Consider the following 72,089-nt stretch of genomic DNA (forward strand, 5'->3'; position numbering starts at 1 on the left):
TATTAAAGAAAGATCAAATGTTTTCAAACTGTGAATAAAGATTTTCGGGGTCTGATATATAGCCACAGAAAAGAACTGTAGTATGAAACATTATGAGCAGTCACAAAATTTTCCGAATTTTTCCAAAAGGGTGTAAAATTCTCCAAATATGGGATTAACTCATTAAATCAGTAAATCAACAAATTAATTGATCGTTTATCAATCAATCATCAAATAGGATAAAAAATTTACCTTTAGACCTCAACATTTTCTCTCCTTCAAATTCCAAAAACAAATATAGGATTTTTAGGGGGTTAAAAATGAAAAAATTTGGAAAGAAACCCAAAAAAAATTTATGAAAATCCCACATTTTTTAAGATATTTTCCCAGTCTTATCCAAATTTAACCAATTTGAACCCCTGAACTTGGTTACCGTGATTACAAGAACTCAACTTCATATCATAATTAGCAAAGTTGATTCAGAATAAAAGTTTTCCGACTCAGTAGCTCTTACATTCTGCAACAAATAACAAGAAAACAACAACGTTAAGGAAGATTATCCTACATTCCGGTAGATACCCCACTGGGAACCGCAGCTCGAAACATCCCTTTATTCGTAAAAAGGTCGACCTCCACAGTAGGCAACCCTCTGCTGTCTAGAATCTGCCTTGCTTTAATCTTTGTGATCACACAACGGACCGATTTCTTCATATGGTTCGACTGAAATTTTCCAAAAATACACACAAGTCCAAATAAAATTCGCCCAAAGAAACAAAAAATTAAGAATTGTAAAAGATCAGGAAAAAACTCACTATGAACAATACGGGATCAGGAGCCTTAGCCCTAACGGCCGCATTGACGGCGTCTTCGATTTTACGAGAAAGCAAATGCTTTTCCAGATATTCTTGCACAGACATTTCTACTTTCGTTTTTCACAAATCTGGGGAAATTTGTACTCCTGAACTTTGAACTGGAATAAAATATATATATATAAAAAAAAAAAATCAGCTTTGCTTCTTCTCCAATGGTAAATCTGATGAACTCGACTCTAGATCTTCGAAAGAAAGAGAAAATTTTGAAGAAACGCTTACTCTAACTAGCTTGAATCAGGAAATAGAAGAAATGTTCGTAAACCTAATTTGTGAAATCAAATAACCGATTAAACTGAAATCTGCAGAGATTTGTGCCCATGAAACTTGATTTCCTCAAGAATAGAAAACTGAGAATTTTTTGCCCTAGATACGTAGATCCGACGAATTATTCGCCCTTATTTTGTTTAAGAAAAAATTACTTAAATGGGTGCTGGCGGAGGGATTTCATTCTAAATAGGTGCTAAGTTTTGTCAGTAATTTGATGTTTACTTTTTATTTCTTATTAGTATCTCAACGTTTAGGGTTGTGAATGGGTGGGATCTGCTTCGATTCCTAAGGAGCTCTAGGACCATAACCATTATATTAGTTATTATCCGCTTCTTGTCGATTAAGATCCGATTTCAAAATAAATAGAATTAGAACTAATCATGGGTGCCCATTGGTTCGATTCCAAAAATCGAACCACTATTAAAAAAGTATTTCAAATCATTATTAAAAAAAAAATATCCTTTCAAAAAATTAACATATTATCAATAAAATTATTAATTTAATTACAATTTATTACAATTAAGATATAAATTAATTCTTTTTTTAAATAAAAATTTATCTTTGTTAAAAATAATAACTTTTTAAAAGAGTAATTCATTTTAAGTTTCAATCGATAATTCATATGAAAATTTGAAAAAATTTATATAACATGCATTTATTTTTTAAATAAAAAATATCTTAAATCATTTATAAAAAATATCTTATTTCGGTTCTGATTTCGATTTGATTTTCGTTAAATGTGTACCCATTGACACCCTCACTCAACCTTATCTCACGTCATCTTCTTCACATACTTAGATTTTTTTATTTTCCAATTGCAATAATTTTTTACGACCTTTATAAATATACAGTACCAGTGCAACTTGGTTCGATTTGATGTCAAATCCGAATTGAACTGACCTAGGTCGATTCCATTAAATGAGAATCGGAACCGAACAAATTGTTATAGAACCAAGCTGAACTAAGGTCAATTTGGTTCGGTTCTGTTATATGGGTTGCCAATATCTTAAAAACCTAATTAAATCAACATATTTTTAAATAAAAATAAATAAATATGAAATCTTATATCATGAGTCATTAATCTATCCATAAATAAATACAAAATCATTAGTGTATCTATTAAAAAAAATAAAGTCAATAGTTTGTCCATTAATTGAAGAAAGTCATTAATCTGTCCGTCCTAAAAAGTGTCAATAATCTATCCATAAAAAAATAATCAATTTATCCATAAAATAGGTATAGTTTTTTATAGATTAATAATATTTATTTATAATTTTATTAATATAAGGATTCGGTTCATAGTTTGATTCGGTTCTATTCAAGGCATGAACCAATAACTGAATCGAAGTTCATTATAAACCAAACCAAACCAATCCAAAACTCTCGGTTTGGTTAGGTTCTCGATTTGAACCGGACCAAGTTGCACCCCTAATATGCAATGGTATTCCCATAGACAACGGGCCCTAGTACTGTATTTGGCTTATGCCTAATCCATAATCCATTGGGCCTTATCCGACAGACTATTCCACTAGGCATTGATCCAACCTACACAGCCCTTTTGCCAAGTTAGTTAAGAAGCTTTGGAGGTTCGAACACATGATTAGGGGCAAGCCCTGCTAGTGTCTTACCATCTCGCCACACCCCTATGGGTCATTTTCCACGACCTTTTATCGTGAATGACAAATGAAAATGATATACTTCTAACTTTTAACATTTAAATGTATTTTTTTTTATTTAAATGATTTATAATAGAAACCAAAAACGAAGTTGAATGTAAATGTGGGGCTCTTATTGTAGATCATATTTTTGTGTCAACCCGCATTTGCTTTCTGTGGAGACCATTTTTGCTACACCTTAAGATAAGGACTCATGTCCCTAAGTATTGAATGGGCTCAAAACCAAATAAAATCAAATACTCTACTTAAACTACCAATATCATAAGTTCATCGCAAACCAAAACAAGAAAAAATCGAGGTTTGACTTAACACCTAGCTAAAATTAAGAGCAGTGAATAGGTGATGCTAAACTCCATTCTAACCTACCTTACTATCTATTAGGACGATATCAGTTGACTTGGGTGATAAACTCATGAAAGAGTACAAAGGTTCACTAACCAGAATAATTCCACATAAGAAGTGAATGGGCTCCAATAGACTAAGAATACTCCTTCAGTTAGGTAAAATACTCAACTCAGACTAAGACCAGAATTCTAACAAGACAAAAAAGTAAATAAGAGTTAAGCTATCCCATTCGTCAAATCTTTCATTTAATGTTATATCTAAGAGTACTTATCAAATATGAGGTGGGTGTGACATTCTCTAACTGACCCACCTCCAAACAATGAATATTACCAACTCAACATTAATCATATTGAGACATTACTAATCAAATTCAAGTATCAATATTAATTAGGCATAGGCACAAAACCCAAGGGAGAATCAACAACTTCCATCCAACTCACTCCTTACTTGGCATTACACCTAGACCAACCATGTGGTGACACCTATCTCAAAGTTTGGAATATAAAAACATTTTCAATGATTGAGAAAGGGTTGGCAAAATTATTCTCACACCCTGAGAAAGATTACTTATGTAATTTAGTTATTCATTATCTTTTCCACTATTCAATCCTTATTTCCCTTCACCCGTATTGTTTATTAGTTAAATCTTCAGAGGATCCTTAGAAGGCACCACACCGGACTTCAACCATCCAAGAAATCAAAGTTAGCTCAACCTCTACCAATAAAAGAAGACTCAAGATCCTACATCCATCGACAAATCCGAAGACATTGCCCATCTAGAGGAGTAAAAGCTCAGAAAAACATCCACACCTTTGGCACCATTGGTGGGAAGCTTACTTTCTTTTTTACCTTTCCACTGCCCTTTTTTCTTTGCAAAAACTATCTCACTTCACTAAAAAAACATTCACCAACAAAGAAACCTTCACCAATAATTCGTGGATCACACATCATATCTTAGGAGTCCTTTACTACATCCCAATGGATTTGGTCAAGTAATCAGTTTTCACTAAAACCCCTCCATTTCACAACCTTCATATTTAACTTAGAGAGTTACAACACAATCTGATGGAGCAAGGAGGTTAGATGTTCAATTTACAACATGAGAATGCCTTGCTAGGGGCACACCTAGAGGCATAAATAGTCGCACAACCACAAGGACCCCAAATTGCAATGACGTTGTAGACACCCCAATTTGCACGAACCCGTTAGGAAAATCCAAATTTCCTCGAATTGATTCCGAGTTAAGCTTAAGCCTCTCAATGGACCCGCATTGCTACTTGGCATCATTATTCATGCATACATGCATACTTATTGCATCTCATATCATTGCATGCTCATACCTTGTCCCTAATCCACCTTAAACCTATATCCATTACCCATATCTTAACCCAAGTCCACAAATAAAGTCCATATCTTAAGCCTAAATCCAAGTCTATATCCTAACCCAAACCCAAGCCCAACACCAAGCCCACTCCAAATCCATTCTCTCACCCTTTCACAAGATGACACATGTTGATACCTCATAAGTCCCCAATACCCAATGCATCATCTGATTAGATGGTCAACTTCTCTTTTGTGAAAACTCAAGAATGCCCTTCTCAAAAAGTTTAGTCAAATCAAAAAGGTTATTTGGTCTTTGGTAATAATCCATAAAGGTGAGAGAACTTCCCATTATGCCCTCAAAAGGTGGGAATCTTCAAGTACATACATGAAATTCTCACATTAATCCATTTCAAAAATATACTTATACCCTTGCTTTATGAGTTATTTACAAATGAACCAAGGTCTACTTTTCACTTACTACTTCACTTTTACACATGTCATCCTCCTATTCACCCTCCCAAGGGTGCTTTTGTTTTCCCATTGGTCCATTTCAAAACTATACTTCCACCCTTATTTTATAAGTTATTTACAAATAAATCAAGATCTACTTTTTACCTACCACTCCACCTTTACACATGTCACTCCCCTATTCATCCTCCCAAAAGTACTTTTTGTTCTCTCACTTCTATTTACCAAAAAATCAAAGATCAAAGAATGTTTTTAGGATTTCTTCACAAATGTCATCTTTGCCCTCATACAAATGAAAAATCCAAAAAGAAATAACATAAACCTTATGTTCATTCTCTTTATTTTTAGGGTTGGACCACTTTATCCTAAAAAGTTCTCCAAAAACTCTATAAATACCCTCATTTTCTAAGAACAATTCATGCTCTCAAGCCCCCATCTTTCAACCTAAAACTCAACCAAAATCTTTACTTATTCTCTCATCTTCTAAAATTCAACTCAATTCTCAACCATCTCATTCAACTCTCAAGTCTACTCTTCAGGGTTCAAGTTCACCAAGGGACAATGTGGGGTCAAGAAGTAGTTTATTTATTTTAAAACTTCCATATTCTTTTTCTAACCTTCTACTTTAATTTCTTTTTAGAAATCCCTTAGGATGTAATGAATACCCTCTTCCATCCCCGGTAGATTGGACTAAGGTTCGATCGAAAGAATGGGGGTTGAAGCCCTTTTTACCTTAGTTTCATGCATCATATTGTACACAATGCACACACTCACCTATGCATGGCAATGATGAAGAAATGTGTCATCTTTTTGATGGGGTGAAATACTAAGTTTCTAGTCATGCATACATGCATCATGGTTGTGGCCTCAAGGAAACTTCATCATGGAGTCTCTCTAAAAGCTCAAACCTACATTCATATTCATAAATTTAATGTGACTACATGGGTCATTCTTTTCCATAGAATGCCCTTAATGTCATGTTAAAAATCAAAACCCTTTGCTAAAGGAACATTTCACTCCAATGCACACACCACCCTTATCATGCATTTTCATGCATTTTAGTATTTATTTTCTTAAGATTTTTACAAAATAAAATGGCCAAGCAAGGTAATCACCTTTGGTGGAGAGGATGGGGTGCCTAACACCTTCCCCATCCTCTAACCGGACCTCTTTACCTAGATTTTAGGTAGACCGTACCATTTTCCAACAAATGAGAGTCACTACAATGCCATAGAAAAAATGGTTTTCAAAAAAATTGATTCGGATGCCCATTCATATCCATTTTCCAAAAAAGAATGGTGGCGACTCCAAACAATGTAGCATTGAAGTTCATTGTGAACATTTCATGTCTACAGACGTAGCAGAGACAACAAGCAATACATCCCAACCAAGAGCACCAACGACAGTAACAAGACCAAGGGTACAAGCCACTATTTTAAATCCAACGGAACTTTTCCCTTCTTCTAGCTATACGAAAACAACATGAAGGGAAACCATTCTCACAATGAAGTACACCATAGAAAATATTAATAAAGAAAAATTTTACCAAGCTCGGGGCATCATAGAGGGCAGATGTATTATCTTAATCCTCAAATACCATGGTATGAATCATTGTAAAAGAGATCTTGGGAGATGGAACACCAATGCAGAACTTGGACCAAAGTCACTAGCTCAATCGAATGGGAAGAGATAGTATTGGAAGATAAAATGTTGCAAAACTTCTTAGGTGGTAAAAGGAGGACTTCAACTTGTTGTTATCCTCGAAAAGAGACAGAATAACATATCTAACAGTCGAATCAGTCTTACAGAACTTCTAAGGCACACCCTTTATTAAAGAGATAACACAAGTAATTATGCCAACCAACTTCAACATGCCCAAATTCAACCTTTATGATGGCACCATTGATCATACGTATCATTTGTACTATTACCAGTAGATGATGATCTTTCAAGAAGAAAACGAAGCCTTTTTGTGCCGAGCATTCTCAACCAGTCTACAAGGGACCGCCCTAACTTGGTTCAAGCACCTTCAAACCAGACTAGTATCTTCATTTCACCAACTATACAAAGGTTTCCTCATCCAGTTCATGGGAAGTAAAAATTAAGATCGAGACTCAGACATTCAATTCAATGTCAAAAAGAAGGTGAACAAATCTCTAAGGGAGCACGTGAATAAGTTCCAATTAGAAATGGTGCATCGATAACTATGATGAGAAAAATTCCATGGTGGCCTTCATAAGGGGACTCCCACATAACTCAAAGTTGTTTGATTTTCTTGTCAAGAGAAAGTTTGAGGACATAAATGAACTTCTATTACAAGCAGAAAAGTATTACTAACTAGACGATGTGCACAGGAGTAACTCAAGAACTCCCATCGTCTAGATTCATGCCTTGGTACTATTTCTAGTTTATACAACTAGTAAAACAACTCTAGTTCTCTAACAAAAAGTACAACAGTTTAGACGAAAGAGTTACACAACAAGCTTCTTACTGAAAAGAAGTGTCTAGCTAAAGCCAATCAATACCCCAAACGAATAGGAGACCCCAAGGCCTTCTTAAAGTTGATTCCAATACACTAGTCAAAAAGATGTTGGGAATCATCAAGCACGCGACTTATCTAAGGTGGTCGATGCCCATGATAGGCGATCCAAAAAATTGAGATTGGAGTAAGTACTACAGAGACTACAGGCATATTGTAACCCTTTACAAAAGTTTGAAATTCACGATTGAATATCTGATAAGAAACAAGTATTTTGAGGAAGTTCATCTACCAGGGAGAAGGGCAAAATTTTCTAGAATAACTACCAAAAAGTAGGAGAAAAAACCTCAAGGTTAGGGACAATATTTACAATAGAAGTAGAATGAAGAGGCTGATGAGATCGTCGAAAACATTATCACAATGATTCATAGAAGACCCATTGAATTAATAAAAAAGTTGATAAAACTGGGTGCAAGGAGTCAATTGAAAAAAGCCAAACTGCGAAAAATGGTGTTTCAAGTCAATCACAAGGCCAAACCAACCCTTGAAGCAACTACTTCAAGCCATCAAATCAAGTCAAATTCTCGGACTCAAACTTTGTGAGATGCAATGCCTCACAACGAAGCTCTTTTTCTAACTCTCAGAGTGGGAAATCATATTGTGCAAAGAGTGTTGGTTGACAATGGTAATTCGACAAATATCTTCTTTCCAAGGCTTTTGGAAAAAATGGGACTAAAAAGAAAGACAATAGAGAATTTTAGTAGTAACTTGGTCGATATTGAAAGGGAAAATAATTTTACCCCTCACGGCAGGACTAACCACAATGCTCACTAGGTTCATTGTGGCAAATAGTCCTTCACTACATGACATCATTTTGGGGTGACCATGGATCCATCATGAAAGTAGTAGCATTTTCCTACCACCAACTATTGAGATTTCGAACATCAGAAGAGGTGGGAAGTCAAGGTCAATCAGTTTGCTACCTAGAGATGCTACAACATAGCACTGGTCCCACTACCAACCAAGAAGCAAAAAAAATGTTTTTGAAGAAAGTAAAGGAACCTCCAGGGTGACACCTCAGTGTTATAGCATTTACAAAACACTTTAGTCGAATCTAAAGTTACAAAAGATGGAAATAAAAGCCCCACTAACTGTAGAAGATTTGGAGGCAACCAACCTAGAAACCGAGGTGGAACCAAGAGATGTCTTCATTAGAGCATAGTTGATCCCATGTACAAAACCAATCACACGTTTTTCTTAAGGGAAACCAAAAAGTATACTTGGTCACTGAAGATATGCCTAGGATTGATCCGAGCATAGCTTGCCATAGTCTACACGTCAATTCCACATATCCCCTAGCAAAAAAGAAAGTCCATGGCCCAGGAAAAAAGTGGTGAACGAGGAAATTGACCAACTTCTAAAAGTAGGATTTATCAGATAAGTATTCTACCCAAGCTAGTTAGCAAACGTAGTGGTTGTACCAATTAATAATGGAAAGATGAACATCTATATAGACTTCAAGAGTCTAATCAAAGCTTGTCCTAAAGATAACTTCCCCTTACCGAGGATCGGTCAATTGGTGGATGACACATTGTCACACGAGTTGCTTTCTTTTGTGGATGATTATTCAATTATATTTAGATGAATCCAAAAGATGAAAAGAAAACAACCTTCATTACTGAAAAATGGACCCCATGCTATGATGTAATATGGACTAAAGAACACATGAAGGGGACTAGAGAATAAGAAATTAAAAAAAGGGACAAAAAGATCCCATTACATTAGTCCAGAGGTCCTATTTATAGATAATTCTTGGCTTCTATAATCATCTAGTACGTGTAGACATCAACAATCAGATTGTCCTTGTCAGTCAAGTATGGCCATGCAAAATCACCTTAATTGGTATCCATTCGACCATGATGTGGTAGAAGTAACTAGGAAATGATTATTTTTGGTCTACTTTTATTTGATCTCATCTCAATTGCTCTAATGTGTTTGAATTGTTCAATTATGTTCATTTGTAATCTTCTAATTTTAGGCATACACAATTGAAAACATGATGATTAGATTTTTCCAATTCAATAATTATTCATACAATTATGTCAAATTAATATGAAAGATCATGTAAAGTGATGACAAAAGGTAATTGTTAGTTTATTTGCTAATTATGATAAAATTAAGGTCAAGACTATAATTAGTGCACCGAAAATATGTATTAAAATCAAGGTTTTAGGAACTGATCACACCCTCAAACCTAAATTTTGCTAGTCCCTACAAGAAAAAATAAAAAGTAAGAGAAAGGGAAAGGTAAGGTAAAGCTTCGTAAGCTTTTCAACTGCACTTAGCGAATGTAATAAACCCTTAAACCACTAGGTTACCCTTAGTAGATGAGATATACTCACAAAGGTTTACAGTGAATGTACCCAAAAAATTCGGGCAATTCTAAAGTAAAAATAGTCAAAGTCAAAAATTTATATTAAAAACATAGGTCAATGTAGATTTATCAATCGTTTGGGTGTAATATTTGGTATAGAATCCCAGTCATTATTTTTCTTCTTAGCAAATCTTAGATTTTAATTAAATCGCGTTTGTAAATGTAATTTTGACTTTAAAACTCTTGAGATTTGGTTTCCTATAGTGATAACTAACCTTTAATTTAACTAAGAATGGTTGGGTTAACCTAAGGTTTAACTCCAAACAAAGCATCATGTTAGGGCTAGTGAAAAGTGTGGATATTAACTTTACCTCTCAGGGTGTTTTATCTCTGATGTTCCAATTCACTCACGTTTTTACTCTTGATGATTTTCACCCTACTTAAAAACTCTATATTTCCCATTTTCTTTATTGTTTTTTTGGGATTTTCTTTTTTCTCTTACTTTATTTCTTTTCTAACAATTTTTTCATTTTTCAAAAGTAAAACAAGTAGCCCTTTCTAAGGTACTCAATCTAATTCAATAGTTGATGTCCATGATTTAATTAACCCACTTTTGTTTTTCTTCTAACGAACTAACCAAAAGAACAAAGGCATCAAAGTTCATCAGGCTCGTTCTTGCCTAATACTCTTGGCAAAAAGAAGATAGAACTCACTCAATTCAACCTATAGACACTCCAATTTGCACAACCCGTTAGAAAAAATCAAAATTTTCAAAATCTTAAGTTGATTTCAATTAAGATCTGAAAGCCCTTTAATGGGCTCATATTGCATATTAATTGTCACTTGGCACATCTTTTCATACATACATACACCCATGTATCATCTCATATTGATTTGTATGCCCAACCTTGTCTTTAATCCAATCAAATTCCATACCCACTTCCCTAATCCATGTCTTTGAATCCATGGACCGACCCAATTTCATACCCGCTTCCTAATCCAAACATGTTCTTCATTAATCAATACATTATTCATACCCTAATCCAATACCAAGCCCACATTCAAGCCTAATCCAAATACCCAAATCTAAACCAACATAAGCCTATACCAAAACCTAAACTATCATAACATAAGTCCAAAACAATACCATGCCCATTCTAAACCCATGGTCTTACATTTTCCCCCCCCAAAAGACACATATTGGTCTTTCATAACCTTTAACATACGAGAAGGCTCCTCATTAGTGGACCAATTCTTCAACCTAATTAGAAAGGTAACTCTCTTGAGAAAACCCTAGAATGCCCTCCTCAAAAAGTGTGGTCAAACAAAAAAGGTACTTTTGTCTTTCGTAAAAATCTTTAAAGTTGAGAGAATTTCGAATCATATCCTTAAAAAGTAGAAATCTTCAAGTACATGCATGGAGCTCTTCTATTAGTCCATTTGAAAAATACATAGCTACTCTTCTATTTAGGATATTTATAAGAGAACCTAAATTTATTTTTTACCTACCACTTCACATTTACGCATGTTACTCCCCTACTTACCCTCCCAAAAATATTTTTATTCTCTCACCTCTATTTATCAAAAAACTAAAGACCAAAAATACTTTAGGATTTTAACTCAAAAATTTTACTTTTACCTTTATAAAAATAAAAAAATAAAAAACAAATAACATATACCCCATGTTATTTTTCTTTATTTTTAGGGTTGGACAACTTTACCCCCAAAAGTTTTTCAAAAATTCTATAAATAACTCCATTTCATATGAGTAATTCATGCTCTTAAGCCCCATCTCTCAACCTAAAGCTCTACCAAAATCCCTACTCAACCTTTCTTACCCTTTCTAACCCTCTCTTAACTCAACCATCAACTTAAGAGCTTTCATCCATCTATCCACTCTCAAGCAATAACCCTCACCTTCTTCAATCTCCAACCCTCAACTAAAACTCTCAATCTTCAAGTTTTCTCTTTCAATATTCAATATCATTCAAGAACATCAAGGGATAATGTGGGTGTATATTAAAAATTTTATTTAAGCACCTATATTTTATATTCGTAATCCTCTATTTATTTTTATGTTCTAAAAAGTTTTTAGGAAGTAATGCACATCTTCTCCCACCTCCAATCGATTGGATTTTGGTTCTACTGAAAGGGTAGGGGTTAAAGCCCCCTTTTTCCTATAATGTATCTTATGTATTATATTGTACATCATGCACTCACTCATATATGCTTAAAAATGATAAAGAAATATGCCACACTCTTGTTGGGATTGAAATATTAAGTTTCTAGCCTTGCATACATATTATTAAGGTTATGACACCAAGGGAATTCTATCATGGATTCTCTCTAAAAATTCTAAACTAACATTCACACTCATGAAAATAATATAGGCTAGATGAGTTATCATTTTCTATAAGACATTCCCAATGTCTTACATTGATATCAAAACCCCTTTTTAAGGGATCATTTTCACATATTACACCCAACTCCTCTAAACATGTATTTTCATGCATATTTTTTCTTAATTTTCAAAATGTTGGCCAAGTTTAAAGGTAACTACTTTTGGTGGAGAGAATGGGGTGCCTAACACCTTCCTTATCATATAACCGAACCTCCATACTTAGATCTTAGGTAGACCATATCTTTTTCATATATAAGAGTCACTACAATGATAAAATCAATTTTAGAATTATGTTGGGTGTCCATTCACACCTATTTCCAAAAAAGAATGGTAGCAACTCCAAATAACGTAGCATTAAGGTTCTATGATGGACATCTTATATCTACACAACCTAGATTCTTAGTAATCTTGTTTAAAGTAGAGGACTTGAAAAGGGGATCTGATAGGGTTCTATTGAAGAGAGGCTTTTGAAAAGGGTTTGGGAAAAAAAGTGAGGGGAAATTGATTTTGAATTCTTTAAAGAGTTGGAAAATTTTCCTAGAAAAATAATTTTTCGAAGAGGAGAATTTGAGAAAATTAATTTTCTTAGAAAATTGTCATTGAAAAATTAATTTTCCAAGAAAAAATTTCTTCCTAAAAAAATCTAAATTTAACACCTCAACTTCTAACCTTCAAAAAGTTAACTTGACTCGGATAGGCTCTAGATAAAAAAAACTAAATGAAACTCAAGGGTTGCCTCCTTAGAAGTACTAAGTTTAACGTCTTTAGCTAGACTTATTGGAGTCGAGGTTCCTCTACTCTCAAACATGAGTTGTCTCTTAAGAAGTGCTAAGTTTACCAAAAAAAGATTTAATATTCAATGAACTCATATTGAGTTGATGAATATTTAAAAGTGAATATCTTGTTCGACAGATTGAAACCAATGAAAATTAAAAAAAAAGGGAAAAAGGGGATGAAACGGTAAAATGTAAGAATCACACCCGAGGGTGATGTCTGCATTTTACATTGTAATGATGTATGTAGGTTGGTGAAGGAATATCCATGAATAATGATTGGTTGCATGTTTATTTAAATTCTATTAGCACATAGGCTCTAAGTTCTGTTATTAATTTTAAGCCGGATAGCCACAGTTGCATGGTAGGAAACTGGATATTTATTCTCAACATTGTATTGTTAATTTTTCTTTTATTTTCAAATGAAAATAATATATATGTAGCTATTTTGTGAACTGTTAAAGAGTCTCTAAATGTCTGAAGGGATAATGCACCATATCATCCGGAGTGGTATACTATCCTGGGATGTACAGTAAGAACCACCAATCTCATATATGATATGGGACGCGTATAAGAGTGAAGTCATAATTAGAATCCAGGTTTATTCTTCTCTATCTTTACCAATGAATGTAAATGTGGTCGTATACAAATGGATTATATATTTAGGAATCACATGCACGCCTGATAAGTATAGACGAAGATGATTAGTCAGTGATCACTAGCAATCTATGGTAGTCGAACGTTCTGACATATTGAAAAGAGATCAATTACTTATGATCACGTCAAACGACCAGTCTGAGTCGGATAAATGGTCCCACAAGTATAGTAAACAACGACCAGCCACAAAATCATGAACTAATACTTTATTATAAAATATCATATTCCAACAGGGAGCGATCCAGTCGTAAATATTAACTTTCTAATTTTACTACTCCACCATTGTGTATTATGTATCTGTTGTCTTATTTTGATATATAAAATGAAATGCATGTTTAATGTTTTTATTTGATCAATTAGATTTGTCTAAAAAGAAAATGCTATAATGGGTACTGTTGATTGATGTAATGTGAGTTTTAAAATATTTAGTTGCTCATTCCTGGCTATATGTACCAGTTAATCGTAGTTTCTTCTGTAAAACTTTGCATATTTAAAAATGATTCAGTATGTTTATTCGTTAATGTTAGGAGAGGTTATTGGCAGAAATTATTTATTTTCCTACTGGGTAACCACTGTTACTCACCCTTTCATTATCCATTTTTTTAAGTTTTAGATTCAGAACTTGGCGAGGCAGGTATAGATCACGAATGAGGATCATCTGGTAGGTCAGATAGAAGACTAGAGTTCGTCACCTGGTGAGTATTGGGGCTATATCCCCCTAGTGGTGTTAGTTCGTCCAGGTAGTATTTTGGATTTTGCATTGAGCGTAAGGACTTTTGTTAGGTGATGAATTTTGTATAATCCTGTATTTCGTTTATCCTTCTGCACTCTGATCTATCATACGTTATTAGATGTATATAGACTTTCGCTAGTTATTATATTTTGTATGTATATATAGGATATTATGTATGTCGTTTATCAGGTGGACGTTGAACACTTTGGAATGTAACATAAACAGAGGAGACCATGCTGAAATTTCGAGGTGCCACCTTGTGCCTCAAGATCTGACATGGGACTTTGTGTTAATGTAGCGCTACACTGCCAATCCTACATTAGACCCATTAACAGTTTTACCCTCTACAGGATAGTTGATAAGGTGTTCCACATCATCCAAAGTAATACTCATCTCATTAAATGGAAGATGGAAGGTATTTATCATACCTCGGAATGAGACCTCGGTGAACTGTTTTACTTTGTATCTTCTTCCAAATCTGTGGAGTGAGTTTCAACATGACTCTGTCTCCAACTTGGAATTCCACTAGCCTTCTATCGCGGTCTGCCCACTCTTCTTCATTCTCTTCACTGCCTTGCTTAAACTGTCTCGTGCCTCATCCAGTAGCTCTTGCTTGGCACGTGCATAGCGATACGCGACAGGACAACTCCCTTGAAAATGCTGCCTAGTAATTTCATGTGGTGTTGTCGGTTGTTGGCCCATTGCCAACTCGAATGGACTCATCCCTGTGGATGAGCTTCGATGTAAATTGTAGCAAAACTGCGTTGTGTCCAACAAGTCTACCCAATTCTGCTGACTCGCGGTCACGTAATGCCTCAAATACTCTTCTAACAGTACATTCACCCTCTCCGTCTGACCATCAGTCTGCGGGTGGTTGCTAGTAGAGAATTTTAGCTCAGACCCCAGCATATTGAACAAAGCCGTCCAGAATCTGCCCGTGAAACGAGAATTTCGATCGCTGATTATGTCCTCCGGTATGCCCCAATGCTTCACAATGTTCTTGAAAAACAGTTTTGCTGCAACATCCGCATTGCATGCATGTGGAGCAGGTATGAAAGTAGCATACTTGAAGAAGCGATCGACTACCACCAAAATGGATCTGTACCCCTGGACTTTCGGCAAACCAGTAATAAAATCCATGGAAACACTCTTCCATGGCCTGTCTGGTATGGATAAAGGCTCCAGCAATCCAGCGGACTTCTTCCTTTTTGTCTTGTCTTGTTGACACACCAGGCAAGTTTTGACATACAAATCTACATCATCTTCCATCTTTGGCCAATAGTAGCTTCGAGCTAGCAAAACATGTGTCCTCTCCTGTCTCGGGTGGCCTGCCCATAAGGAGTCATGCGATTCTTTCAACAGTTCCCTGCGCAGTCTTCCTGTGCTAGGAACATACAGTCGACTTCCTTTGGCATAAAGGAAGCCGTCTTCAACCCAAAATCTCCAGGTGATACCATCAGAAACCTACTGTAGCAAACGTTTGCAGACGGGATCATTCCTCATCTCCTCCCGGATCTTGGGCATGAAGTCTGTCTCTATGGAAGTAATTGCTTCCACTATTTCTTACACTGCCTTCCTGCTTAATGCATCTGGTACTATGTTCAACCACCCTGGCTTGTGTACCAACGTCATATCAAATTCTGCGAGAAACTCTTGCCATCGTGCCTGCTTCGGAGAGAGCTTTTTTCTGTGTAGCAAAATATGAGTTTGCCACGTTATCTGTGTGAATAACAAATTTTATCCCCAGCAGATAATGCCTCCACTCCTTCAAATAGTGAATGACAGCGGTCATTTCTTTCTTGTGCACAGAATATCTCTGTTCTGCTGTATTAAATTTTCGGCTTTCATACGTGATTGGATGACCCTCTTGCATCAGCACACCTCCTAATGCGCGATCAGAAGCATCGGTATGAACTTCGAAAGGCACATTAAAGTCAGGAAGCCGAAGAACTGGTTCTGAAGCCACGGCTTTCTTCGGTTCATCGAGGCTTCTTGACACCTTGCTGTCCACAACCAAGTCTAGTCCTTCTTTAGAAGATCTATCAACATAGCTACCTTCTTGGAGTACCCAAGAATGAACTTCCTATAATAGTTAGCAAGTCTGAGAAAAGAACGTAAATCTGCTACCTTGGTCGGGCTAGCCAATCAATGATGGCCTTAATCTTACGTTCGTCCATCTTTACGAATCCCTGACTTACTATGTGGCCACGAAATGTAATTTCCTCCTGATAGAACTCACATTTCTCTGGCTTTACATACAACCCAAACTCCCTGAGTTTGAGGAAAACCTTTCGGAGGTGAGCCACATGCTCCTCCAAGGTTTTACTATAAATAACTATGTCATCTAAATAAATCACAACGAAACGATCAATGTAATCTCGAAAAACATCATTCATTAGATTACAAAATGTAGCCGGTGCATTGGTCAAGCCAAACAACATTACAATATATTCATATGACCCATAACGAGTGACCATAGCAGTCTTCACTTCATCGCCCTGTGCGATGCATACTTGGTAGTAGCCTAATCGTAGATCTAGTTTGGTGAAGTATCTTGCTCCAGACAATCTGTCAAACAGATCTACTACTAACGGTACAGGGTACTTGTTCTTCACTGTTACCTTGTTCAATGCCCAGTAATCCATGCACATCCGCATGGACCCATCCTGCTTCTTCTAGAACAATATAGGGGCACCGTATGGCGCGTTGGAGGGCTGGATGTATCCCGAATCCAGCAACTCGGTAAGTTGCTTCCTCTGTTCCTCAAGTTCGGATGGTGCCATCCTGTATGGCGTGAAGGAAGGTGGCTTCGAACCAGGGATTAGTTCAATCTCGTGGTCGATGTCACGCCTTGGCGGTAGCTTTTTTGGCAACTCTGAAGGCATGATGTCTGAAAATTCAGCAAGCATATCAGCCACAGACTTGTCAATAGGCAGCCCTCGGCTACTCTTAATCTCTATCGCAGTCACAAGGTATGTGTCATGTCCCTTCCTCAGCCCATCTCTAACTTGTAAAGTTGACAGCAAACCTGTCTTCTTCTTTGCTTCCACTGCTTTGCCCATTCCCCTATTCACAGTAGGAATAAAACAAGGGTTCGGACCATCAGCAATAATAATTCCCCCCATATGTGGCAGCAATGCTACCTTTGCCTGTATGAAGAAATCGTTTCCCAAGATGACTTCAAAGTCGTCCAATGGTACACACATCAGACTCATTTTTCCAGTCCACTCCCCAACCTGAGTGGTCACATCCAAAGCCATACCCTGTATCGGCTTGGCCTCTGAATTAACTGCCTTTATCCGACTCAAATTCTTGGCGATTTACAATTTCAACCGCCCCACTTCTCTATTTGCGACAAAGGTGTGTGTTGCCCCTGTGTTCACCATAGCTTCCACAGGTACTCCGTTAACAATGGCCTTCACATACATTAGGCCATTGCACAGAGAGCATCCATGCTGCAACACGTTTAACAGTTGCAGGGGGTTCACCCTCGTGGGCTCCCCCTCGGTTTCCCCTTCTATTGCAACAAGCGCCAAAAGCTTTTCCCGTTTCGGACAGTTCCTCATACGGTGAGATCCATTATAGAGAAAACATCCCTTGACTTGGTTTGGTCTAGAGACATTCTCGTCAGTTTTGGACTTAATTTTGATCTCTGTCCTTTTCCCACCTTTAAAACTGTCACGGTAAAGTTTCTTTGTCTTACCCTTGTTATTGGCTTTGTCAGAATTTTTGGTGCTGGTTGATGCAGTCCCCTTGTAATCAACCAAGCTATCTGCCGCAGCCATTGCAGCGGGTAAATCCTTCACACCCTGTCTCCGGAGTTCTGCTTGCTCCCATGCTTGCAGCCTTGTCAGAAAGTTAAACAGCTTGTCATAGTCGGACATATTCTTGATGTCGAACATTAGTGAAGAAAACTGCTTCTCGAACAGTGCCCGTGTGCTTCAATTTTCGCAAAGCATCACGGGCCATCCATGCTACATTGCATAGAAGAAACTGCTCCTTCAGTTCCTTTTTCAAGACATCCCATGTCTCGATGTTGGGCCTCCCAAGTGCAATATTTTCGTCGGATCGAGTCCTCCACCAAAGCTTTGTAGCTCCCGTGAGATACATGCTAGTAAGAGTCACCTTCTCTCCATCCGGGGTATAGACAGCCTTAAAATATTGCTCCATGTCCCATAGGAAGTTTTCCAATTCTTTAGCGTTCCTGGCTCCACCGAAAGATTTCGGTTCAGGCACCTTTGCCTTCTGTGACGACTTACCACCCGCGGGTGCAAGTCTCACTGCTCTCTTTAGAATTACCAACTCGTCGGTGAGGGATTGAAGTTTTGCTTTGAAAACAGTCGTGAGAGAGACTACATCAGCGGTTAAATCCTTATATTTGACCTTCCAACCCTGATTAGACTCCTCAAAACTCTTTTCCAGCACTTCAATACGTTTTTCCATCCGCGAGGAAGACGTTTCCCCTTTATCACCACTAGGAATTCTGGTTGAGAGTTCAGCCAGCAACACTTCGAGTTGGCTAACTAGATCTCGAACCGCCTCAATTGCACTACCACCAGCCATTAACCGTGCTCTGATACCAAATTGTCACGGGGACAATGTTACAGGTTAAAATTTTTCTTATTTTAATTACTGTTCTTGCTCGTGATGGCACTAGAACCACTCTAGTCTCAGCCTTTACTCAAACACACACACACAACAGGTTAAGACAATAGCCCAATTTCTTTACTGCACATATTAGGGAGTATACAGACTCAGCCCATTGTCTTTCTCATGACAATGGAGGTTATTTTTACAGCAACTCTAACAAAACTGCTCGGTCACATGACACATGTCCAACATCTAGGGACTAAGCTTACATCAGCCCACATGTGTCCTCTCAATGGAGAGGCCACATGTCTCACTAACCAACTCCTCAAGCCACAAGCTTGACACCTGTTATTCTCTAAGAAAACTTCCCTAACCTCCTTGCTAGGTGTCCTCCTTGCATGCAACCACACAGCCAACCGCCCTACACCTTGCTGCATAGCTTGCTCTATGGCTACAGCTATGTCTCTCTAGTCATTTCGTGGATACCAGCTATCTCCACGTCGAGTGCCTAGGCTACACGCCTATGCACGCCCCTCGCTGTCCAGCTCGTCTCTAGGGCACACCTACACTATGCACCCACTCACAAGCTACGTCTCAGCCGATAGCCCGTGTGCCCGTGTGCCTACTTCACACGGAGTGCCCCCCCTCAAAGAGTACACTAAGTCTTTTGCCTATTTCCAGAAGGGAACATCATTTCATGGGACCGATTATACTGGGTCATGGGTCGGGTTTGGAGCTCCGACCCAAAGATCCGTTTTCTCCCATGTTGCATAGGACATCCCTAACACTCCCTAGGATGCCTTGCTATCTCCCGGGACCTCCCACGTGTGGCTCGTTAACTTAAGCCGTCATCACGTGTAGCCCTCACAGCACGCTGCATGCCCACACGGCTCGTTGCCCTGCTCACACCGCCCGTTGCCCTGTTCGCCCGACATGTTGTTCAACCCACACGGCTCGCTGTCTTGCCCACATAGGTTACTGATGCGTGCAGTATAGCCTCTGACACGCAGCCCTTCCATGCTTACAAGTAAAGGGGCTAACACTAGTCCATAACATTGCCACTTTATTTAAACATGAGTGTTTGATGATGTATTTTATTAATCACTCGGTGCACATAACACCAATCGTCCACTTGATGTAAATAACCAATCATCTATCAAAACATACTACAACATAAGCGTTTGATGATGCATTTCATTGAACACTTGGTCTATAACAAAAAGCATCGAACTCAAGGTAGAAATTCAAACAGAGCATCGAACAAGTGGTATTCATGATGCTCAACATGGTGGTGGTGCCACTCGTGAGAAAGAAAATAAAAATAAAAAAGAATAAAACTTACTCGATAAGGTGTTCCACTAGTATATATGAACATGTAATGGGCCAAAAATGAAGAAGAACGTCCGATTTTTGGAGGAACTCTGACAGTGAAGACTGTTCGAATTGGGTGCTTTCATCTATTGGGGGTGCCCTAATCCTTATTGGGGTGCCTTTCGTACACGGGTTGCCTAATTGAATAATTATGGTGTCTTTAACATAATCCTTTAGCTTCCGGTAATGGGTATTCGTGGAACCAACTGATAACCGACTCGTTGATAACCCTAATTTCTTCTCAACATAATAAAAGGATCGACTGAACACCTTGTGCCTCTCGCTCTGTTGGTGCGGCAAACAAGGTTAGTGAAAGGCAGGCTCTGGTAAGTTTCTTCTACTTGTAATCTGACGACTCTCTCTTCCTCATAAACAATACAAAAGAAGAGAAAAGAAACTTCCAAACTTAAATCTCATTCCAACAATCGTTTTACATTGTCTTGATAATTTCTATCAATCAGATATGAAAAATCCCCAACAGAATCTTCATTCTAGCTGTACTCCTTCATCCAAGCGAGAATGAGGGTTTAACAAGTTAGAATTAAAATCAGGTAGAGATCTTCTTGGATGATTTCTCTCTCTCTCTCTCTCTCTCTCTGCAACAATAACAATAACAATGAACCCAAGTTCCTAAACTTGTCATGATTGAGTTCAAACTTCAAACAAGGCAAACTCACTTTAATACTGAGATGAGATGAGAGTTATTTAGGGTTTCATTCTTTCAGATCTTTTTTCGTCTTAAAAAAAATAAGAATATACACCATATATGTTTATACAATAAAGTCACACCATATAAAATGAGATTTCGTGACTAGCATCTATCATATCCAATAGATGACTTGTCCCGCAGATCTGAGTTATGTGGGTCTTTAGCTAATCCAAACACAATGGACTCAATGCCGGTTTGGATGTTATTCCAGTATGAATAACTTGATTCAAGCTCAAAAGATGGTATGGGCTCTGTTCTAATTGTGATTTAATAAGTTATTTATGACAGTATCAATGATGTATTGCTTCCTTTTGTTTTTGATTGCTAGTGAAAAAAACTATGGGGAAATTTCAGTCTGAGATGCTTGTTTTTTTTTTTTTTTTTACTATGCACATACTTAATGTTGCTGGATCAGTGATGTTATTCTTAAACTGCGTTATCTATCTGAAACTCCATAGAATGGATTCAAGATGACTATTTCCTACTGAGATCCAGTGACCATATATTCATGTTTTGATTGAACTCTTTTACCTTTTTTTTTTGTTGGTTGTCATTTTGCTTTATTCACTTTGTTGATCTTGAGCAGAGTGGTGATCTTTGTTTGTTGTTCTCCAGGTAAGATCTGAAGACCCATGCCTTGAAAGAAGATATAACTCTACAAAGAATTAAATAATGTTACTGATGTAGTAATACTGCTATTGTCCATCGATGTCATGCTGTATTACTGCAGGTTCAACCACTAGTGTAGCCCCACATTGGCGGTGATGGTATGGGCGCTCAGTGGGATGCCACCAGTGACATGGTTGGACTTGACAACAAGATATGCATTTATTTTTAATTGATTGACAATAAGATATGTTGTCCATTTCACCTTGTTAAACCTCAACACATTCTCCATTGAACCATTACTCCACTGTCGTATTGCTTCCCTTTACTCTCTTAACGGTCACCACCTACTACCAAGTTATCATACTGAGGATTGAAGCTGTCTCGGTTTACCTTGGGTCACAATGGGTCTCTTCTGTTAGGTTCCAAGTGACTCTCAAACCGATTATAAACATTTGTTCCTTAATGTGTTTCATAAAGAGTAAAGTGGGTCATTTGCTTCATTTGATGTGCTTGAATTCTTGGTTTGTGTTATCCATATGGGTTTCCTTTGGTTTTTACATCATTCTGTTGTTGCTTTGTATTCTAATCTACTTTTATTAGAGCATTGGGGCTGGATGCATCTCGTCATGAATGAGGTTGTCAGTTATGTGGTAGAACAATGTTCCTGTTATGATACTGGAACAGTGAATACCATGATTGACCATCAAGTTTATATTTTAATTGGAAATCACATTTATGATTCATATTCTTTTGTTCAAGTTTTGAATGTAATATCGGGTGATAAAAAATTATGTCATGGAAGCCACAAGTTTCTTTTGAGATATTCCATTTCCAATCCACACAAGGATTTTCCTTTTAGCTTACCTTTACTGCACTTAAAGTAGAGTGGTGGATGTTATGATTTCTTCAAGTTAGATCAGAAGATCCATGCCTTATATAACTTTACAAAGAATTGAATAACGTTTGTGATATATGACCATGTATGCGGTCATTGTTAATTTTAGATGTTATTACTATTATGGATGGGTAAGCCTGTTTTTGATGAGATCAGTAACTCGTTGAAGGCGGGAATTGAACCTAGATCTATGCTATCATCACCCATAAACTTTACCAACTAAACCAGCTGGCACTATTCAATTGATTACATTATGATCCAGCCTATATTATCAATGTGCTTGCTTTCTTGATAGTTCTTTTATATATTATTGGTTTATGTGTAAAGGTGGTGTTTTGACTTCTACCTCTTTTTGTTCTTAATTTGATTTAATCAATCAATTATGATAGCATCATTGATGTGTTGCTTCCTTTCGTTATCTTTGCACTTTGATTGCTAGTGAAGAAATCTATGGGGAAATTTAAGTCTAAGATGCTTGTTTTATTCTATTTTACCATGTACTAGCTTAGGCCCTATGTGGATACACCTCTCTGCGCAAGATCAGGTTTTTGGAGCTTATCAAATAAGAGTAAAAACCTCTCCGTGCAAGAGCAAAAACCTCTCTCTGCGTTATCTATCTGAAACTTCATCGGATTCAAGATGACTCTTACCTACTGAGATCCAGTGACAGTATTTTCTTGTTCTGATTTCATTCTTTTATTTATTTATTTTTTTTCATTTTGCTTTTAGCTTCCTTTTACTGAGCTTAAAGTAGAGTGGGCGTTAGTTATATTCATTTTGTTGTTCTTCAAGGAAGATTTGAAGACTCCCCGTGGCTTCAAAGAAGATATAGCTCTACAAAGAATTGAAATAGTTAAGTATATAACAATACAATTTGTGGTTATTGTTAATCAATAACATTATTTATTTACTCATTTATTTTTTGATCCATAAGCCTGTTTTTAATGAGATCAGTAATCGGTGATGGCGGGAATTGAAATCAGGTCTATGGTATTATCGCCCTTAAACTTTACCAACTAAGCCAGCTGACACCTTCCAATCAATTACATTATAATCTGGCCTATATTATCAACATGTCTGCTTTCTTGATAGTTTTGTTTTATTTATTTATTATAATTAATCGTTTAAGCGTAAAGGTGGGGCTTTGATAGTTCTCTTACCTCGTTCTCATAGTTACTGTTTCTGGTTCAGTGATGCTATTCCTAAACTACGTTATCTATCTGGAACTCCATAGTAAGGATTCAAGATTACTACTACCTACTGAGACCTAGATACATTATTTTCATATTTTAATTGATTTCTTTACTAGTGTTTTTATTTCCAGCTTCCTTTTACTGACTTGAAGTAGTGGACGTTAGTGATATCGTTTGTTGTTCATCAAGTCCAATTTGAAGACCCATGCCTTGAAATAAGATTTAGCTCTACAAAGAATTGAATAATGGTGGTGGTATACAACTACCATATATGGTGACTCTCAATTAATGACATTATGGTCTGGCCTATATCATCAACATGCTTGCTTTCTTGATATTTTTTATTTTATTTATTGGTTTAGGTGTAAAGGTGGGGCTTTAATGACGGCATCAATGATGTACTGCTTCCTTTCGTTATCCTTGCACTTTGATTGCTAATGAAGAAAACTATGGGGAAATTTCAATCTGAGATGCTTCATTTTCATTGTTTTTACTATAGACATGCTAAAATTTACTGGATCAGTGATGTTATTCCTAAACTGCGTTATCTATCTGAAATTCCATAGAATGGATTCAAGATGACTATTTCCTACTGAGATCCAGTGACATTATTTTAATGATTTGATTGAATTCTAATACATTTTTTTTTCTTCTGTTGGTTGTCATTTTGCTTTTAGATTCCTTTTGCTGATGTTAAATAGAGTGGTGGTCATTTGTGATATTCATATTGCTTCCCTTTATTCTCTTAAATGGTCACCATTGATTTGGTTTAGGCAGACCACTAGGGTCATCTCTCCTACTCTGAACATCCCACTCCACAATTAGCATCCATTGAGCTTATCAACTTGCACTGTTGTCAGGACGGGCAATCTCTTGCAAACTCATCTATCTGCTCTCGATCTGTTCAGGTCTGACCAAGAATACAATATTTATTCTAGGATCAAATCGCAACAATGGAACTTGATCTGAAATCATTTTAATGTAGTCCGAGATCTGAGAATGGTCATAGGATTTTAGGATTTTACTTGATTCCAAATATCAATCTAGCATTGACAATGATGAAAACTCATAACAGATCTTCCATAGAAATGCAAATGGTCTTGAAATGCTACATGAATGATCAATAAAAACTGAAGTAGCAGATTCATGTCCAGCCTTACCCATAAAAAACAGTAGTGAATTTCAACATTCTAGACATCAGTTTGCAAGTTTCTTCCTGGAAAGTAGTGGAGATATTGATCAAAGCTAGTTGGTTGGTGCCCTTTGTGCCTACTGAATTATTGCAGAGATGAGGTGAATATGGCTCGTGCTACAAGCCTGCAAGTATAGATGGGTCTTCTTGAACAATAGATCTAACAAAGTAAGAGATACCCTCATCAGTTTCTCAGGGGTTGATTCCCTCAACAATGTCCCTTTCTAATGATGTCATTTGATGGTTTATTTTTGCCTATACTAATGAAAAAAAAAAGACGGTATATTTTTTCCTATTTACCTTTACTACGTTTTTATTTACTTATAGTTTTTAATTCCATTTTAAGAATTGAGCTTATATGAACTGTTTCAGGTCAAGGGTGTTGAAAACCTCTCTGGAGAACGATTTGCAAGTTATTCAGATTAAAGTGTGTAAGTTAGGTCTCAAAGTTGGATCACCGATTTGAACCTTCACGGAGTAATGGGTAGTTTGTGTTTTATGTAATATATTTGATTGTGGACTGAAATTAATTAATATCATATCTTATATGTAATTGTGAAGGAGATTGTTCTTATTGATTGACTATTATATGAAAATGAGCACATTCTTATTGGTTGCTTGATTCTCACATGATTGTGAAAAGTAGTCTTTTGAAGATGCTCTCACTGCCCTATGAAACAAGATGTTTTCTCACACCAAGTATCTCTTTGACAGTCCCTCTTTACTTTCAGTTATAAACTTAAAGACTGAAAGAGTTGTATTTCCTTGTTAGCTGGTCTTCGATTCTTCCACTAACTTGGTCTCCGGGTATCATTTGTAATGCAAGAAATCAGTCTAGTACAAAACAAAAAATGCTATTATAGAAGATTTCCTTGGGTCACCAATCTGCGTTTGAAAACATTTCAAATGTAATTGATTTACTATGTAACGAGAAATCTATCACCGAGATATCGACAAGTTTAACAAATCTGATTCTTTGGGTGGACATGGTATCTTTTTTTATTTTTATTTCTTGGACGGGGTAAGTGTTGTGATCCGTGGGCCCCCTTAGTAGGGGCGAGGCAACTGGCCTCTTAGAGCACCATAACTTGCTCAAATCCCTTGGGTACATCCAATACTCCCACAAACCTCACATACCATTTAAGCCAGGGTAAATCCAGGTGTGGGCAGCCAATGGGTGGCTGAATTCAAGACCCTCTTGCCATTACGCCTAACACTTTGTTGGTTAAGGGTATTGGAAATAATCTAGTTGTCTAGTTGTTGTTTTAGTCTTAGTTATTATTTTAGTAAATTTTTTTATTTATTTCTTATTTAGAAGGGTAGTTTTGTCTTTTAACTCTATTATTATTATAAATTCTTGCCAAGTTCTTAGATTGAGACATGACTATCATTCTTCTAAAAAACAATTTGGTATCAAAGACAAGGAATTTTGCCCTCTCCCTTGGTTCCTCTCCTCTTTATTAACTAAATCTTAACCTAAAGCAATCTCATTCAATCTTTTTCTTTTGGGGGTTTTTTAATTTTTTTCCTTTTATCGTAGGTTGTGATAAGGATTTATTCACATTCTGCGATAATCTTTCTACGTTGTGTTTCTACCCTACGTTAGGGTTTGTTTATCCAAATTAAAAAAAAAACAAAAAATCCCTACGATAATAGTAGTAACTGTCAATCAGGATCTAGAAAAAGGATTTTTAAAACCCTAATTTCATAGACATTATGAATAAAATTTATAATAAATCCTCTAATTAGATATTATTCATTTTTAGTCCATAATAATTATTGATTTTAATTAAATGATGTATTTTGGAACTAATTACAGTAATTTTCGTGTAATAAGGAAAACTCGTAAATTTTTGGAGATGAATCAGAAAAATCCAAAGCATTCACCGCAATCATGGATCCGAACAAAGTCAACAGACCAAAACCCAGACCCAATGGGCCCTCATGGACTGCGGTGCTCATGTTGAGTAGGGTGGTACAGTGAATAGTGTAACTCTCATCGAGATTTGTACAGTATGTTGGTGGCGAAAAAGAGTTTTGATTGAAATCAAGTTACAAAATTGTGCGAATTCAGACCAGAACTTAAGGAGGTGAAGAGAAAGATAGAAAAATCTCTGAATAATTTAAAATTAGATTTTTATTTTTTTGTTCTTTTCTTAAGTTCAATTTTGTAAAGAGACTTTGCCAAATTCGATTCCAATATCAATTAAGATAAATTCTTCTTTTCTCATCTTTCCCTTTTTTATTTTTCTTTGATTGATTTTATAATGTTTCTTAGCTAAACTTCCGTTAGAGAGTTCAATGAAGCCAAAACAAAATATAATGAATAAACTTGTTCTGAATCTATCATGCTTTAATGTTCTTAATTGATTTATTTTTTATTTATAAGTATTGAATGTCTATTTTAAATTATCGAGAATTCTGATGGTTTAATCTTAGATAAGTTCAAGTTAAATCATACTTAGTTACTGTAATTGATTTTAGACGTCTATATTTATTTATTTAAAAAGGAATCATACTTTTAAATTATTGTGTGTTAAACCAGATTAACTTTCCAATCTACGGGCATTAGCTTTGTCTGAGTAGATTGAGATAAAAACGATTCGAACTTGTTTTATTTATTATATTTTTTATGGTGGATTTGACTGATCTAATATTTTTTATTTTTATTTTTTATAGTTCTTATATTTCATTAGTTTAATTATTTATTCAAAAACTAGTTTTTAATTGGTTACTCGTAGTTTTTAATTGGTTTTAAGTTAGAAGGATAATTGGATAGGGTTGTTTCTAGGGATCGACCCTTACTTGTTAAGGTTTTTATATTTTTATTATATTATTCTTATTGATTCATAACTATAGCTTGAACAAATTGGCGACCACTGTCGGGGACAACGGTTTGATCTAATACATTTTAAACAAAATTCCGATTAAGATTTTTACAAATCGAAGTTTTATTTTGTAGAAAAATTAGAAAAAAAATTTGTTGGATTTTTGAATCACACGCGAGCAAAATCCTAAATTTTTTCTTTTTTTTTTTGTTAGAATTTCACTGCGGTGCCTTGGTCAACCTGAGCGGTGCGATCGAACCTCAAGTTTCACATCTCGGATTTTTTACAATGAAATTTTGTAGATTCCAAAAATTGAATGAAATAGTAGGTTTATGGAATTTTGACTATGATTTGTCTTCTGTTTTTAGTCGAAGGATTTGACGAGAAATGACGTGGTTAGAAAATTTATTATTATCCAGATCTGATTCTTTGACGAAAAAAAAACTTTTCTTTTTTCCTTTTAGATTAAACTTGTAGTAGGTTTTACTTTTACAAAGTTCAAAGTTAAGAGTTTAAATTTTATTTTATTAATCTGAGAAAGCTCGGAGTGTAATAAATTTAGGGAAGGATAATAGTGGGATGTAATTGTCTCGGCCTCTCGGGTTCGTACACTGAAATTGATGTCGGTGGCCCGAGTCAACTCAACTAGTACATCTCCCGTCTAGAACAAGAGGTAAGACTTGTTCTTCCCATGAAACTCCAGTTAGTGGGTTTCTGTACTGCTTTTATTTGATTATTCTTGCATACTTGGATTTGTACTTAGTAAAAAGGGCACCCTTACGAGGATGATATTATAAGATAAGAATTAGATTTCATCATCGATTTCTTATCTTTTTAGGGAGAATTGAATTCACAACATAAAATTAATTAAAATTTGGTTAGACTTGACTTTAGGTCTCATCGAGCTCAATAGGTAAAGCTAGTTTGAGTTGCCCCAATTGCATTTCTTGATCAAGGTCAGTGCCTAAGCAAAATCTTTTCCTGTTGTACCCTATTGTATTAAGGGGATAGACTACCTCTATTCTAGACGAAGATGTGATTTAAGAGTGCCCTTACTTCGTATTGTGCACCGCCTCTCATTTGGGGGTTAAATTACCTGACTCTGATTTCATAGAACTAGGTTGGAAGCTCAGATTATTCCTTTGAAACACTTAAGAGTTGTCTAGTCTATAGAACCCATAAAGTATTGTGTGAATTTATTCTTGTTTTCTGTGCAGGTCCGTATTGTATGTTAAAATAGTTATAGAACCTCAAGCAGATTTACATCGTCATTGAGTTTAGGAGAGAATCATCGTCATGGAGTCTATGTAGGCCAATATGCGTAATTCTAAAAATTCTTAGTGGATGTCAACACCTAGTTCGTTTAACCAACCATACCACATAGATAATTGATTTTCCTCGAATACTATATCTGGACAGAACGAGTTCACATAAGGTAGTCACTTTGGTAACCATGAGGATTTATATATACATGACACCTCGATGATGAATCCAACCATAATTCTCCAACAATCCTATAATTTTTAATAATTCTTCGAATATAAAGTTATAGAACTAGAGTCAACATTCAATCACTCTTATATGTCCTTAGAGTCCTTTATGACTGAGTTGTTAAATCAACAACAACAAGACATTGGTCCAGCCTTAGTCAGCTTGAGAACTTAGTTGAATCACCTAACACTATTTTAGAAAAAGGGAAAATTGCTTAATTTGAAATTGAGGATACCTCAATCTCAAAAAATCCACTATTATTTCAAAATACCATTAGCAACCAGTTCCATTGTTTTGAGGAATTTGATGATTGTCTATCAATGATTGATAAACCCTTATCAATTGAAGTCTAAACACAAATCAATGAGATTTCAGATCCAACCATAGTAATTGTTGAATTCCAACTAAGCCAACTAATCTTAAAACAAAGAGAGAATGATCAATTTTCAAATGAGATAACCCCCGAGAGCCAACTCGTGTTTCAAATTCCCAATGATTGTATAAGTATGGCTAAGGAAACTGATCCACCATCAGAGGAGAATATTGTCCAAGAGGAATCAAGGAAAATTTCTGAAAATTTGACCATTACCAAGTGCGAAACTTCTTTAAAGGTCAGTACAGAAAATCAAACTTCATATCCCATCTAGCCTATAGTTCTACAAGATTGCAAAGACCTAGTTTGTCTTACAATCTTTGTTTTCTTAGGGAACACGATGGTTGAGAATTGTTACAACAAGGTGATGACTGAGGACATACATAAGATGTTGATCATTTTGCAAAATACTCTGCATGTTTTTAGGACGATACAAATTTGTTTAATTATCATCAAGGGTAGGAAGTCGATCAAGGTATCTGTCAAATTAGATGTTAGGAAAATATCTAGAAATTAGACCTTTTGATAGGCCCGATTGAAGACGTTAAACTTAATGTTTTTGGGAGCCAACCTTATGTTTTTATTTTTTTAGGATTAGTAGTATAGTTAGGATTTCTTTGTTTATACTTCCATGTAGAACCTTAGTTTTCCTTCTTTCTCTCAATCTGAACTAACCAATTGAGGAAACAAATGGTTAATAAAAAAAGAAGGATTATGATTTCTTTATTTCTTATATTAGGATAGTTAGGTTGTTTTTCTATTTTAGGTAAGATTTCTTTAATGCAAAACTATTTTGAACATTATCATTTTATCTCTAAATCTTTTCAAATGAGCCGTAACAATATTTTGTACATTAATGCTCAATCCATTTCAGGTGTGATATAACATTTATCTCTATTTCCTTATTACTTGCATATTGAGGACAATATTTCCTAATTTCATAAATTTTATGGATAAAATCTACAGTAAATCCTCTAATTAGATATAATTCATTGTTAGTTCATAATAATTATTAATTTTAATTAAATGATGTATTTTGAAACTAATTACAATTATTTTCGTGTAACAAGAAAAAATCGCAAATTTCTGGAGACGAATCAGATAAAAGTCGAAGCATTCATTACGATCACGGATCCGAATAAAGTCAACAAACCAAGACCCAGTGGGACCTCATGGACCATGGTGGCTAGGTTGGGTAGGGCGATGTGATGAATAGTGCATGACTCCCTCGAGATTCGTACAGTATGTTAGCGGCGAAAAAATATTTGGACTAAAATCATGTTATAGAATCGTGCGAATTCAAAAAGTTATCCAAAACCTCAAAAAATCCTAATTTAGTGTCTATAAATAAGGGACCAGACTAGATCTCAATAAAGAGGATAGGAAGATGTAGAGAAAGATAGAAAAATCTCTGAATAGTTTAGAATTTGGTTTTTATTTTTTTGTTCTTTTCTTAAGTTTGATTTTGTAAGGAGACTTTGCTAAATTCAGTTCCAAAATCAATAAAGATAAATTCTTCTTTTCTCATCTCTCTCTTTTTATTTTATTTTTTGATTGATTTTATAATGTTTCTTGGCTAAACCTCAATTAAAGAGGTCAATGAAGCTCAAGCAAAATATAATAAATGAACTTGTTCTGAATCTATCATGCTTTAATGTTTTTAATTGATTTACTTTTTGTTTATAAGTATTGAATGTCTATTTTAAATTATCGAAAATTCTGATGGTTTAATCTTAGATAAGGTCAAGTTAAATTATGCTTAGTTCTGGTAATTGATTTTAGATGTTTATATTTGTACATTTAAAAAGGAATCATTGTTTTTAATTATTGTGTGTGCTAAATCAGATTCACTTTTTGAATAATGGGCATTAACTTTGTCTGAGTAGATTGAGATAAAAACGATTCGAGCTTATTTTATTTATTATATTTGTTAGGATGGATTTGATTGATCTAACATTTTTTATTCTTATAGTTTCTATATTTCATTGGTTTAATTAAATATTTTTAAATTAATTTTTAATTGGTTACTCGTAGTCTTTAATTGGTTTTAAGTTAGAAAGATAATTGGATAGCGTTGTCTCTGTGGAACGACCCTTGCTTGCCAATGTTTTTATATTTTTGTTCTATTATTCTTATTGATTCATAACTACAGCTTGAACATCTATGTTTAGAGTGTGCGACAACAATTATTAGCATTGTTTCTGCCTATGACAACAGTAGTTGCTATTTTAGGTGCTGCGACATCAACTATTAGCCACTTTTTCGCCTTACAATAGCAACAATGACTGCTTAGGTGTATACGACAGCAACTATGCTAGTGTTTGGTGTCCTACGACAATAATAGTTGTTGTTTTGGGTGCTGCGACAACCTCTAATAGCATCATTTTTGCCTACAACAACAACAATGGTTGTTCTGGGTGCTATGACATCAACTATTAGCCATTTTTCTACCCTACGATAGCAACTAAGTTAGTGTTTGATGCCTTACGACATCAACAGTGACTGTTTTGGTGCTGTTGACAACGATTATTAACAATTCAGTGTTGTCGATAGCAATCAAGAGTAATTTTTCTACCTTGTCATAATAGGAGTGGCTGTATACGATAGTAACAAAGGTTCTTGTTGTTGTCCTTCGACAGTACTACTATGAGAAATCTCTCTTTGACCCAAAGTTTCTTATTGTTCATAATGCACAATGACGACAACTCACGAGACTAAGGATTCTACCACAATCCTTGGGACAAATTCCTCAATTTAGCGTATACCAATGCCTAACTAGAATGTCGAAATTTCCAATCTTGGTCTCGGTCTTTGTGACTTTATTTGGGTAGTAGAGGTAAATCTGGATGGCTTTTGGGCAACGTCACTAAACCACTACTCACTGATATCAAATTTGATCAATGGGAGATCGATAACTGCACTATTCTTAGATTACTATTTAACTCAATGGAATAGCGGATCTATACCATGTTTATGTATCACGAAACTGTTTTATCATTGTGGTCAGCACAAACTCAGACATATGCTCACGTTAGGAAGACTCATGGGTTTATGAACTTTACTGAGACATTACCTAAGGAACACATAGTGTAGTTGATTATTTTGGGTTTCTTTAGTTTTATTGGGAGGAGCTTTCTTATTATGAGTCTATGACTGAGTTATCTATAGAAGCAGCTAGGTTTGTGGTTAAGAGGATTGGTCGACAATAGACATACCAGTTTCTCATGGGTTTATGACCTGAGTTTGAGGCACTTCAGACCTAAATCCTTAATACTACTCTTTACCTCCTTTATTTGAAATATTTGCGACTATTGACAATGATAAACATTATCATTGTATTGTTCCTTTTCAAACTCAGGTCTCTGACATTTTTTCTGTTTCCACTACAGATTTGATGGCTCTAGCAGCTAACTCGAATTTTCCCAACACTCGTACCCCCGAGAACTGGGAATAGTGACCATGATAACTGTGGTCGTGGCAAAGGGAGTGGCCTTACTTACAGTCATTGTGGGAATGATGGCCATGAGAAGGCCCGCTACTTTCAACTTTATCCACATCTATTGCAATCTCCTGCCACTTCATCTTTGGGACAATTTGCTCCTTTCATTGATCCTCCGTCTTCACTTGACACTATTGATTTGCAATAGCTACAGACTTAGATTGTCACTATTATTCACGATCAGATTCATACTGACACTCATTCATCTCCGACTGTGGCTTCAATTACTACACTTCCAGGTACATCTTTTGATTTTCATGCCACTCAGTCTGGTTTTACTCCTCTGACATGTGTTATTGATTCTAGTGTCTCTGATCACATGATCGGTGAGTCTAGTCATTTTATTTCTTCTATTTTTTTTTTACAACCTATTGGGAGGTTCGCCTTGTTAATAGATCTCTTATCCCTATCCACAGCAAGGGTATCACCCCCTTATCCTCTGGGATTTTCCTAGATTTTGTCTTCATGTCTCTCACCTATCTTTTAATATTTTGTCCGTGAGTAGTATTACTAAGTCTCAAAATTGCTTAGTTACTTTTTTTCCTACTCATTGTATTTTTCAAGACCTGACTTTGAAGATTTTGAAGATGATTTTTTGCAAGGGGTATGAGAGGGATGGGCTGTACTTATTTGGATCTCAACCTGTTGTTGTTTCGACCTTTATACTTCCATCCTCTAGAAGCCATACGTTTTCATCTCAGACTCTTGATTTATGACATGCTCGCTTAGGACATGTCAATTTTCAGCACTTATGTTCTTTATTTTTTTACTTTAAAAACTGCTTGTAGTTGACACAAATTTCAATGCTCTGTGTGTGAACTTTCTAAACATACATACACTTCTTAGTTCATTTATGAAATTTTTTGTGTGAAATGATCGTGAATTTTATGAGGGGTATTTTCGTAATTTTGTCAAATTCTGTGAAAATTAGCGAAATGATTTATTTGGTTTCGATTTGTTGTTTTATGTGTTTGAATGGGTTTTCCTAAGCGTAATGTAGGCTCTAGGGTTGTTTTGATGTTAGGGGTATTTTGGTAATTTGATCATTTTTAGTGATTTTTATCGTGAAGCTTCTTTTTGGTCTGCAAAATGATGATTTCTATGTTCCTGGGGTCGTATTTTCCTAACGTAGCGTGGTTTCTAAGTTTTGTCAGTTCGAGATACCTCATCCGGATTTCTGAAACATATCTGGTAACAAAATAAAGCATTAGAATAAACATCCATCATTGAGAACCATTGCGATCGGGTTGACGAGTTGATTAATCAGGCGAGTGCAAAAATGGGGTGTCTACAGAGTCTTAATAAAGTTGAGTCCCTATTAGAATATGAGGGTACAACTATTTTCTTTTTTTCTCTATAAATAGATAAGTGGGGGACGTGAAAGAAAGAACAAAAAAAAAAAACATGACAGAATATCTGATTCTAAAACTTCTTCTTTCTAAGTAGCAGTTTTTTGGTTTTCTATCAAGAGGACCCTAGGGTTTAAGGGGTGGAAACAGCAACAACTTTAGAAGTGTCGACGTAACGGATTTTTTGGACTTCCGATCTCTGACGATCGACTCAACGTGACACGACTTAAGCTTCAGATCTCCGTTGTGACAAGAAGGTACGTTCCCTATAAATCCTAACAGATTTATATCCGTAAAGAACCAAGTTGTGTATGCTCGAATTCTTCACCCGAGTTCTAACTTCACTACCCTTCTTATGCAGACTCCACGTCTTAAGCTTATGTGAATGATTGAAGCAACATAGAACCGAGCGTTCCTACATAATCAAAGTTATAATAAACATAAACACCCATTTTTATATATAATAAACTTAATAAAAAATATCGAATACCTTATTATTCTAAATAGAGAAAGCTACATGATTCTTGTAACTTTTGAGCAATGATGAATCTTCTAGACTTCCAAGGAATTATTCATTTTCATGTACTCCCTCTTCTTCATCTTCATTTTCTTTCTTCCTCTTTTTCATCAACGTTTTCTCTTCCTCCTCTTATTCATCTTTGTTTTCTTCTCCATGTTTATGTTTTGCATGTGTTTCATATTCTTCCTCTTCTACAAGCACAAAATGCCTTCTTTTAGAAGTTGTCGGAGGAACTTGACAAGGTTTTACATTTGAAGAAATAGAAAGCATTCCTTTTTATTTTTTTCCTCTTGCCATAGCCTAAACACAATTGACAGAGTAACATATACGCTAGTCCATAACACTGCCACTTTATCAAAACATAAGTGTTCAATAATGTATTTTATTAATCACTTGGTGTACATAACACCAATTGTCCACTTGACGTACATAACCAATCATCTATCAATACATACTACAACATAAGTGTTTGATGATGCATTTCATCGAACACTTGGTCTATATCACAAAGCATCGAACTCAAGGTAAAAATTCAAATAGAACATCGAACAAGTGGTATTCATGATGCTCAACATGGTGGTGGTGCCACTCATGAGAAAGAAAATGAAAATAAAAAAGAATAAAACTTACTCGATAGGGTGTTCCGCTAGTATATATTAACATGTAGTGGGCCAAAAATGAAGAAGAACGTCGGATTTTTGGAGGAACTCTGACAGTGATGCCTGTTCCAATGGGGGTGCTTTCATCGACTGGGGTGCCCTAATCTCAAAAACAGATTTATTGGGGTGCTTTCGTACACGGGGTTGCCTAATGAATAATTATGGTGCGTTTAACATTATCCTTTAACTTCCAGTAATGGGTATTCGTGGAACCAACTCATAACCGACCCGTTGACAACCCTAATTTCTTCTCAACCTATTAATAAAAGGATCGACATAACACCTTGGCCCTCTCGCTCTGTTGGTGCGGCAAACAAGGTCTGTGAATGTGGATCGATGGCCGCAACGTCGATGGCAAGGATCTGGTAAGTTTCCTATTCCATTTCTTCTACTTCTAATCTGACAAATCTCTCTTCCTCTCACCCATCCTATCCTATCATATTATCTTCTTCCTCATAAACAATACAAAAAGAAGAGAAAAGAAACTTCCAAACTTAAATCTCATTCAAACAATCGTCTTGATAATTCCTACTACTTCGAAGCCAACATCTTCTTGATAATTTCTATCACTCAGATATGAAAAATCCCCATCAGAATCTTCATTCTAGCTGTCCGCCTTCATCCAAGTTAGATTTAAAATCAGGTAGAGATCTTGTTGGATGAGTTGCCTCTCTCTCTCTCTCTGCAACAATAACAATGAATCCCAAGTTCCTAAACTTGTCATGATTGACTTAAAACTTCAAACAAGGCAACCTCACTTGAACACTGAGATGAGATGAGAGTTCTTAATTTTTTTTTCTTTAGCTGATCCAAACACAATGGACTCGATGCCGGTTTGGATGTTATTCCATTATGAATAACTTGATTCAAAAAAGATGGTATGGGCTCTGTTCTAATTGTGATTTAATAAATTATTTATGACAGTATCAATGATGTACTGCTTCCTTTCGTTATCCTTGCACTTTGATTGCCAGTGAAGAAAACTATGGGGAAATTTCAGTCTGAGATGCTTGTTTTTGTTGTTTTTTTTTTACCATGCACGTACTTAATGTTGCTGGATCAGTGATGTTATTCTTAAACTGCGTTATCTATCTGAAACTCTATAGAATGGATTCAAGATGACTATTTCCTACTGAGATCCAGGGACCGTATTTTCATTTTTTGATTGATTTCTTTTACTTTTTTTTTTTTTGTTGGTTGTCATTTTGCTTTATTCACTTTGTTGATCTTGAGCAGAGTGGTGATATTTGTTTGTCGTTCTCCAAGTAAGATCTGAAGACCCATGCCTTGAAAGAAGATATAGCTCTACAAAGAATTAAATAATGCTGTTGTTCAACCTGCTATTGTTCATCGATGTCATGCTGTATTACTGCAGGTTCAACCACTAGCGTAGCCCCACATTGGCGGTGATGGTATGGGCTCTCAGTGGGATGCCACCAGTGACATGGTTGGACTTGACATCAAGATATGTATTTTTTTTAATTGATTGACAACAAGATATGTTGGCCATTTCACCTTGCTAAACCCCATAAAGATAACATGTTAGGACAACACATTCTCCATTGAACCATTACTCCTCAGTCGTATTGCTTCCCTTTACTCTCTTCAACGGTCACCACCTACTACCGAGTTATCATACTGAGGATTGAAGCTGTCTCGGTTTACCTTGTGTCACAATGGGAGCTCTTCTATTAGGTCCCAATTGACTCTCAGACCGATTATACACATTTATTCCTTAATGTGTTTCATAAAGAGTGAAGTGGGTCATTTGATTCATTTGATGTGCTTGAATTCTTGGTTTGTGTTATCCATTCGGGTTTCCTTTGGTTTTTACATCATTCTGTTGTTGCTTTGTATACTAATCTACTTTTATTAGAGCATTGGGGCTGGATGCATCTCATCATGAATGAGGCTGTTAGCTATGTAGTAGAACAATGTTCCTGTTATGATACTGGAACAGTGAACACCATGATTGACCATCAAGTTTATATTTTAATTGGAAATCACATTTATGATTCATATTCTTTTGTTCAAGTTTTGAATATCATATCGGGTGATAAAAAATTATGTCATGGAAGCCACAAGTTTCTTTTGAGATAGTCCATTTCCAATCCACACAAGGATTTTCCTTTTAGCTTACCTTTACTGCACTTAAAGTAGAGTGGTGGATGTTATGATTTCCTCAAGTAAGATCTGATGATCCATGCCTTATATAGCTTTACAAAGAATTAAATAACGTTTGTGATATATGACCATGTATGTGGTCATTGTTAATTTCTGATGTTATTACTATTATGGTTTGGATGGGTAAGCCTGTTTTTAATGAGATCAGTAACTTAGTGAAGGCGGGAATTGAACCTAGATTTATGCTATCATCACCCATAAACTTTACCAACTATGCTAGCTGGCACTATTCAATTGATTACATTATGATCTAGCCTATATTATCAATGTGCTTACTTTCTTGATAGTTCTTTTATATTATTGGTTTATGTGTAAAGGTGGTGTTTTGACTTCTACCTCTTTTTATTCTTAATTTGATTTAATAAATCAATTATGACAGCATCAATGATGTGTTGCTTCCTTTCGTTATCTTCGCACTTTGATTGCTAGTGAAGAAATCTATGGGGAAATTTAAGTCTAAGATGCTTGTTTTCTTCTATTTTACCAAGCACAAGCTTAGGCCCTGTGTGGATACACCTCTCTGCGCAAGATCAGGTTTTTATAGCTTCTCAACAAAGAGTAAAAACCTTTCCACGCAAGAGCAAAAACCTCTCTTCGCGAGAGCAAAAATGTCAAGGAGCTCTATCCAAACGTTTAATAGCTCCCCGCAGGAGTAGAACTCGTCAAGAAGCTCTATCCAAACGCAGTGCGACTCTTTCTGAATCAGTGAAGCTATTGCTAAACTGCGTTATCTATCTGAAACTTCATCGGATTCAAGATGACTCTTACCTACTGAGATCCAGTGACAGTATTTTCTTGTTCTGATTTCATTCTTTTATTTATTTTATTTTTTTTTTCATTTTGCTTTTAGCTTCCTTTTACTGAGCTTAAAGTAGAGTGGGTGTTAGTTATATTCATTTTGTTGTTCTTCAAGGAAGATTTGAAGACCCCCCGTGGCTTCAAAGAAGATATAGCTCTACAAAGAATTGAAATAGTTAAGTATATAACGATACAATTTGTGGTTATTGTTAATCAATAACATTATTTATTTATTCATTTATTTTTGGATCCATAAGTCTGTTTTTAATGAGATCAATAATCGGTGATGGCGGGAATTGAAATCAGGTCTATGGTATTATCGCCCTTAAACTTTACCAACTAAGCCAGCTGACACCTTCCAATCAATTACATTATAATCTGGCCTATATTATCAACATGTCTGCTTTCTTGATAGTTTTGTTTTATTTATTTATTTATAATTATTGGTTTAAGCGTAAAGGTGGGGCTTTGATAGTTCTCCTACCTCGTTCTCATATTTACTGTTTCTGGTTCAGTGATGCTATTCCTAAATTGCATTATCTATCTGGAACTCCATAGTAAGGATTAAGATTACTACTACCTACTGAGACCTAGATACATTATTTTCATATTTTGATTGAATTCTTTACTAGTGTTTTTATTTCCAGCTTCCTTTTACTGACTTGAAGTAGTGGGCGTTAGTGATATCGTTTTGTTGTTCCATCAAGTACAATTTGAAGACCCATGCCTTGAAATAAGATTTAGCTCTACAAAGAATTGAATAATGTTAGTGGTATACAACTACCATATATGGTGATTCTCAATTAATGACATTATGGTCTGGCCTATATCATCAACATGCTTGCTTTCTTGATATTTTTTGTTTTTTATTTATTTATTGGTTTAAGTGTAAAGGTGGGGCTTTAATGACGGCATCAATGATGTACTGCTTCCTTTCGTTATCCTTGCACTTTGATTGCTAATGAAGAAAACTATGGGAAAATTTCAATCTGAGATGCTTCGTTTTCATTGTTTTTACTATAGACATGCTAAAATTTACTGGATCAGTGATGTTATTCCTAAACTGCGTTATCTATCTGAAATTCCATAGAATGGATTCAAGATGACTATTTCCTACTGAGATCCAGTGATAGTATTTTAATGATTTGATTGAATTCTTTTACATTTTTTTTTTCTTCTGTTGGTTGTCATTTTGCTTTTACATTTCTTTTGTTGATGTTAAATGGAGTGGTGGTCATTAGTGATATTCATGTTGCTTCCCTTTACGCTCTTAAATGGTCACCATTGATTTGGTTTAGGCAGACCACTAGGGTCATCTCTCCTACTCTGAACATCCCATACTCCACAATTAGCATCTAATGACCTTATCAACTTGCACTGTTGTCAGGACGGGCAATCTCTTGCAAACTCATCTATTTGCTCTCTATCTGTTTAGGTCTGACCAAGACTACAATATTTATTCTAGTATCAAATCGCAACAATGGAACTTGATCTGATATCATTTTAGTGTAGTCTGAGATCTGAGAATGGACATAGGATTATAGGATTTTACTTGATTCCAAATATCAATCTAGCATTGACAATGATGAAAACTCATAACAGATCTTCCATAGAAATGCAATGGGTCTTGAAATGCTACATAAATGATCAATAAAAACTGAAGTAGCAGATTCATGTCCAGCCTTACCCATAAAAACAGTAGTGTATTTCAGCATTCTAGACATCAGTTTGCAAGTTTCTTCCTGGAAAGTAGTGGAGATATTGATCAAAGCTGGTTGGTTGGTGCCCCTTGTGCCTACTGAATTATTGCAGAGATGAGATGAATATAGCTCGAGCTTCAAGCCTACAAGAATAGATGGGTCTTCTTGAACAGTAGATCTAACAAAGTAAGAGATAGCCTCATCAGTTTCTCAGTGGTTGATTCCCTCATCAATGTCCCTTTCTAAATGCTGTCATTTGGTGGTTTATTTTGGCCTATTCTAATTATTAAAAAAAAGATGGTATATTTTTGCCTATTAACCCTTACTACATTTTTATTCACCTGTTATAGTTTTTAATTCCATTTTAAGAATTGAGCTTATATGAACTGTTTCAGGCTGAGGTGTTGAAAACCTCTCCGGAGAACGATTTACAAGTTATTCAGATTAAAGTTTGTAAGTTAGGTCTGAAAGTTGGATCACTGATTCGACCTTCACGGAGTAGTTTGTGTTTTATGTAATATATTTGATTGTTGACTGAAATTAATTAATTAGTATCATATCTTATATGAAATAGTGAAGGATATTGTTCTTATTGATTGATTGTTATATGAAAATGAGCATTCTTATTGGTTGCTTGATTCTCACATGATTGTGAAAAGTAGTCTTTTGTAGATGCTCTCACTGCCCTATGAAACAAGATGTTTTCTCACACCAAGTATCTCTTTGACAGTCCCTCTTAACTTTCAGCTGATATAAACTTAAAAGACTGAAGGAGTTGTATTTCCTTGTTAGTTGGCCTTCGATTCTTCTACCAACTTGGTCTCCGGGCATCATTTGCAATGCAAGAAATCAGTCTAGTACAAAACAAAAAATGTTTTTGTAGAAGATTTCCTTGGGTCACCAATCTGTGTTCTTAAACATTTCAAATGCAATTGATTTGCTGTGTAATGAGAATCTATCACCGAGATGTTGACAAGTTCAACAAATTTGATTCTTTGGGTGGACATGGTATCTTTTTTTTTTTTTTTTTTTTTTTGTCTTGATGGGTTAAGTGTTGTGATCCGTAGGCCCTCTTGGTAGGGGCGAGGCAACTGGCCTCTTAGAGAACCATAACTTGCTCAAATCCCTAGGGTACGTTCAATACCCCTACAAACCACACGTACCATTTAAGCCAGGGTAAATCCAGGTGGGCAGCCAATGGGGGAGTGAATTCAAGACCCTCTTGCCATTATGCCCAACACTCTGTTGGTTAAGGGTATTGGAAATAATCTAGTTGTCTAGTTGTTTTAGTTATAGTTATTATTTTAGTAAAAGTTTTTATTTTTTTATTATTTAGAAGGGTAGTTTTGTCTTTTGACTTTATTATTATTATAAATTCATGTCAAGCTCTTAGATTGAGACTTGACTATCATTTTTCTCAAATTCTTTTTGGTATCAAACATAAGGAATTTTGCCCTCCCTCATTGGTTCTTCTCATTTTTCTCTTCTTTATTCACTAAATCTTAACCTAGAGCAATCTCATTCGAATTTTTCCTTTCGAGGGTGTTTTAATCTTTATTTTTTCCTTTTTATCGTATGTTATGATAAGGATGTAATCACATTCAGCGATAATCTTTCTGTGTTGTGTTTCTACCTTACGTTAGGGTTTGTTTATTCAAATTAAAAAAAAAAATCCCTATGAAAACAGCAGTAGATGTCAATTAAGGTCTAGAAAATGGTTTTTAAAACTTTAATTTCATAGACATTATGGATAAAATTTATAGTAAATCCTCTAATTAGATATTATTCATTTTTAGTCCACAATAACTATTGATTTTAATTAAATGATGTATTTTTGAATTAATTACAGTTATTTTCGTGTAACAGGAAAAAATCGTAAATTTCTAGAAGTCAAAGCGTTCATTGCAATTACGAATCCAAATAAAGTTAAAAGATCAAAACCCAGACTCAGTGGGCCCTCATGGATTGCGGTGCTCAGGTTGAGTAGGGTGGTGTAGTAAATAGTGCAACTCTCCTCAAGATTCGTATAGTATGTTGGTGGTGGAAAATAGTTTTGATTGAAATTAAGTTACAAAATCGTATGAATTTAGATCAAAACTTAAAGGGGAGGAAGGAAAGATAGAAAAAATCTCAGAATAATTTAAAATTAGGTTTTTATTTTCCTGTTCTTTTCTTAACTTCAATTTTGTAATGAGACTTTGCCAGATTCGATTCCAAGATCAATAAAGATAAATTCTTTTTTTCTTATCTCTCCATTTTTATTTTTCTTTGATTGATTTTGTAATATTTCTTAGTTAAATATATGTTAAAGAGGTTAATGAAGCCAAAACAAAATATAATGAATCAACATGTTCTGATATATCATATTTTAATATTTTTAATTGATTTACTTTTTGTTTATAAGTATTGAATATCTATTTTAAATTATCGAGAATTCTAATGGTTTAATCTTAGATAAGGTCAAGTTAAATCATGTTGAGTTGCTATAATTGATTTTAGATGTCTATATTTGTTCATTTGAAAAGGAATCATACTTTTCAATTATTGTGTGTGCTAAACTAGATTCACTTTCCAATCTACGGGCATTAACTTTGTTTGAGTAGATTAAGATAAAAACGATTCGAACTTGTTTTATTTATTATATTTGTTAGAGTGGATTTGACTGATCTAACATTTGTTTTATAGTTTCTATATTTCATTAGTTTAATTATTTATTTCTAAATTAGTTTTTAATTGGTTACTCGTAGTCTTTAATTGGTTTTAAATTAGAAGGATAATTGGATAGTGTTGTCTTTATGGATCGACCTTTGCTTGTAAAGGTTTTTATATTTTTGTTATATTATTCTTATTGATTCATAACCACAGCTTGAACAAATTGGCGATCACTTCCAAAGACAACAGTTTCATCCAATACCTTTTTAACAAAATTTCGATTAAGATTTCTGCAAATCAAAGTTTTATTTTTCAGAAAAATTCGAAAATTTTTTTTTGTTGGATTTCTGAATCACACACGAGCAAAACCCTAAATTTTTTTTTGATTTTTGTCAGAATTTCATCGCGGCGCCTTGGTCAACCTGGGCGGTGCGATCAAATCTCAAGGTTCACATCTTGGATTTTTATAGTGAAATTTTGTAGATTCGAGGAATTGAATGAAATAGTAGGTTTTATGGATTTTTTACTTGGATTTATCTTCTGTTTTCAGTCGAAGGATTTGATGAGAAGTAACGTGGTTGGAGAATTTATTCGATCATCCGGATTTTGTTCTTTGACGAAAAAAAATAATTTTTTTTTTCTTTTTAGATTAAACTTGTAGTAGGTTTTAATTTTATAAAGTTCAAAGTTAAGAGTTAAAATTTTATTTTATTAATTCGAGAAGGCTTGGAGTGTAATAGATTTAGGGAAGGACGAAAGTGGGACGTAACTGTCTTGGTTTCTCGGGTTCATACACTGAAATTGGTGTAGGTGGCCCGAGTCGACTCAACTAGTTTATCCCCCTTCTAGAACGGGATGTAAGACTTGTTCCCCTCACGAAACTTCAGTTAATGGGTTTCTGTACTGCTTTTGTTTGATTATTCCTGAATACTTGGATTTACATTTAGTAAAAAAGTCACCCTTACTAGGATGACATTATAAGATAAGAATTGGATTTTATCACCAATTTCTTGTCTTTTTAGGAAGAATTAAATTCATAGCAAAAAATTAATTAAAATTTAGTTAGACTTGATTTTAGGTCCCATCGAGTTCAATAGGTGAAACTAGTCTGAGTTGCTCCAATTGCACTTCTTGATAAAGGTTGGTGCCTAAGCAAGATATTTCTTCGTTGTACCCTATTGTATTAGGGGGATAAATTACCTATTCTAAACGAAGAGGTGATTTAAAAGTGCCTTTGCTTCGTATTGTGCACCGTTTCTTATCTGGGGGTTAAATTGCCTGACTTTGATTTCATATAATTGGGCTGGAAGCTCAGATTATTCTTTTGAAACAGTTAGGGGTTGTCTAGTCTATAGAACCCATAAAACATTGTGTGAATTCATCATTGTTTTCTATGCGGGTCTGTAGTGTATGTTAAAATAGATACAAAACCTCAAGTAGATTTACATCGTCATGGAGTTTAGGAGAGAATCATGAATCCTGTGAGTCTTATGTGATAATTATGGTCATTCTCCCGAGTATTGTTCGAGTCTGCCCATGCTCTATCTACGCAGGCCAATATGTGTAATTCTCAAAATTTTTATTGGGTACCGACATCTAGTTCTTTCAATTAACCATACCACATAGATAATTGATTTTCCTCGGATATTATACCTGGACAAAACGAGTTCACTCAAGGTAGTCACTTTGATAACCATGAGGATTTATATATACATGATACCTTGATGATGAATCCAATCATAATTCCCCAACCTAATAGCCTTCTCTTCTCTATTACGCCTCAAGTCTTTGGGTGTACGTGCTTTATTCAGGATAGGACTCCCCATCGCATAAAACTGGAAGACAAAGCTATTCGACGTATTTTCTTGAATTACTCCTCTATGTTAAAGGCGTATTGGTGTTATGTTCCCATTTATCACTGTGTCATATATTTTCTTGATGTTACTTTTTTTGAAAATGTTCCAGTCTTCTATCCCACATTTATTTTGCAGGACTCTCCAACTTTGCAGGAACCGTTTCTTATAATGCTATCGTCTGCAAATTTTTTTCCATCTTCGTTGACTCTTAACGTCTACAATAGTTGCCCTTGCTCCTTTACAGTTTTGCCAACCTCTTCTTTTGATTTAGGTATATCATCTCCTACCTCTACACATATACATGCTCTTATCCTTTCTATTTTTGACTCTCACTTACCTATTACTCATTGCAAAGGTAAGCAGGGGTGTGCTACTAATCATCATATTGTCTAGTTTGTTTTCTATCAAGGTCTTTTTTCCTCTTATTAGGCCTATCTTACAGTTACTAATTCTATTCGAGTTCCTCAGTCTGTATCAAATGCTTCGCGAGCCCCTCAGTAGACTAAAGCTATAACTGTTGAGATGGATGCTTTACAAAAAAATAATACTTGAAAGCTAGTTAGTCTCCTATCTAGAGAGCAGATCGTTGATTGTAAATGAGTTTTCATTGTGAAATATCTTGCCAATGGCACTGTTGACAAGTATAAGGCCCGCTTAGTTAATAAAGGGATTACACGAACTCCAAGAAAAGATTTTGGTACCACGTTTACTCTTTTGCCAAATTCTCTACTATTCAACTTCTTGTCTCATTAGCTGTGTGTAATTCTTGGCCACTTCACCAACTTAATGTGAAGAATGTCTTTCTAAATAGTGATTTGAATGAAGTTATTTATATGAACTCTCTTCTTCGTAGGTTTTGTCTTCAAGGGGGGGTATTTTAGGAAGTTATGTCGCCTTCTTAAATCCTTGTATGACCTGAAGCAGTCCCTGCGAGCCTGGTTTCAGTGTTTTTCTAAGGTTATTTAATCTATGAAATTTTCTAGGTGCCACTTAGATCATATTTGTTCTGTTCGTTGAGGAGTGGATGGTCATTGCACTATTGTCTTGATTTATGTTGATGATATTATTGTGATTGGAGATGATGGACAGTGGATTGACAGAGTTAAGGTGCTACTGGGTCGTGTTTTTAAGGTTAAGGACTTAAGTCCACTCAAGCATTTCTTAAGGATAGAAATACATGTTGGATCTTCTTCAGGATAGTGAGATGTTTGGTTGTCGTCTTACTTCCTCCCCTATGGATCAAAATGATCATCTTTATGCTGACTCTGGTGATCTTTTATCGAATTCCTATTCTTATTAGAGACTTGTAAGTTGTCTGATTTATCTTACTAACACTAGACCAGATTTGTCCTTTGCGGTCAGTACTTTTTATGATGACAATCTTATCTCATGGAAAATTAAGAAACATAACATGATTTCTCGTTCTTTTGTTGAAGTTGAGTATCGTGTTATGGCCCTTGGCACATGTGAGCTAATTTGACTTTGATTTTTGCTGACAGAGTTGGGATTTCCTGTTTCTGATTCTTCTACTTTGTTTTGTGACAATAAGTCTGTTATCATGCTTGCTTCTAATTCAGTTCTTCCAAAAAGAACTAAGCATATTGAGATTGACATTCACTTTTTCAAAGAGGAAATTCTATCTAATGATCTTCAGGCAGTCTTCGTACCTTCTTCAGATCAACTTGTCGATATACTTAAGAAATCTGTTGGTCCTTCTATCACTAATTTTACCTTGTCAAGCTGGGTTTACTTGATATATTTACCCCAGCTTGAAGGGGAGTATTGGAAATAATCTAGTTGTCTAATTGTTATTTTAGTCTTAATTATTATTTTAGTAATAACCTTTATTTATTTCTTATTTGTAAGGACAATTTTGTCTTTTGACTCTATTATTATTACAAATTCCTACCAAACTCTCAGATTGAGACTTGACTATTATTTTTCTAATGATATCATCTATTGTACATAAACAACAAGACTTCTTATCTTATCTTTTTTTTTTTAATACTACTAAGCAAGCAAGCTTTAGTGGTCAATAGAGGTGAAGGCAGACTCTACGAGTTTTGAACTGTGGGTCGTGATATCACCATTCACAAACCTTTACCAACTTGTTGGCACATTCAGGATATTCTACCTTGATTAATGTTGGTCTTGGTCTAGTGTCAAGAATAATTTTGACCATGTTTTTCTCCTCCCCTTTTCATATTTATCTTTGTACCTTCAATTTTTCTAATTACAACTTAAGCATGTTAACATGCTTAATTTGAAGGTCTGGGAGAATCCCATGTACTAGGTAAGAGTGTTAAACACAATGAATCTTGATCATGAGATAAGAACAACTTAAGCATTCCATGCTTACATCAATTGTTTATTGTACTCAGCTGGTGCACAACAACACTAACAAAAGGGAAGAGAGTAATTAGGGCTCAATTCAGGTCTCTTCCAAGTGTCGTGTGAAATTGAATTCTGAATATTTCTTGAGGAAATCCATGAACACTCTATAGAAAAAGTCAAGATCTCTTGGGTTTAGGAGTTTTCAAGCCAAGTACTTCTCCAATTTCTCAACATCGTCTGGGCTTCCAATGAATAGAGGAACGCGTTGATGAATCTGTGAAAGAAACATGATCATTAGCTTATTGCCTAATATAATTTCTGCTACAAAAGTAAGGTAAGGGTCTGCCTAACCCAATCAAATTTTTTTTTTTTTTGACGGATAAAAAAACTTATGTCAAGAGAGATAAGCACCCGGAAAGAGCTACCGAATACAAATACAAAGAAAGAAGAATGAAACAAACTTAGCCATTCTTACAAACAAGTACCCATCTAAGATTGAAGTTCTTGAAAAGCAATCCTTTAAAGTTATGAGTTTGTACCAGTAGAAAATTTCATAATTCTCAAAAAAAAAAAAAAAATCATTAATATGTCTTATGTTCCCCATGATTAGTTGATGCAAGTCAGGGCATATCAAAATTGGGTATATACCTTTTTTGCGTCAAAATAATGTTAATTATATTTGCACATAAGTGATAAATTAATGAAAAGATGGCTGTCATGTAACAAAGATTGATACGTCTCAGGTTTTGAAGGAATGAGAAGAAGATAGAAAAAATATAGATTGATCTGGTAAGAGTGAATTTTTTATAGACATGGAAGTTCATAAATGGATGAACAAGATTTTTTCAGTCAGCCCAAAATTTTCGGGATTAGGCTTTGATGATGCTTTATGTTATGAGATTTGAAAGATGGTACTTTGGCAATTAAATGTTGTCAATTAGATCAATTAATTATGAACTTCCATGTCAACATAAGCTATCCTATTAGAACTAAGATCGTATATCATGGTTTTAAATCCTGGTTTCACATCTCATCTTGTTCACTAATGACATCAAGATCTCTCGGGCAAGTCATCTTAGTTTCGGATGGTTTTTAATGGTTTTATTTATTTTTTTTATTTAAAGATTTGTAAGCCAGAAAAAATAAGATGAAGAAGCAAATAGTGATTTAAGCATCTCATCTTGTTCATGAATGATACCAAGACGACTCGCCTCAGATGATTTTTAAAATTTTAACATGTATGTGCAAGATCATTTTTGTTCTTACCGCATCTGGCTGCACATCAAGTATTCTTTGATGTCCATCTGAACCTTTCCCGCCAGCTTGTTCAACTAAATAGCTCATGGGTGCGCACTCGTACAAGAGCCTCAGATTCCCCTTCTTGCTTTTAGTATTGCTTGGGTTCCCGTAAATTCCACCGTACAGCAGTGTTCGATGGATTTCACCAACAAGGCAACCTATGTAACGGGCAGAGTAGCGCTTCCCTCCATTGGCACATTCGTCCTTGAGTTCATCGATATACTTCTTTAGCTTATCGTCCCACAACTGGTAATTGGCTTCATTGAATGAGTAGATTTTACCTGACTTTGGTATCTGGATGTTTTTTTGTGTCAATACGAACTCCCCATATGAGGGATCCAAGGTGAATGAGAACACGCCGTTGCCTATTGAGAGCACAAAGACTGTCGAGCTTGAGTACAAGCAGTAGCCAGCGGCCAATAAATTTCTGCCAGGTTGACACACGCTGATGATGCACTTCTGTTCTGCTTCGCTGATCTGCGTTGAATAATAAGTTTAGGGATTTTCTGTTAAAAAACCTGTGCTAAGCTGATGAATCAATTTCATGATATCACGTGTACTAAAAAAATTTAGAGTGATTGATTAGGCGGAGAAAAAAACAGATGTGTACATGTGGCATCATGTCATTGATTCATCAGCTTAGCACAGTTTTTTCATACACAATGTACAAATTCAGACATGTATTCGAATAATCAGCGTGGTTTAGAACTGAACTAACACATTTCTTAATCCCTATAACGGGGAGCTAACTTATGTAACTGTAAGAGGGGTATAATGTGTGAGCATGAAACGAGAGTGCACCCAAACCATCAGATCAAACGCGTAGGGATTGTAAGGGAGCATCCACTCTCCCGACATGCACTGTGGGATTTATTTCAGTTATGGATCAAGTACATTGATAAAGGAAAGAATCAAGATCCATAACGGTGTCCCATTCCTATAGAATAGGAACGGTGTCTACATGGCAAGTTTTGACAAGCTGTGCAATCCAACCAAAATGTGCCACATAGACACTGTATACTGCTATAGGAATGGGACACTGTTCTGGATCGTGACTCTAAAGGAAAATATCTAAGTGTGAAAGGAGGAAACATAACTACAATTTTCCTAGCATGTATGAAGGAACGGAATGGTATCAAAAGAAAGAAATGTTAAAATCGTGTCTGTAACTAACGCTTAGAATCATAGAAATAGTGAACACAATCACAAAGCTCGTTAAATTGGTAAAATCAGTGAGTGTTGATGCCACAACCTGGATTCAAAACCTGCCTTCACTTAAGTTTTAAATATCACCAACCAGCTTGCTTACAAAGAAAAAAAAAAAAAGGTTATGTTCTCAGAAAATGGTATACTTATATATAGAGAAAAGGGATCTTCCAAGAGTTTCTTTAGTTGAGTTCCAACAACACTAGATTGTGAATCTGACTTAAGAATCCGAGTTTCTTTGATAAACATTAAATCCTTACTCAAGGAAAATAATTTCAAGAAGGTTGACATTGCAATGGATCTTGAGGTGTTTGTAACAAAAAATATCTTCACCAAATTCATGTTGAAACTCAATGCAAAAAGGATCATTTGGTATTAGGAACTTCAATTCAATTGGCAGCAGAAATCCAAGTTTTCTTTTTATGAAAAATGTTGGGTCATTCTGTAAATTTCATTTTGTTGGGGGATTTAAATAAGCAGAGTAGAGTAAATTACTGTGGAGTCATCATCAATGTCGACAAGGCACTGGTCGTGGGAGTTGTATATTCCGAAGATGGAACCAGTGGTTAAGGAGGTGTCAATGTTGGCAGATCCATCGACAGGGTCAAAGACGACAATGTAATTTCCAGATAAAGTTTCCTCCACTGCAATTGGTACGTCCTCTTCTTCGGATGCTATAATTCCAGTCCGTCCACTGGATCTCAGGCAGTTACAGAACACCTGTACATTGTGATTTAACCATTTTGAGTAAGCTCAATGATCAGTTATATTAAGTTTCATTCTACAACAACATTTTGATCAAATAATTATAAATTTGTTATAACCCCAAGGGGGTTGGCTCAATAGCAATTTCAGACCGATAAGCGGTCAATGCCCGTAGGTCATGAGTTCAATGCCCAATATGAACATTAATTCCTCTGGAGTCACCCGCAAGAGTGCACCCTCACTTACCTAATGCGTGTAATGTGCAGCGTTGCATGTGCCATGAGATTAGTCCTTGGACAAGACCATAGTCCATGGACTGGGCAAAACCCAGATATGGGCGCAGTCCCCTGTCTACACGAGATACCCCGTAATCAATTTTTTTTATTTATAAATTTGTTATTATAAGGTAGATCAGTAAATTCACAGCCAAAATCTTATTTTTCATAGACAATGAACATTTAGCTAAAATGGGTAATTGGCTATTTTACATCAAAGACAACTTGATTGATCCATCTGAGTTATCATTAACTCAGAAGATTTTTGAGATCTGGATTTTTTATTCTGATTCAGATCCTACTAACTATACTATTACTTGATCTGATTGGTGTTCGAAATTTTTTGGTACATTTGACTATTCTTTTACCTATTTTTCTTCTTTTCAAACTTATAATAATATTCTATTTTATTATTATACTCTTTCACTTTATAAGAATTCATGTGGTAAAATACGATATTTTGATAAATTTAAATTATAGTTTTCAAAGCAATGTATATTTGAATCTGGACAGATCTAAGGATGGCTCTGTATCCAACCCAGATCCAACATCCAAGTTGGGTTAAGAGTTTAAATCATATTTGACTCATTTTTTTATTCGGATGTATTCCACCGATCAAAACTAAGGGTGTTCAAAAAATCCGGAACCAATGATCCGGACCAACTTTTTTAACCCAGAAACCGGATCGAAACCGATTTCTTACTCATAGGTTCGGTATCGGGTTAGGTGTTTGGAACTAGAACGATAGTAACTCAAAACCCGGAACCGAACTGATATATTTGACCACCCCTACCAACACCTCTCAAAACTAGCTGTATTTATTTGGATTTTTACAATGAAAAAAAAAGGGGAAATTATCAAAAAAATAAAAAAAAAAAAATTTATTTACAAAAAACAATCTAATTTTTAAAAAATTAGAAAAAGGGTACAAATCCGGTCTTTCAAAGACCGATTTTTCTCTCTCTTCAATTCTCTCACCTCTTTCTCTCTACTCTATATATTTTTTTTAAAAAAATGAATTTTTTTTAACTACCGGTCTTTCAAAGACCGATTTTTCTCTCTTCAATTCTCTCACCTCTTTCTCTCTCTTCTATATTTAAAAAAAAACGAAATTTTTTTAAACACCGGTCTTTCAAAGACCAGTTTTTCTCTTTCTTCAATTCTCTCACCTCTTTCTCTCTCCTCTATATTTAAAAAAAAAAATAATTTTTTTCTTAAATACTGGTCTTTCAAAGACCGGTTTTTCTCTCTCTTCAATTTTCTCACCTCTATATTTTTAAAAAAAGAATTTTTTTAAAATATCGATCTTTCAAAGATCGGTTTTTCTCTCTTCAATTCTCTCACCTCTTTCTCTCTCCTCTATATTAAAAAAAATGAATTTTTTTTAAATACCGATTTTTCTCTCTTCAATTCTCTCACCTCTTTCTCTCTCCTCTATATTTAAAAAAAAAAAAACGATTTTTTTAAAATACCGGTCTTTCAAAGACCGATTTTTCTCATAAGATCAAGATCATTTTATCATGAGATCAAGATCTCATGATCTTGATCTTGTGATCTTGATTTTATTGGGTCCACACGAATGTTATGTTTGATAATCCTATGTTAGAATAAATCTTCCTATCATTACCCACAAAAAAATATAAATGCATCATTGTAATATTAACCTCAGAAGATGAAAAAGTAAAAAAAAAATTATTCTTTTGGAGAGAAGAGAAGAGAAGAAAAGGGAGAGAAATGAAGGGTAAAAGGTGGAGTAAATTTCTTTATTGAAATCGAGTAGGAAGAGATAAGTAAAGAGAGAAATTTAATTTAATTTTTTTTTTTTTAAATATAGAGGAGAGAGAAAGAGGTGAGAGAATTGAAGAGAGAGAAAAATCGGTCTTTGAAAGACCGGTATTTAAAAAAAAATTATTTTTTCTTTTTAAATATAGAGGAGAGAGAAAGAGGTGAGAGAATTGAAGAGAGAGAAAAATCGGTTTTTGAAAGACCGTTATTTAAAAAATATTCGTTTTTTTAAAAATATAGAGGAGAGAGAATTGAAGAGAGAGAAAAATCGATCTTTGAAAGACCAGATTTGTACTCTTTTTCTAATTTTTTAAAAATTAGATTGTTTTTCATAAATAATTTTTTTTTTTGGATTTTTTTGACAATTTCCCCCCCCTCCTCTCAAAAAAAAAGAGGCTAATTTTAATTTTTTTTATTTATTTATGGATTTCAAGTAAAACCCAGATGGGAACCAGAATCGGACCGGTTTAAGTCCAATCTCATGGGTTTCGGGTGGGGTTCAAATTCATCTTCAGGCCACCTGTCCGGGTTGAATCTGGAACTGGTCAGTTAGATCTAGGTTGCGGTTCACACCCAAATCGGACCGAAACCCGGTAAACCGATTTCAATTCAGTCCGGTAAATATAAGCGTTGTGTATCTAGAGGAAAAAAAATCTATGGTTCTAGGACATGACATGTAAGGAGAGTATTGGGGGAGTATGTCAGAAAATCATTAATTCTTCGTGAAAATTAGACTATCGGACGGGTTTCTTTCTTGGGAAATGTTCAGCACCAAACATTTCGGCAAAACATTTTTCAAAATATGTGTTAGAAGTTTTGGAATTGGCTGATTTTTGGTGAGGATGATCTCTTCGGTGAGGAGATCATCATCACCAAAAATCAGTCCATTTCAAAACTTCTAGTCCTTCCATTTTGACGGGCTAGAAGTTTTGAAATGGACGGGCTAGAAGTTTTGGAATGAGCTGATTTTTGATGATGGTCACCGTATAGACCATCCTCATCAACTTTCAGCCCATTCCAAAACTTCTAACTCATGTACGACAAAAATGGTTGGCTAAAATGTTGGCCAAAATATTTGGTGCTGGACGGGACCCTTCTTTCTTAATTGTTAAAGTAAAGTCCTAAAACAACACCGACAACGCACGTTAGAACGAAGGAGTAAGAAGAAGCGACCTGGTTGGAGATAACGTCAAGCTTCTGTTGGTCTTCACCTTGGACATTAATGGTGCCTTGAGATCCAGTAAGCTTAGAAATGTTGGCTCTCTGTAAGAGAGAACCGATCTGCTTACAAGCCAAGGAAATGCTGGACAGAACGATTGTCAACTCTGCATCAATGTTCCCTTCTCTCTCTTGATTCAACAGCCAATTCGTTAGGTTTTCTATCGCGAATCCTCCTCCAATAGTAGTACTGACCTTTCTAGTGTTGATCTTGACTTCAGAAGTAGCTTTACAGTAGATTCCAGAATCGAAACCTCTGTGTCGTCTGTTTCTTTGAGGAATCTTAGTATTGTCGGAGGAGACCAAATTATAGAGACGAGAGATTGAAATTGAAGAAGGAGATGTGGAGAAGAGGAAATGCGATTGCGTTGGGATTGCTCTAGCCATCTCTCTCCACTCTCGTTCTTCTGTTCTTTTATTTTCTTCCTTGATTTTACTCCTGATCTTTCGAAATATATTTTTTTTCTCCTCAATTGTTATGTTTTGTGGGATATTTTTGTTAGATAATTACAATTGAAAGGTTGAAAGTCGATTGGGAAAATACCATGGATGGAAGATATTTTGGAGATTCTCTTACAGTTATTCTGTAAAATACGATTTTGACCCCGGGAATCTATGTCACTCGTACGTTTGACTAACAACGTCAAACTTCGTTTGAAATTAGAAAAACTACTTTTTAGTAGTGCCTCACTGATTTCATCTAGGTCGACTAGCCTTACTTTTTAGTAAGGAAGGAAAAGGCCCAACAAAGCTCATCCACCATCGTCTAGATTCATAACAAATCTCAGTGGTTTTATTTTGACGGTAGATGAGCCTTAGTAAGCATGGTTCCAAAATTCGCCCGAGTTCTCTCGGTATCAGGCATGGACGAGATGGATGGACAAGTTCATGTATCAGACGAGATTTAAAGCCTCACGTTCATTTTTTTCATTTTTGACAAAAAAACTCATTCAAGATAAAATGGTATTAAGCATGGATGAGACAAGACACGAAACTGAGTTTTAAAACCATATTAGTATGATGTTATTTCCTTATTAAGATTGTAGGGAAAGTGCTTTTGTTTAATCAATGAGGTTTTCTTGAAAAATATTAAGTCGTTAATCCACTAAATCTTTACTATTATAATGAGAGAAGGCGGAATTGGAGTGGTCAGCCATCGAATTTTGGATCCCACAAATACCCCCAACCTTTACAATTAAATTTAATATAATCAAGGTCATTCTAGTTTTGAATAACAATGTGTTGTGAGATGTCTAATATTCTTATTGGACTTGGATTTCAAGAGGCAAAATAATATCTTAATGTTTTGTTTTGTTTTTTTGTTTTTTTTGTATATATTATATTTTCAAGTAGGGTTTCTAATGTGTTTTTGCTATGTGAGGTTCTTTGCAACTGTGGACAGAGGGTCTGTAATGTTTATCATTAATAATGGATCTTCTCCTTTTCCTTCGTGGACGTAGGCAATTTGTCGAACCACGTAAATCTTGTGTGTTTGTTTTATTATTTTCTTTAATCTTGTTATGCTTCCACACAACATGAGGAATGTACACGGTAAAGCATACGCAACTAATGTGGCAAGGGCATTGAACTGCAAATTTTTTTTCTTTGTGTATCCTAAAGAAAAATATCTATGATTATGTGCCCTTGTCACGTCAACTGCGCACAGATTGCGTATGATTTACCATGTGCATTCATCATGACTTCTAATAGAGAAAATGACTCTTAAAACCATAATTTTAAAATTTGAAAATTACACTTGACTCCAACATCCATTCAAAAAATGATTCCCGGATAAAAGAGATATCTTACATTTGTACCCATTCATTAGTAGAATTTGTGGAATGGATGTATGCATATTGATTCTCCTTGGGGCATCACATGCCGTGCTGTATCATAATTTAAATTTTATATTCAATGAAAAATTGAAGCATGATAAAGTGAAATCAAGTCAAAAACTCAGGACCCAACTGGACCGAGTCAAATTAAAATATTTAATGACTTAAAGTACCCTTATCATCTACTTCAAGAAAAATCCCTTTGATATTTTCTCTTAAAACCTGTTGTCATTTTAGTATCTCTTTCTCCTCTTCAAAGTTGAGCTATATCTTTCCTCTTTAAGCTTTAGATATATTTCATTCATCCTTTCTAACTTAGAAACAAGATAGGATTATTAAGGAAGTAGGAAACAATGGATATTTTGAGTTTAAAAGGGTTTTCTTCAAGATATTAAAGACAAAGTTAATTGGATTAAAGAACTTGATGACAATGACTTTTCTATTAGAATATTCAAGGGTTTTATTGTATAGGATGAAGTTTATGGATTGAAAGCCAAGTTGAATGAGTTAAAGAACTTGTATAATCAAGGGTTTTCTTCAAGAGTTTGAAACTGACAAATTGAAGATGAAGTTGAATACACTAAAAAGCTTCGAGATGATTGATTCTTGGGAGACAAATAAGGCTTTAGATGGATTTTTGTGGGGGAAAATAAGGATTTTTTAAAATGCATTTCAGCTTTTAACTTGGTGCATTGAACTCGACTCTCTTGAATTTTCAATTTAACTCGATAAGTTGATTATTTCGAGTTTTAAAACCAATACACCTTGAAATCAAATTGATTTGAGTCGACTCAATTGAGTTTCGAGTCAACTTGATGATTTTTAAAGTTGTGCTTAAAACCACTTTGTAAAACACAAACTAATAGGTCCCCACTTGTAAAAATATGTACCATTTAAGGCCCTATTCTTAAATGTTATCCTTGCAAGGATTTTGTGGAACTTTTTCTATAATTAAATTTCATTGATTTTCTTCAATTTCAAGAGTTTTGAATATGATATTCTACATCAAGAACAATAAAGAAGAAATAAAAAAATTCTAATACAACCACACTATGAATACAAATCAGATTCCAATATTCTCCAAATGTGCAATAGCAACTCTGTTGATGTTAAGAGAATTCGGTTTGGAGGTTTTGTGGAGGTTTGAGAAGTTTCTGGAGAAGAAAGAAGAAAAGGGTTAATGTTGGTGGGATTGATGAGAAAGGTGAAATTTGGGATTTTGAAAACCTAGTTTTTTCCAAATTAATTATCCTTCCTTAGTGGTTTAGAGAGTTGCAGGTTTGGGTATGGATTTTTTTTCATGAATGGGCATCATTGCTGGTAGTAAGGGTGCAACTTGGTTCGGTTTGCTTCTGTTTGAGGTCAAATTGGAGCTTAACCGACATAGGTCGATTCCACTAAATAAGAACTAGAACCGAACTAAATTTGATTGGAACCAAACCAAATTAAAGTCGGTTTGGTTTGGTTCGGTTCTACGGATTGCCAATATTCTATAAATTGGAAGTAATATTTTTCAATGAAAAAGCAAACATAAAATATCATACAATACATCCCAAATCTATCCATAAAAATTCATTAGTTTATTCATAAAAGATGACTAATCTATGTCCTAACTCCTAAAATAATTTATAATAATTATTATATACATATATATTTATTTATTTATTGCATAGGGGTTCAATTCTATACAAGCTTGATCCGATAAATGAATCAAATTGATCGATTCTCCATTTTTGTAATTTGGAATCAAACCGAATCAAACCACCCTAAAACTATCGGTTTGATTCAATTCTCGGTTTGAATCGGACCAAATTGCACCCCTAGTTAGTAGTAGTAACGAATCTTGGTAGATCAATTGCGGACAAAGATGTTTGCAAGGTAAAAAATCTCAAGTTTCATGGGAATAGCTCTACTAGGAACTTAAACGGGCCATATATGGGTGTGGGTTGTCTCTAACAAATGATTTAGTTCTAAAGGTTCTCCACATCATTCTAGCTGGAACCCACTTTCTTATTCTTTAATTAGGTTTCAAGAAAATGAGAAATTGGTAGTTATTCTCCTAAATCCGGAGCTTGCATTAAAATATTTGACATTCTTGGCATGATGAAGCATTTCAAACAAATCCAACTGTTCAATGAAATATTGAAGAGAAAAGATATCATCAATCAAAGAATGGTTGGGATTCTCCTCAATAGATATCACAAGCTTCTTTCTTTCCTAATGTTAGTAAATGTAGTTTGAAGTGCAAGGGTTTAATATTTTTGTATGTGACATTAATGGTACCTTATTAAGGGTACAATATTTGTTTTCTTATTTCATGTTGGTTGTTTTTGAAGGTGGTAGCATTTTTAGAGCCTTTTTGTTGCTTTTATCTTGTCTCATATTTTGAAGTTTAGACCATAAAATTTGATGATTGTGGTATTCATCACCTTTTCTGGGCTTAAGTTGAGGGACATGGAAAGTGTTGGAAGAACAGTTTTGCCCAAGTTTTTTCTTGAGAATCTCACCCTTCAGATCTATGAGGTGTTGGCATCAATAGGGAGGAGGGTTGTCTTCACTAGTATCCCTATGGCTATGGTAGAGGGATTCCTTAAAGATTATTTGAGGGTTGATGTTGTTATAGGGACTGACTTGTAGTGCCATGGAAAGTATTTCACTGGTTTACATAATGGGTTAGGGTTGCTTGTGAAACACAAGGTTCTTAAGAATTTTTTTGGAGATGACATGCTAGATATTGGATTTTGAAGTAGCTCAAATATGTAAAACCATCTCTCCATCTTTCTATACAAGGTATGTAGATACACCAATTTAAACGGTCCCACTAGAAAAGGACCCTAAAAAATCATTTTTTTATCAAAAAATCATCAACAGGCCTAAGGGCCAAATCTTCAAAATTCGATCTTCTTGTTCAAATTAAAGGTCCTAAGACTTCTAATAGTCTAATGGACTCATAATAAGGTCAATTCGTCACCTAAATCTCCATTCACCACCATCCCACTTTCAAACCTAAAATAAAGTCTTAAACCCATTTCTAAGCCTACCTAAGGTCCACCAATTCTCAACCACCCTAAGCCCCCATTTTAGCCATCTTAAATCAAACCTATACCCAAGCCCAATCTCAAAGTATCCATATCTATAATCTTAATCAATCAACACCAAAAATTCATGATCATCAAAAATGACACATGTCACCCTCACAACCAATATTCCAAAAGAAATCATTCTCATCATCCCATCATTATTCTCACATCTACCACATGTCATTACCTAACCCCATCACATTCTCCTCAAACTACTTCACAAGTCATCTCTATTCCTCCCACACCCCTTCTCGTTAATCAACTCACTTAACACAAACCCCAAATGCTTGAACTCCCTCTTTGAAGTCATTTCTCTCAATCTCTCATCTCAATACCTCTCAAACATAAGCTCTATTCAACTCATCAATCAACCTTTATTCACTCCCTCTTTCACTCTCTTCTCTTAAAAAAGGGACTTCACATAAACATTTGGATCAACGACTCAAGAAAAACAAGAGAGACTTAAAGCTTGAAGGTGGATGTAGAAAAATAATTCCCTCACTCACCCCTCACCATCTCCATCTTCTATCTCCCCCTTTCACTTTTATTTTTCTTTTGATTTTGGAGATTTACCTCCTTTATAATCTAAGTCTTTGTGGTCTAGTCACTATGAGGTCATTCTCTTAATGAGGTGACCCCCATAATCTAGGTCCGAAATAAAATCCCTCAAAGATTGATTGTACAAGTTTTATTTTCATTAATTTTCTTTTTTAGATTTTTTCAAAACATAAAAAAATAACCAATGAATAGGTTACCACATAATGTGGAGGAAATAGAGTGTCTAACATATTTCCTATTTCCTAAAATGGACCATCTTTCCTAGATCTTAGGTAGATTAGTTTCCCTTGTTCGTACGAGAATCACTACGAAGAAAAATAATTTTTTAAAATTATCTTTCAAGTGCTTATTTACACTCTTGTTCCAAAATAAAATGGTGATGACTCCAAATCCAAGTAGAGATTGGGTGATCAACGAAAAATCCATGCCTACAACTTGGCAAATCCACTGGGAAAATCTAGTAGGTCCGACCCTTTTTCAATGTGATCATTTTTCAAAAAAAAAAAAGTATTGTCATTAGTTTATCTTTTTTACTATCTATTAATGCTTTTATGTTTCTTTTTCATTTTATTCAAGTTGGTGGGATTAATGATTGCAATATTTATTTATTTTCTTGTTTATTATTTTTTCTTAAATTGTGAACACTTGCACTTGCACATGCACATAAAGTTTTTATTTTAAGATACATCCACCTTTTATGTTTTAAAAAAAATTAGCTCAAAGAAAAAAAATAACAACATTGTACTCAAAAACCAAAGAGCAAAAAAAAATCGAGATTGATATTTAAAAAAAAAAAAAAAAAATCAAAATTTTTTTAGTCAAAATTTGATATATATATATTTAGGTAAACAAATATCATCTAAGATGATGATTTGTGATCTTGGTTTCTTATTAAACTTGTAGATCTCTTCATTATGTTTGAAACGAGTACAAGTTTGCTGAAATCCGATATTGGAGTACAAAGTTATGATATTTTTACAAATGTTGTGCAAAAATTTATATTGCCAACATTGCTATCGAGTTTTGACAATGCATTTAACTTTGCAACATTACTTTTGGTTTTGGGTACATCAAATGAGTCAATTTTGGTCATTCAACTCATCAATTTATGACTTTTCTTATTTTAAAAAAAAAATAACAATAATTTATCTTTGTATATATTTTATAAGCTTTCTTGTATATCTAAATATTTCTCTAGAAGCCTATAATTTGATTACTCATGAAACTATTGAGCATGAATACTTTATTTGAGTAGATGTGTCAAACGAGTCTAAGATCAATTAAGTCACAAACACCTTGCATTCATATCATTCATAAACATTTCGCATCCTAATTGGGTCTACCCAGAAACCTATAGGACCCCAAAATTTAAGTTTTGAATGTTTTATAATCTATGGGACATGTAAAAAGCCCCAACCCAAGCCGCCAACTAAAGACTTGAGCTAATAATGGATCGACGAGGTTTGAAGGCATAAAAAGTCTAAGCCTAGAGAAACAATAGCCGAATCATGTATTAGACATCTTTAGGTTAGATTTTCTTAGGATAATAATGTCGATATTTTCTAGAAGTTCGAGTCAAGAAGGCGCACTTTCCCCATTTTTTGTATTTGTGTATTCAATGAACTTGATATCAATCCGAACTAAATCCACAATTCAATAATCAACTCAATCTTGGTCGACGATTCAAGAATCTACCTGAACTAGATTTGCTATCCACGATCAACCTTAATTAGGTCCAATATCCATATTCGACCTTAATTGTAACACCTCGAATTTTTTATTCGTATCTCGAGGAAAAAATAAATAGTGAAATTTTAAGAAAATCTTGAAAGTGGGATTTAGGGGTAAAACTTTAGGATGTTTCTGATCATTTTTAATGGAATATGACCTCACCATTAGATTCAAAATGATCGAAAAACATAGTTTAGCCTGTAAGCACGCTCAAATGCGAGTCCGAATATAAAAGTTGCAAAATCCTCGATTACCGGGACGGACCAAGCTAAAACAGTGACTTTTTGTTAGAGCAATAATTTTTAAGATTCGATTATACCATTGGATTCATAACGAAAAATTATTGAACGTGGACTATTTATTTGTCATTTTTGGAGATCAGGAAGTCGAATTATCGTCAAAAACGAAAACGACATCAAATTTAGGGGTCACCTCAGGCCAAAAATGTAAATCTTTGATGGAGACATAATTTGTAGAAATTGACTATACCATTAGATCCGAAATGAAAAATTAGGCGAAATAGAGTATTCATTTATCAGTTTTGGAGTCCGGATGATCAAGTTATCATCGATCAAAACAATTGACAAAATACCAAATTCGTCCCAAATTTTATATAAATAAAATAAATTTTTTTTTTTAAAACTCATCTTCCCCAACGCGTCCATACAGCCGAGATATATAAAAAAAACAAATTTTTTTTTTTTTCTTCGATCTTCCATCTCAGATCTCTCACAAACGGCTCCTCGTCGTCGACGATCGACGCAGAAGGGAGAAATGTCCGCAGCTATGTTCTCTACAAAACCACCCAACCTTTCTTCGTTTCACTTTCTATTTCACCCGATATCGTCAAAAATCAGTCGTATTTGGATACGGAAATTTCGAAACTTTGACCTCGGATTTCGTCCGTTTCGGGGTCAAACCGTCTTCCGACGCAGAAGGGAGAAACGTCCGCAGCCTCATTCTCTACATAATCCAATCAAATTCCTTTCGTTTTCTCGCCTTTTTCACCCCGTATAGTAAAAAATCAGCCGTATTTTTATACGGAGATTTCGTAACTTCAACCTTGATTTTCATCAATTTCGGGGTCAAACCGTCTTTCATCGTAGAAGGGAGAAGAGACGAGCACATCGAGATCCTCAAAACCACCGGGCCGGTTTCGAAAATCAGCCGCTTCGAAGTTCGGTATGTCTCGATTTCCACGCCGTTCGCCTCGATTTCCGTGCACGTGCTTCAATTTCGTCGCCTAGTGATTGTAAGGAACTCTCAATTTCTATTAGTAATCTAGATTGTGAAAATTGCATTTAGGATTTTATCGAAAAATTTGGATGTATTTTTAAAATATAGAATTATTTTGTTATTTCAAAAATTCACGCCAGAAATTGCATGTTTGATATGTTTAATTGTATTTTTAATAAATTATACGTGGGTAGGGTATTTTAACGGGTTATTGCCATAAATTGGGTCTTGTGCACTGCTCGGACCCCGTTTTGATATGAAATTTGTATTTTTTTTCAATATTATTGATAGAAATAAATTCTATAGTTGAAAAATGTGATTTAATATTCAATGAACTCATATTGAGTTGATGAATATCAGAAAATGGATATTTTATGAAGAGATTGAAAACTGTAAAAGTCGAAAAAAGGAAAAAAGGGTATGAAACGGTAAAATGTCAGAGTCACACCCGAGGGGTGATGTCTGCATTTTACGTTGTTGTGTTGTATGCAGGTTGGTGAACGGATATCCAGGGATAATGTTACTGGTTGCATGTTTATTTACTTTCTGTTAGCGCGAGGCGCTCTGTTATGTTATTTATTTTAGGCCGGGTGGCCACACTTGCATGGTAGGAAACTGGATATCTATTCTCAACCTTGTATTGTTAATTTCTCTTTTGTTTTCAAATGAAAATAATATATATAAGTAGCTATTTTGTGAGCTGTTAAAGAGTTTGTGAATGCCTGAAGGGATAGTGCATCATATCATCCGGAGTGGTGTACTATCCTGGGATGTACGGTAGGGACCACCAAACTCATACGTGGTATGGGACGCGTATGAGAGTGGAGTCACAACTGGAATCCGGGTTTATTCCTCTCTATCTTTACCAGTGAACTTGTAATGTAAAGGTGGTCGTATACGAATGGTTTGTATATTTGGGAATCACATGTACGCCTGATAGGCATAGACGAAGATGATTAGTCAGTGATCACTAACAATCTATAGTAGTCGAACGTTCTGACACATCGAAAAGAGACCCATTGCTTACGGTCACGTCAAACGGCCAGCCTGAGCCGGATAAATGGTCAACCAAGCGTGGTAAACAGCGACCAGCCACAAAATCAGGAACTAAAAGCCCGAGAAGAATTGTAACATCATGTCCCGACTGGGAGCGATCCAGTCTTGAATCCCAACTCTCTAATTCCAATACTCCACCATTGTGTATTATGTATCTGTTGCTTATTTTGATATATAAATGAAATGCATGTTTATTGTTTCCATTTGATCAATTAGATTTGTATAAAAAGAAATGTTATAGTGAGTACTGCTGATCGATGTAATGTGAGTTTTAAAATGTTTAGTTGCTCATCCCTGGCTATATGTACCAGTTAATCGTAGTTTTCTTCTGTAAAATTTTATTTATTTTAAAATGATTCAGTATGTTTATTCGTTCATGTTAGGAGAGGTTATTGGCAGAAATTGTTGCTTCCTTACTGAGTAACCCTTGTTACTCACCCTTTCCTTCTCCATTTTTTTTAGTTTCAGATCTGAAGCTTGGCGAAACAAGTGTAGAAAACGAATGAGGATCATCTGGTTGGTCAGATAGACAACTAGAGTCCGTCACCTGGTAAGTACTAGGACTATACCCCCTAGTGGTGTCAGTTTCTCCAAGTAGTCTTATGGATTTGTCTTGAGTGTTAGGAATTCTGTTAGAGTGAGGAATTTTGTATAATCCTGTATATAATTTTTCTTCTTCCGCACTCTGATCTATCGAACATTATTAGACGTATATAGGCTTCCGCTAGTATTATATTTTGTTTGTTATATGCAGGATTGTATGTCGTTTATCAGGTGCAGGTTGAATCGCCTTGGAATGCTAACATAAACAGAGGAGACCATGCCGAAATTTCGAGGTGCCACCTCGTACCTTGAAATCTGACATGGGGATTTGTGTTAGTGTTCGGCGGGGCGCCACATTAATAGAGTCTACAATCATCGAATCTACCCTAATTGGATCCATTATCCATCATTCATCAATTTAAATAGAAACCACTACTCAACATGGATCCCAATGTGGTCAACTTTCATTCGATTGACCCCTAATCGGATCAATTATCCTTCAATCAACTTCAATCGGGGTCTACTACCCACGATCAATCTCAATTGGGTCAACCATCATCCGATTGACCCTAATCAGATCAACTATCCTTCAATCGACCTCAACTAGGGTCTATTACCCACAATCGATCTCAATTGGGTCAACCATCATTCGATTGACCTAATTGGGTCTACTATTTATGATCGACCTCAATCGGGTCTACTATTTACGAATAACCCAATTGATTCCAATAAGGTCAACAATCATCCAATCGACCCTAACAGGTTTATTATCTCCAAATTCAATTCAAATTATATCCACTATCTCTAAGATCGACCCTAATTGGGCCCATTACCCTTCAAGTTAACCCTCATTAGGTTTACTATCATCCATTGAACCGAATCAAGTCTTTTACCTTTTATCAAATCATGATCGATCCCAATTAGGTCCACAATCATTCGATCGGCCTAAATGAAATCAACTATCATTCAATCAACCCCAACTGATCTATTATCCTTCATTGTCCCCAATTGGTTTCATTATTAATGATCAACCCTAATCGAGTCCATTACTTTTCGATCAACCCTAATCGGATCCATTATTCTTCGATCAACTTTAATGAAGTAAATTATTCTTCAATTGACTACAACAAGGTCAAATATCCTTCATTTGTCCTTAATCGAATCAACTAATCATGATCGACCTCAATCGTGCCCACCATTATTTGATTAATATTAATTAAGTCCATTATCATCCATCAACCCCAATCAGACTCACCATTTCCAATAACTTTTTTTCCTATAAAATACTTTAAAAAGTTGAGGAACTACCTGTAAAGGTTACAAGAACTTGAACACCTCATCCTCTGATTTCGTGTTAATGAACTTTTCTCTCTTTTCAAACTTTTCCAACTTCGTGTTGATGCTAGGTCTACACTGATGCTAGCTCTGTACTGATGAAGATTTTACAAAATCTTCTCTTTTATAAGTTTTTTCAATTCTATGCTGATGAACTCATTTCTTTTTCAAAACTTTTTCAACTTTGTGCTGATGTTAGTTTTGCGTTGATGCCAGCTCCGTACTGATGAACTTTTCTCTTTTTAAAATTTTTCTGACTCCGTGCTGATGAACCATTTTATAAAATCTTCTTTTTAATACATTTTTAGCTCTATGCTGATGCCAGTTCTATGTTGATAAACCTCTAGTTCTGTGTTGATGTCAAATCTATATTGATGAACTTATCATTTTTTTAAGCATTCCAATTTCGTACTGATGCCAGCTCCATGTTGATGTTAACACCGTATTGATGATCATTTCACAAAATTATTTTTATTTCAAAATTTTCTAGCTTCGTGTTAATGAACTTATTCTTTTTCAAATTTATCCAGCTTTGTGCTAATGTAACCCCTTATTCTAGAAAATCTTCCTAACTTTGTATAGATGCTAGTTTTGTGATGATACTAGCTTCGCGTTGATGCTAGTTCCCAATCTCATTTATTTTAAATTAAAATCGCATCCATTCCTAGGAATATTTATTGGACATTCGCGCTTAGGAAGGTATTAATTTAGAATGTTCATCTTTCAAATAAAATTCAAAATTTTCAAAAAAAGATGGTCATATCCCTTTTTAGGAATATTTATCGGACATTCGTCCTCAGGAAGATATTTATTTAAAATGTCCATCTTCCAAACAAACAAAAAAATTTATAAAAAATGGGTCACATCACTTTTTGAGAATATTTATTATTCGTCCTCAAGAATGTGTTAATTTAGAATGTCCATCTATCAAACAAAATAAAAAGTTTAAAATTTTTTTTAAAAAAAAAGGGTCACATCCCATCTTGGAAATATTTATCGAACATTCATCCTCGGGAATATATTAATTTAGAATATCCATATTTCAACCAATACAAAATTTTAAAATTCTCATAAAAAAAGAGCGCCATTTCCTTTTTTGAAAATATTTATTGGACATTTGTCCTCAAGAATGTATTAATGTAGAATATCCATCTTTCAAACAAACAAACAAAATTTAAAAATTTCAAACAAAAAGGGTCACATCTCTTCTTAGGAATATTTATCACACCTTTGTCATCAAGAAGGGTATTAATTTAGAAAGTCCATTTAAAAAAAATTATTATTATCCATCTGAAATATATATATATATATATATATATATATATATATATATATATATATATATATTAAAAAATCAAAATATTTTAAAAATATATTTCAATTATGAGTTTCATGACAAAAGAAATTTGAAATTAATGAACGACGTAGGTGTCGTGTCAAATTTTGAAAATTTAAACTCAGTTCGCTAAGAAGACTGAAGATAACTCAAGAAACCTAAAGATTATCGTCATATCCTCTTCAACCCCTTTTGATTATTTCTACTCCACATGAGTATAAACTGTGAACGACAAAATAATAATAATAAAAAAACTTGTTTAAAGTAGAACATTTCCCATATTTTTCAATCTAAAATAATAAAAGATTTCATTCATCAACTAAAATCCTTCATTTTAAAAGCATCAAGTCTAATTTTAACTAATCACTTCTACTTTAATGTATCATTTTCAAATGAAACTTGCAATTTGGAAAGAAGTTAATGTCAACGATATACTAATTTGTTCTTTCTTTAAGATTTCTCTTGTAAGATTTATCGAAGAAGAGAATGAAAATCATATGTGTTGATTTAGGGGCAAGCCTAAACGAACAATCCTAAAGATCTATGAAAAAAGTATCGAAAATGATCTATAAATAAAGGAGTGCATAAAAAAAATGTCAAAAAGAAGAGCAGACTAACAAAAGTACGACAAAATGATTCAACCATTGTCAAGAAAATTGTAAGAGAAATTCTAGTCATACTCAAAGGTTTGGATAAGAAAATTATCTTTTCTTGAGTCAACTAATATCAAATGCAGTCAAAACATGTTGTTTTTAAAAAAATCAAATATCAAAATGAAGAGAGACATTCCTTCTACTACCTTAACATATCTACCGCTAGTCAACCCACTCGAGCCTTCATTATCCTTCAATTACTTGAAATCAAGGCACGCCATCCCATCCTAGGGCAATTTTGAAAAAGTGATAGAAAAAAGAGAGGATCTTATTCAAAATAATTCGGATCAAACTCAACAAAATATGATTTCAAAGCATCAATCATTTCAAAAACCATCAAATCTAAGATTTCAAATGAGCTTCGCACCACGAAATAAAGGAATTAATAAGGCAAATCCTATTAGACCCTGTGTTTGGGTAACCACTTTCCATCAATCACCCAATTTCATCAGATCCAAGATTTTAAATGAGCTGTAAGTTATGAAATCAATGAATTTAAGGAGTTTAAATCATGTCAAGTACTTAGGCTATCATTTTCTAAATCTACCATTTTACTTAATGCTCTCAAACGTGTATAAACGAGTTCTTTTTGGCTCACGTGAAATGAGATGTAGTTTTTGCTCATAAAAAAAGAATAAAATGCAAACTCCTAATTTAACCTATCCCTTATATCAAATTTCATATTTGAGTCTATATCATTTTTTTGTGAGCTTCAACCATATTCACATCCTGAAATTGAGTTTTCTCTATTCGAAAAATGATTTGAAAGGAATGCTACTACCACAAATGTTCGTTGGCGATGAAGAAATAATTATTTGTGAGAAATTTACTAGAAGTGTATCGTGATTTGAAATGGCACAATAAAAATCTACAAAGGTATTATGAGTAAAAAAGTCAAAACATGACAATATTAAATACTATAAGCACGACGAAAATATAAAATGACATCGATGCGCAAAACATTATAGAACCAGACTTGGTGAAAATCGTAATTGGTACTAGGGGTATGAATGGGGAAAAAAATATACCATCTTTATCTATCAATCACTTTTTACCTTGAAAAAAGTTTGAAGTTTGAACAATCATCGATCTATTAATATCTCAGATAAATTCTAAAATTTACCATCAATCACCAATCATCACACAATTCTTTATCTCATCATCAAACATCATCCAGTCATTTTCTATCCCTTCTTCGATATCTGATGGTGGGGATGACTCTAGGAGACCTTTGAGAGAATCGAAAAAAATTATTCTTTATTTGACATGCACACCCAATCAATATTCAACAATACGAGATTCTTTATCTAGTTATTTTGCTTATACTGAAATGTTGATTTAAAAAAAATAAAAAAGAAGGTTTTTACATGTATCATACAAACTAATATTTTGGGCCTATGACAAAAAATTCAATTTGTTCTTTAAAAATAAAATATTGAATTACCCAAGGCCAATAATTATCAAAATTATTTTGCATAAATACTTTATTAGCATTTTTTCCTCAGTAAGAGTATAAAATGTATGGTGTTCTATAGTATGAGCTTAAACTACACCATGTTCCTCAGTAAGAACCTAAACTACATGTTGCTTTTTGTCACATTAGTACAAACTACACAATATTCTTAGTTTGTAAAAAAAATAAAAAAATAAAAAAATAAAAAAATAAAAAAAATAAAAAATCGAAGAAAAAAATAAATTTTGATCTTTTTTCGATGTCACAAGTTTGTTGTTTAAAGTAAGAGATGTTAAATCATTTTTGTCGAAATACACTTAAATTGCAAATCTCATCTCCACTTTTCAATCAATTCAATCCCTGTTAGACTCCTAGCCTAGGAGACCAACTTATTACAATAGATCACATCCTTGTCAGACTCAAAGCTTGGGAAGATCATATTTTATTTTAATTTTCCAACCATTGCAATCAGAGAGTGTTACAGTAAGGTTGAAAAGCTCTTCAATGAAACCTACCTAAAGATCATCACAAGTCCCTTAGTTCTTGCACAAAAAGTTTTTATTATATGAATTTATTTTCTTAATGGAACATATCACGTTTTATAAAAAAATTGAAAAATAAGAAAATCCTTTTCAAGTTACATTCAATCTCAATTTGTCGAAATACGACAAAAAATACTAGAATTTTACAATTCATCAAATCTGAGATCTCAAATGATTTTCGTACCACAAGATCGAGGAATTCAAAGGCCCATCCTATCAGACCCCGTGCTTGAGTAGTCACCTTCTACAAAAAATCTTCGATTCATTCAACATTTTAAAATTGTGTTTTTAACAAAAAGAAAAAAAAATTGGGTGGGTATAAGCAAAGGTTAAGTCTATTTTTTGCATTCAACTCTTGCAAAAAAGGGGTAGTTGTATACATCCCAATTTGAACGAGTCTCATTAGAAAAAGATACTAAAAAGTTATTTTTCTATCAAAAAACTATAAACGGACCTAAGGACTCAAATTTTCAAAATTCGATCTTTTTGTTCAAATTAAAGGTAATATTTCTAATAGCCTAATGGACCCATAATAAGGTCAATTCATCACCTAAATCTCCATTCAGCACCATCTTATTTCCAAACCTAAAATCAAACTTCAAACCCATTTTTAAGCCCACCTAAGGCCCACCAATTCTCAACTACTCTAAGTCCCCATTTTAACTATCTTAAATCATACCTATACCTAAACCCAAACCCATATTCATATCTATAATCTTAACTAATAACTACTACATATCCATGATCATCAAAAAGGATACATGTCACCCTCACAACCAATCTTCGAAAAGAAATTATTCTCATCACCCCATCATTATTCTCACATCATATCATATGCCATCACCTAACCCCATCGCATTCTCCTCAAAATACTCCACAAGTCATCTCCATATCCTTCACACCCATTTTCCTTAATCAACTCACCTAACACAAATCCCCAATGCTTGAACTCCCCCTTTTAAGTCATTGATGCCTATATTTGAGAACTTAAATTTATACCAAACTTGATGAAGGCAAGTAAGGGTCGAATACTGAGAAAGGGGATAGTTATCAAGCTAAAAGAAATGAAGTTAATCTAAAGTAATATTAAAATCTATTTTTGTATTTTGTATAACCAAAATGAAAGTGAAAGTAACTGAAAAATAAAGTAATCGTAATGAAAATTAAGCTAAAAATAAGAGAAAAGTTACCACTAGTGATTATAATTACCTAAGATTAATATTTAAAATCACATCTAAGTTTTATCCTTATTTTAACTCAACTCCAAGGGCTTGGTATGATCTTCTTAGGTTGAAAAATATAACATAGAAGCTTGAATAACACAGGAGTTAGGATCCTTCACTCACTAATGTGTGAAGTCCCTACTATCAATTATCTAAATTAAACATATTTTATTTTGATCTAATCTAAGCATAAAACATCTAAGTTAAACATAAAATGTATAAGAATTCATCTAAAGCTTTGATCCATTAGAGTTGGACAAAGTCTTGAAGAGAACCCAATAATCATAAAACAAGTATTGAAGGATAAATAACAAAAATACAGCAATAAAAACTTGCTTCTAGGCTTCCTCCTTTCACTAATGGAGAGAGTATAACCCATGGTCATTACAAGGAAACAATGAGAAGTAGTAAAACTAACATTTGTATCCATTGAGTAACTAAAGTACATTATATTCTTTTTAGAGAAAGTATAGAAACTTGAAGAAATGAAAACTATCCTCTAATGAAAAATTATAAGAGAAAGTGCCATGGGCATTAAGGGGGAAAAGAGAGAGATGAAGGCTTTTCTAATTTGGAAAAAGGTCTAATTATAAATATTCGATGCTCTAGAAGGACCCAAACATAACCGCTATCCTTCTTGTGCATGTCAACTAGTGAAAAGCAAATATATGCAATTTTAGGATGCTCTGATCGAGGTTCACTAAGCCACAATGGGCTTTGACTACATCGTAATCATGTTGAAACTTTTGGTTCTTCAATTTTGCATGATTGTTTGATTGATCTTCAAGATTATAATACATACTTGATTGATTGATTTGGTGGTCCATCTTGATAATTTGATATTTGATTTGCACAATGAATACATGTAATCAAGACTTTCTAAAAAAAATGTATTAATTTTATGCAATTAAGCCCATTCAGCATGGTAGGACATGCAACATGATAATTTGAAGCTCAAGATGATTATTTATCTAATCTAATGAAATAGGGTGGAAACTGAGATAAATATCTCAAAAAAGTGTGGATAAATCAGTCTTTCGAGATACTGATCATACCCCTAAATTTAAACATGATATCATCCTCAATATTTAAGTATGCACATGCAAATGCAAAATTAAAATTGACAAAAGGAAATGAAGTGGGTTGGATAGCACTTAAAAATGATTCTACAGTCTTGCTGATACTAACACAATGTCTCTTGAAATGAGACAACACACCACTCACCACTGTTGCAGCGTCAATTTTATTTACCATATTAATCATGATTATGTTGTATTATGTCAAGAGTACCATAAAAGATACTGTAAAATTAGTTCATTTCTTTGTGTTCCTAGATTCTATTTTGATATTTCATCATGGGATGATGCATAAATTATGTTCAAGTCAATAACAAATACTTATTTTGTTATATGATTTTTTTAAGGCCCACCTGATGTATACACTTTCACCTTAAGTTGATTTATTAGTAGTTAGCCTATGGTTTCATCATGGGTTCCACGAAAGTTAATTTCAAAAAAGGTGTTGTGACTCCAATGAGATAATCATAAGGAGTAAAAACATAGTAGAAAAATTCATGGGGACCTGAATTGGTTAGCATCAATGACTTTGATCTACAAATTTCAGTTAATCAATGAAGCCATATACTTATTGATCAAAAGGAAAACACGATTTACATTCGGTCAGACTATTTGTTTTGTTTTTTCTATGATATTCTTCCTTTTGTGTTCGATATTGTGAGTTTCCTACTAATTTGAACTAATCATCTTCTCCAATTTGAATGCTTATATGTGCACCAAATAACACCAATCCCGTCATTAATAGTGTATATTTGAGAGGAGTTCTCATTATCGATTAAAATATCTAATGTACAC

At 34.7% G+C, this 72,089-nt stretch overlaps 2 protein-coding genes, 1 long non-coding RNA gene and 13 other non-coding genes across 19 annotated transcripts in view; 14 read left to right on the forward strand and 2 right to left on the reverse strand.

Moving 5' to 3' along the window:
* LOC147380438 (cytosolic enolase 3-like) overlaps window positions 1–1,323 on the reverse strand; it is a 17,924-nt gene extending 16,601 nt beyond the window's left edge. Inside the window, exons 1-3 of one of the 2 annotated variants that reach the window (XM_086431702.1) lie at window positions 1,114–1,323; window positions 792–949; window positions 545–699 (exon numbers count right to left, since the gene is read on the reverse strand). In XM_086431702.1, the coding sequence (XP_086287828.1) occupies window positions 545–699; window positions 792–896 (260 nt within the window). In that variant the 5' untranslated portion in view covers window positions 897–949; window positions 1,114–1,323. Of the gene's footprint in view, window positions 1–544; window positions 700–791; window positions 950–1,070 lie in introns of both variants that reach the window. The other variant, XM_086431701.1, reaches the window with a different exon arrangement.
* Window positions 1,324–21,301: 19,978 nt separating this feature from the next.
* On the forward strand, window positions 21,302–21,383 carry LOC147380439 (small nucleolar RNA snoR26). The gene has a single exon (XR_015175334.1). It is a non-coding gene; the product is annotated as a small nucleolar RNA snoR26 (small nucleolar RNA).
* Window positions 21,384–21,422: 39 nt separating this feature from the next.
* LOC147380440 (small nucleolar RNA snoR27) lies at window positions 21,423–21,513 on the forward strand. The gene has a single exon (XR_015175336.1). It is a non-coding gene; the product is annotated as a small nucleolar RNA snoR27 (small nucleolar RNA).
* A 1,393-nt stretch (window positions 21,514–22,906) lies between these two features.
* Window positions 22,907–22,998, forward strand: LOC147380441 (small nucleolar RNA snoR26). The gene has a single exon (XR_015175330.1). It is a non-coding gene; the product is annotated as a small nucleolar RNA snoR26 (small nucleolar RNA).
* Window positions 22,999–23,702: 704 nt separating this feature from the next.
* Window positions 23,703–23,793, forward strand: LOC147380442 (small nucleolar RNA snoR27). Its single transcript, XR_015175327.1, has one exon. It is a non-coding gene; the product is annotated as a small nucleolar RNA snoR27 (small nucleolar RNA).
* A 305-nt stretch (window positions 23,794–24,098) lies between these two features.
* LOC147380443 (small nucleolar RNA snoR26) lies at window positions 24,099–24,190 on the forward strand. Its single transcript, XR_015175331.1, has one exon. It is a non-coding gene; the product is annotated as a small nucleolar RNA snoR26 (small nucleolar RNA).
* Window positions 24,191–24,227: 37 nt separating this feature from the next.
* Window positions 24,228–24,318, forward strand: LOC147380444 (small nucleolar RNA snoR27). Its single transcript, XR_015175326.1, has one exon. It is a non-coding gene; the product is annotated as a small nucleolar RNA snoR27 (small nucleolar RNA).
* Window positions 24,319–35,796: 11,478 nt separating this feature from the next.
* On the forward strand, window positions 35,797–40,951 carry LOC147380445 (uncharacterized). 3 transcript variants are annotated; one of them, XR_015175321.1, is made up of 4 exons: window positions 35,838–35,990; window positions 36,862–38,782; window positions 40,043–40,607; window positions 40,703–40,951. It is a non-coding gene; the product is annotated as an uncharacterized LOC147380445 (long non-coding RNA). The 3 variants fall into 3 exon arrangements; XR_015175322.1 differs by having other exon boundaries at window positions 35,797–35,990; window positions 37,001–40,607; XR_015175320.1 differs by having other exon boundaries at window positions 35,800–35,990; window positions 36,862–40,607.
* Window positions 36,546–36,637, forward strand: LOC147380446 (small nucleolar RNA snoR26). Its single transcript, XR_015175329.1, has one exon. It is a non-coding gene; the product is annotated as a small nucleolar RNA snoR26 (small nucleolar RNA).
* LOC147380447 (small nucleolar RNA snoR27) lies at window positions 36,679–36,769 on the forward strand. Its single transcript, XR_015175337.1, has one exon. It is a non-coding gene; the product is annotated as a small nucleolar RNA snoR27 (small nucleolar RNA).
* On the forward strand, window positions 38,185–38,276 carry LOC147380448 (small nucleolar RNA snoR26). Its single transcript, XR_015175332.1, has one exon. It is a non-coding gene; the product is annotated as a small nucleolar RNA snoR26 (small nucleolar RNA).
* Window positions 38,506–38,592, forward strand: LOC147380449 (small nucleolar RNA snoR27). The gene has a single exon (XR_015175338.1). It is a non-coding gene; the product is annotated as a small nucleolar RNA snoR27 (small nucleolar RNA).
* Window positions 39,113–39,202, forward strand: LOC147380450 (small nucleolar RNA snoR27). The gene has a single exon (XR_015175328.1). It is a non-coding gene; the product is annotated as a small nucleolar RNA snoR27 (small nucleolar RNA).
* Window positions 39,516–39,607, forward strand: LOC147380451 (small nucleolar RNA snoR26). Its single transcript, XR_015175333.1, has one exon. It is a non-coding gene; the product is annotated as a small nucleolar RNA snoR26 (small nucleolar RNA).
* Window positions 39,645–39,735, forward strand: LOC147380452 (small nucleolar RNA snoR27). The gene has a single exon (XR_015175335.1). It is a non-coding gene; the product is annotated as a small nucleolar RNA snoR27 (small nucleolar RNA).
* A 6,164-nt stretch (window positions 40,952–47,115) lies between the features above and the next one.
* On the reverse strand, window positions 47,116–54,169 carry LOC147380453 (fructose-1,6-bisphosphatase, chloroplastic-like). Its single transcript, XM_086431714.1, has 4 exons — window positions 53,593–54,169; window positions 50,150–50,374; window positions 48,416–48,925; window positions 47,116–47,423 (listed from the first exon to the last, which is right to left on the reverse strand). Exons 1-4 carry the CDS (start codon window positions 54,022–54,024, stop codon window positions 47,352–47,354), a joined length of 1,239 nt encoding a protein of 412 aa, XP_086287840.1. The 5' UTR covers window positions 54,025–54,169; the 3' UTR covers window positions 47,116–47,351.
* Window positions 54,170–72,089: the final 17,920 nt, after the last annotated feature.

Source organism: Akebia trifoliata, unplaced genomic scaffold (assembly GCF_017979445.1).
Source record: "Akebia trifoliata isolate Shusen 1 unplaced genomic scaffold, ASM1797944v1 Contig01401_ERROPOS500000, whole genome shotgun sequence".
NCBI lineage: Eukaryota > Viridiplantae > Streptophyta > Magnoliopsida > Ranunculales > Lardizabalaceae > Akebia > Akebia trifoliata.

Bases quoted from the DNA above. Each gene is read 5' to 3' on its own strand.
- LOC147380453 (XM_086431714.1), bottom strand. From the start codon at position 54,024: ATGGCTAGAGCAATCCCAACGCAATCGCATTTCCTCTTCTCCACATCT. The intron at 48,926-50,149 runs GTAATTTACTCT...TATTCAACGCAG, and splicing joins ACATTGATGATGACTCCACA to ATCAGCGAAGCAGAACAGAA. The intron at 47,424-48,415 runs GTAAGAACAAAA...TTTCTTTCACAG, and splicing joins TTGATGTGCAGCCAGATGCG to ATTCATCAACGCGTTCCTCT.